At 45.9% G+C, this 72,089-nt stretch overlaps 1 long non-coding RNA gene across 2 annotated transcripts; it reads right to left on the bottom strand.

Annotated features, from left to right (window-relative positions):
• Positions 1–34,768: 34,768 nt before the first annotated feature.
• Positions 34,769–62,673, bottom strand: LOC111859597 (uncharacterized). 2 transcript variants are annotated; one of them, XR_002841857.1, is made up of 6 exons: positions 62,573–62,673; positions 62,178–62,356; positions 61,364–61,475; positions 60,513–60,652; positions 35,984–36,061; positions 34,769–35,355 (listed from the first exon to the last, which is right to left on the bottom strand). It is a non-coding gene; the product is annotated as an uncharacterized lncRNA (long non-coding RNA). The 2 variants fall into 2 exon arrangements; XR_002841858.1 differs by having other exon boundaries at positions 61,364–61,472.
• Positions 62,674–72,089: the final 9,416 nt, after the last annotated feature.

Here is a 72,089-nt window from a genome sequence, read left to right as displayed (position 1 = left end):
AAAGACAAACCATTTCAATGAGTGAAACTAGCTAAGCTAACTAGCATGCTAGTGCACTAGCGAGAAGGTAACAGCTTAACAGTGGGAATGGGATTAATGTGAGAATACATAGGGGTAACTTATATACCAAAATTATATTTTGCTCTCTATTTCTTGAAGACCAAACAGATGACAATGGGAGTCTCATCATCTGGGACACCTACAAGAACCACATGATACTGTACCAGAGCATAGGAAAGATGCAGAGATTTTGTTTTCAGAAGGATTTGGCACCTACCTAAAACCAGAACGTGATGTAGACGCCCAGCATGACTAAGGGTGCGTTCAAAATCGCATACTTACACAGTACGTTCTGAATTTCACAAGAGGCTTACTACTCCTCCGTTAATGTAGTATGTACTATATATATATATATACAGTACTGCAGTCACCATCTTGCATATTGCTTGACCTGAATGTAGCCTTCAAGTAAACTTACGTAATTGTGTATTGTTTTTTACTTAAAGTTGGACAGAGATGGCACTTTCTCTGCCATCTTGATAAAAATTTCTCAGCAAGCAACGTTCTTCACTTCTAGCTGCAGCTTCAGCGGGCTTGTGGGATAGTTTGTTGTCCGTTGGTTGCACACTTTGGAATTGCGCAGAATTTAGTGTGTCATCCGTGTTCCGTTCGCCTACTGTTTCATCGATACTGAGGATTCAGACATACTGCTGACATAGCATACTATTTTTCCCTACTACTTAGCAAACAAGTATGCGATTTAGGACGTGCCCTCATACTGATCACTTGACCCTGGGATCATGAGCCCACCCACTCACTGAACATTAACAACAGGGCAACGGGTGAACACTAGCAGAAATTTTCTTGCTGCATCTAGGATGGTGATGTATTTATTGAAATAAGTAACTAGTCTTTTCAAAGTAAGAGAGGGCCATCAAACAGTAATGCTGACGTATAATAAGTGCCAAAATGATTTATGAAGCTGGCTGTCTTTTCGAGGATAAGGGTTCAAAGTTGTTTCCTCTGTGGCCCGACAGATATCTGTTTTACCACATACCACTCAATCTCGATTGACAGTTATGAAGTGCTCCTGGCAGGTTTGACAGAAAAGCCCAGCATGAACCAAAGGCTTGACTTGTTGGTTGGGCATCTGCTCAGCACTCATTCTTCATATTTGAGAGTGTTTATGGATCAGATTAGACCTGCAGAATAAATAAACATTTTTATGATTTGATTCAGGGAACACGGTATGCATGCTTCCCTGAATATTAGTCCGTTTCTTTGGGAGAAGTGTTTCTTTTTTAACAAAAATATCCTTCTTAGCTAGCTGCGACAGAAAAAAACAGTGATACATGTGAAAGGCAAAAAGAGGACAGTTAGCGGTAGAGCTAATAAATATTTGTCTATGCAGACCGGCCAGCTCAATCCACATTGAACATCATCTGAATTGTCTGTTACGGAAATGTCGTGTTTGATACACATCACGCATGAAACACAGCCGAGCTAATTCACATAGTTCACACATTAGCAAATACAGAGAGAGGTGATGTAGGGAGATGGCGAACACTGCATATCACCGAATGTGTGCCCCGTGGGCTGCCACTGGTATAACTAAAGCAGATGTAGCTGTGGCCCAGCTAGTTAGCTGTTTGTATTTGCTAGCTGTGGCTAAGTTAGCTATCTGTTTGTATGGCTAGCTATAGCCCAGCTAGCTAGCTGTTTGTGTTGCTAGCCGTGGCTAAGTTAGCTATCTGTTTGTATGGCTAGCTATAGCCCAGCTAGCTAGCTGTTTGTGTTGCTAGCCGTGGCTAAGTTAGCTATCTGTTTGTATGGCTAGCTATAGCCCAGCTAGCTAGCTGTTTGTGTGGATATCCTGTATTTTTTATCCCAGATAGCTGACGATTAGCTCCGCAGCAGTGCCCAGCGTGTTTTCCTCTTTCCCTCCTTAAGAACCTTGATATGATTAATACTGTATGGGACTCTTGAAAAGGCAGTTATTACCAGTCATTTAGGGAAGCTCTGTTCCGAGATGAATAGCAATGCAACAGGGACGAACCCCTGGCAGTTCTTCATAATATCAGACACCGCTGTGTCAAGTGCAGCTCTTTATCATCCTCTGAGACACCATTAATTTAAACATGGCTGCCTGAACACCCTCCCCCCCCACCCCAACTGCAAGTACTGTGGTATTGAGAGTATTGGGCCTGTGTGTCGGTATCTGTGCAGTGCCTTTCTTTCCTTGTGTCTCTTCACACGATAAATGCTACTAAACCTGAAAGACCTGCCTCCGTGTCTCACAAGCAATCGGTCGCCCCACCCTAAAAGCCACAATGAACAGGGTGAGATCCCAGAACCCTCGGAAAGTATTCTTATCAGTCCTGGTGGTAAAACAGAGAAGCCATTTATAGGACCTGGGTGAATTAGCTTGTGGGGGCGAGGTTTTAGTGCTAAAGTTCATCCATATATATGTTCCTGTCCTGCCATCAGTGTATACTATCACAATCATCTGCTGAGTTGCCCAGGGTTGTGGATCAGGAGGTAAATGGGTGTTAGCCCAAAGCCCAGAAGGCTTTGCCTCGCCAGGCCGGATGCCCCCCCTCCACACCCCACGCAGGCCTCAGGAAACCGGCTGCCAACCTCCCTGCGATTAGCCAAACACGCCAGCATGCGCCATGGAGGGAGACACGAATCCTGGTCCTCTGGGTCCAGGAAGTGCTGGCTGCGAGGAATATCCGCATAGTTCATGCGTCGCCTGTTACGCACAAGCACAGCAACACGTCGTTTGTGGCATTAGTGTTTATCCAGTGCTTAAAAACGACTTCCGCGGATTACCGACTTGGGTCTGGCTGAAAACGAACGGCAGAAGGTCTTTCCCCTTGAATGTTATTGATTATTTTAATCAATGTCGGCTAGCAAAAATGAAGCTTTGATGAGCTGCCGGTGACACGGATGAGTTCAGCTCGGTTGGGCCCCTTGAGCGAAGGACATTGGTCTGAGTGCATGTTCCCGAATGCAGCAACAATGTCAAGAATGTACATTACTCTCTTGAGATATGTGGCTCCTTCCATCCCAGCAGTAACTGGCACATAGTTGCATCACCTCTAGGGCCATATCCAAGCGCTTTCTATAAATAATCAGCCTTGGATACCGGCAAAGTCCAGCAAATGCAAATCCAACCTAGATATAGGATTTCATGTAAGTGGCTACATTGTTTAATTACATTTATTAGGCAACTGGAAATGGGTTGTTTTTAACATGAAACTCATAAATATAGGAGACAATTTGAATAAATGTTAATAATATTTTTGCATATACGTTTCAGTGGAAATTTTGCTAAAAAGGATGCAAAGTAGCGGATTACTCAGTTTTAGTCGTAACAGCTATGGTGGCATGAACTGCAAATTGACAGGTGTTATACATTTAACCCAGGCTATAATTGAATTCACCTGAGACAGACAGGTGCTTGCTGCTAGAACAGCACGTTCTGGAACACAGTGCTAAGCACCCTCATTTAGTCGGACGTCTAGACGAGCGCCACCCTGCCCCAGACACTGTAATTACCGCTCCAGGACATAAATAAGAATTAAAGGCCCACCAAGTGGCTCTCAATTGTGTTAGCCAGACAGAGGAAGGCATGCGGACAGAGGCCTCCATCGTTTGATTAGCTGCTTTGCAGAAGGGTGTAGATCTGTTATAAAACTGTTAGATGGAGGGCCACATGGTGCAGGAAGAAATGGGAGACAAGAAGGTAGACACAGAAGTGCATGAGGAAGCAACAGCTAAGGGATGCTCTTCAGATTCCTGCAAAGCAAGTAGCAAGGCCGGTAAATCAAAGGCAGAAGTGTTCAAGTAAGACCATGGCAGAGCAGCGTGTGGAAAGTACAGTCAGCACAAGCTATGCTCCAGCAGGGGGCAGCACTGTCAACCTGCAAATAGATCTCTCATTTGGAGGGTTGGGACTGAGGCCTGACGCACCTCCCCGATCCCTGGAAACCTTGTCAAGGCCGTAAGGAAGGTACACATACTGGTAAACCTGCCCACTAAAATTAGCAGCCCTCTCGTCAATGAAGAGGATCGCAGAACAGAATTAAGATCCAGTCCTGAAGTTCAGTCCGGCATGTAAAATTTCCGCTACATAATCAGTAGTCTCATCTTATATAAATAAATAGATCCACTCCCACACAATTTCACAGCCTAGACCAGAGACGTTAGGCCTGTCAGCACATAAATGATGACAACACCTTTCAGCCACCAGGCACGTCCTCTTACTGCCATTACATGGCAGTATTGAGTTCCATACACTATACTCTTCCATATAAATTTCAAGCCACTCCTACAAATATATGACCACACCCACCAGTACCAGTACTTTTATGGTGAGATCATTATTACTGAGTACTAAGTGCCACCAAAACATGCCAAAAATCACTAAAGACTTAGGCAAATGACTAGCTATGGATTTTAATAGCATCATAAAGTCATTCAGTTCACAGGAATGGAATGTTGTCAGGCATAATTATTTGATCTTTGTTGTAACAGACATGCTACTCTCTAATTATTTGTGTGCTATGCAATTAAAAGTGACAAAAACGTTACAACAAACCCCAGAGCTAAAACCTAATTCTAATGCCACCCAGGAAATAATGTGATCGACAATGTATTTGGTGCGTTTGGTTTCTGCTATCTGCAGTTCAATCAGGTAGATGCGTAGTGTGAAGACTGAGATCCAGGTACAGGAATTGGGACCAGCGGGCTGTGCAGCCTGTCACAGGAACACGGATGGAAGCGATGGAAAAACAATGTCCTGTCAGTGCACTGAGCAGCTTCTGTTGGGATAGAGACTCTGTAGAGACCACAATCCCTTGGCCTTTTAGACAGAAAGGGACCCCGACGATAGATTAGAAAAGGCGGCCCCACAAACGCCGGCGACCCCTACCCCGATTGGAGCAGAGGTTACGTAGATAGTGTGGGCTAGATGTGCAATACCCTGGAGCCCCACTATTGGGGGAGCAAACAATGATTAAAAGGTTACTGTGTAGAATAGTGCTGATATCACTGACATGGAGGTTGCATATTTAAACCCCAAGAAAACCAGTCATGCTTAAAAATAATAAGCTGCTTACATCAGACTGTATCAATAAACACCTGACTGCACAATCAAGCAAAATGATACATCAGTGTAAAAGTGTTTAAGGGAAGCATTACGGGTTTGCAGGTAGGGTATGTGTGTGTGTGTGTGGGGGGGGGGTTCCAGGCTGTCCCAGTATTAATTGTTCATTTGGCTTTTTCCCACAAACCCCTGTTTCTTCCCATCATTCAAAGATGCGCTATTAAAGTGAATTTGTAATGTTAAAGTCTCTTTAGTGCAGTGTTTTCCAATCCAGTCCACGGGGGACCTGCAGACACTCCACGTTTTTGCTCCCTCCCAGCTGCCAGTAGGATGATGTGAGCAGGGAGGCGGGAGGAAGCAGAAACGCGGACTGTTTGTGGGTCTCTGGGGACCCCGGGTTGGGACACACTGCTTTTGTGTATATATTGTGTCCACGCAGCGAGGTACAGGCATCCTGTGCAGACCGTGTCCTGCCTTTCTCCCTGCGCTGTTCCCGACCAGTGGAACCCTAACTGAATTAACAGCCATTAATACTGGGTGGATGGACGAAAGCATAAAAGCAAATGCACACACGCCATGGGAACATTAAAAACACATTTTTGAACAGCTCAAATGGACCCTCACCAAAAACAGAGAGAGATAATTCCATACATACCCACACAGTTGGGGGGGGGGGCACAAGCCCACAGCCCTGGAGGTAGGAGACAGTGTTAACCACTTTGCCAGCTCACATATTGTTATTTTGAATTTAAATAATAAAATCCTACAGTTGTTAGCCATGCGAGTCTCCGTACAAAAGTACATGTTGTAAGTAAATGATATTGATATACATGGATATATCCCCAGAGGCTGCCTCTGCAGATCTGTGACAGGGCTGCTCTGCAAAGCACCGTGCCTCCGTGCATCTGGAGGCTGCGAATGTCACGGCCCGCTGACTTCCCGAGCGAAGATGCGCTGCGTGCAGCTGATGTCAGGCCTGCTCCCTCTGACAGCCGCCGTTTGATTTCCACACGCGGGCATCTGTGCCGGTGCCACGCCCCTCCATTCAAAAGGGTGAAATGTTTTGTTTGGTTTTACGGGTACTTTACGGGTACTTTGCGAGTACTTTACGGGTCACATTAATAGGGTGATAGTCGCTGCTTGGCCAGCACAGAATCATGAAGGAAAACAGATTTTGCTTGTTTACTTAAATATCTTTTTACCTATAATGCCAATTGAAAGCTACCTGAATCCATCAGTACAAAGAGTAACTCCTTCCAAAAACAGCCATCAGTTTGGCTTGGGTTCAAATGGAGAGATTCCAACATTCCAACACAATGATTCAATCATTTCACTATTATTGACTGGGTTACATTTCAGAGATATATAGCAGAAGGTATAAAGTAGAATACCTGGAGCTGGTTACATTATACTGCAGTGTCTGTTCAGGTTGTCTAATGATAATCGTGTGACACAGGATTTGTAACCGGGGCAGTATGATTATTCCGGAAGCTGGCTACAGAGTGTCTGGCAGACTTCTGTTACTGTTACGTCACCATCCCGGATGGAATGGCTACCTCTTCCTGCAGGGGGCAGTGTTCTCCGGTGGCCAGCCAAGCTCGTGTTCAATGACATCACCGCATTCCAAACAGACTTGTCTATTTTGATCACGCGAGGTGAGACACAGGGGTCCGTGTCTGTTTGTGGAGGATAATCGGAGCCACGGTCCCAGGGAACAGACTGTTATGTAAATACGAACGGTGTGTGAGCGATGCGGTCCCGGGCTGGGCCGGCTGCCCCCGCTCTGCAGCACAGACGGACAGCCCAGCTGGGGAATCCGCGCTCAGCTGGGGCGGAGCCTCTCAGTGCCGCTCCGGTACACGGAAACACTCACGCACCGCTGGACTCACAAGCACGGGGACCGGCACGCACAGGAAGACGCACACAAGCACACAGGACAGGAAGTCGCAGATACATGCACACAGGCATTAACACCAGCACACACACACACACACACACGTTTGTAATTATATCTTTGTGGGGACTCTCCATTCATTTCTATGGGGAAAACGCTAATCACAACATGACGACCTTAACCCCTACCAAGCCCTAGCCATAACCATAAGTAACCAAACAAAATACAACACTTTTGGCATTTTAATTTTTTTGATTGCACTCACAGATCTCAAACTGTCAAAAAAAAAAGGTTTTTATTACATTTCGGGAGACATTTATTCTGTTCATTTAGTTAATTTGGTCCCACCCTCTGTTTGTGTTGGTTTCCTCTCACTGTGAGTCGTATTTAACATTCTTCTTACTGTTGGGAAGAAGCTGTCTTGATGTGCAGCGCGTGGTGGACCTGTAGCGTGCTTCATGATACATACCTGCACAGGGATCCATGGATTCTGCCCAGATGGTGCTGAGCTATTTGGACAGAAATACCCACACATTTGTGCCTGACTATAACCTGGCATATGTTGCATATGTTGTGGCTCTTGAATATCTATAACTAGATCGGTCACATGGTACCTACTCGCATGTACAGATGATGGTAGATTTAATCTCCAAGGATTCTATCAAACAGAGAGCAGGTAGCCAAGGCAACAGTGAAAGCCTAATGATGGCCCTGGGGTGTTTGGAAGTACCATGTAAGTGAGTGGCAGTCAGGTTTATGGGTGTATTGAGGCTAGGATAATGCTGTTACCCTCAAGCGATATAGCAGCTATGAACAGTGTAAGGTACCAGTCAACGGTCTGGACACACCTGCTTTTAATGCATCTGTCTCTGTGTCAGCTACGTTATTCACCTTATAGTAGATGGCGTCAAGGCAGTGAAGTGATACATATTGAATACATTTCAAAATCTTCTTACATTTTAGACTCTTCAAAACAGCCCCCTTTTGCGCCGATGACATCACTGCAGACTCTTGCCGTTCTTTCAAGCAGGTCCCAGATGTAGCCACCTGGAATGCTTCTCCAGTCCTGCAGGAGTTTCCACAGGTTCTTGTCACAAATTGGCTACCTTGCTCTTATTCTTCAGTCCCAAACCAGCTGTATAGGGTTTAGGTGGGGGGGGGGGGCTGTGGGGGCCAGGTCATCTGTCACAGAACTCCATCTCTTTCCTTGTTCACTAGATAATACAGTACTTACATAACCTCAGGTTGTGCCTGGTGTCTAGTGGAAAAACAAATGACTTTCAGTTGGTGTGTCCAGACTTTTCACTAGTACTCTAATAGTATTTTCTCTGCCTTGTTAAACAAGGTAAGTGGAGTGAGTGTCTGCCAGCTGTCCTGCATGCATCTAACACCCCCATGCCAGCAGCTGCCCCCCATCTATGTGGCGCAAGGAGGACAGACTCACTCGCCTATGGGTGTCAGCACGGGAGTGACTTGGTAGTGGTTAAATTATTTCTGTGATAACTGCAAAACCTTTTATAATGCGACTCAGGGTATTTTATTATACTGGAAGCTTGGTAGCTTAGAGCTATACAGTGGCTCGCTGGGTAGAACGGCAGCCAGAAACCTCTAGGATAAAGTGGTCTATTCCCAGCCTCTCTCTCTTTCTTTGGCATTTCTATGCTCGCCCTCTGTTTGTGCAGGTTTCCTCTCACTGTGAATTGGTATGTCTAGTTTTGTTTACATTTCATTTATTTAAAAGACATTTCCACCTAAAGGAATGTATATTTTTCAAAAGCATAGTTAGCCTGCAGCAACTGGGGCTTAAGGACATAATGTGTCATCACTCTGCCAAGTCTGGGATTTGAACCAACAACCTTCTAATCACAGGCACAGTGCCCTAACCTTAACTGCCTTGCCTGAAATTCCAGTCCAGGTTCTCTGTGCTTCCCAGAATAGGCTCCAAAATCACCTGAAGGCTTTACTTGATATGTATTTATGGAAGATGGATGTCTTTGCTTTAACCCATATACTGGTTACAGTAGAACTTATTATTTGCTTCCCATGTTAGAGCATGTGTAATTGTTTACAGTGACTTTTTAATACAACCTTTATAAAATTCCGGAACTTATTTGCATATCCAGCATGCAGTAAAGTATATCCTTTTAGTCTTTACCGCAAGCCCTAATTTGCAGTCTAGAGAGGAAAACGAATTTTTGGTTATGACACATTTTTATAACCTGGTTTTAGAATCTGTGGGAGAATTAGGTTTTGATACCGGAAACCATGAGGACCGACTCGCTCACTTACTAGCATGATGAAAGGATGCTAAGAATATCTAACCAAAGCAGTGGGTGCTGAGAGTGAGGTTAAATAAATATATATAAATATATAGATATGGGCTTATCTGTAGTAACTGTGATGACAGTAGCCCAGATTGCTTCAGCCAGCTTTCCAATTGTATTAATGGTTGTAATATGCAGAGTAAGGCACTTCAAATCTGGCCCTTGATTCCAAATCCAGGCCTTGTTTTCAGTTCTCCCAAGTAGCTCATTCAATGGTTACTCATCCTGATTGGCCAGAGGCTTCACACCTGGGTCACAGGTAAAGGAAGGATGGAAAATCAGCAGGGCTCGGACCAAGAGGACCGTGATTTGAATAACCCTGATGTAGAGGATATGTGTAGGTGGCCAAGGGTTCTGAAAGGACCTACTTGGGCAGTACACTCATCGGTCTCAGAGTGGACAGGTATCAGTCACCCCCACACACAAGGTCCAGTCTACTGCCTGTCCCTCACAGTCGTAATCAGTTTTCTCACAAGATGTGATTGATCATTTCTCCAAACAGGTGATTGCGGCTTTCAGGGATGCCCTTGGGAGCAGTAACTTACAGCAGTTCAGGGATTTACGTCCTAATTCAGCACCCAAATCCTTTGCCCGTACATCCGGATCACCGTCAGCATCGTCAATCATTGGGCCTTTGCTCACGGTGCAAATTGTGCACTATAAAATCGTGAGAAAATTTCATTCCCATGAAGCCCAAACCTTTGACCCCCTCAGTGTTGACGCATAGGGATTTAACCGAGTGAACACGATGTCCTTACCCTACAGGAATGTAGCGCGGCTGCGTAGCACCTGTGCTGATAATTTGTGTACTCCTTGCTCTGCAGTTGCTCCACACTGAGCTGAGCCGTGCACACAGGCAGCTAATTCGGGCTGCTGCATTGCAGGAGTAACTGCGAGTTGCCCTGAGTGACCAAACTGTAGAGAGCCACCTCCTACGATCCCAACACGAGGCTCACCTACAGGCCTAATAATTCATGGGGATTGAATTCCAATGTGCTTGCAGCCGCTTACGCACGCAGCTGTGACACACTAATGAGCATATCAGAGCTGGTACCCAATTTGCTGTCAGATCCATCCATCATTAAGGAAGAGAGCTGTGGGTGGGTACCAGTCTGATATTTATGGGTGGGGCTTGAGATAGGGGTTGGCCCTGAGATCGGATAGGATTGAAAATAAATGGGATGAGCCTAATATCAGAAAAATCAGATAATAATAACTCATGATTGCATAACGCAATTTAAGACAATTTAAGAGATATTTAGCAATTCAGGTATTAAAGAGGATTATTCTAACTCACTTATTAACTTACATTATTGTTCATTATTATAATTCTGCCACTCTCTAGTGTGAAAGCCACTAACAAGACCTCGAAAATTATCTCTATGATAATAGTATGAAGCATGCAGTTATCCAGCATGCAGTTGGATGTTGGATCAAAGTATTTAAGCAGGCAGGTAAAATCACATATTTATATAATGTTTTGGGGAGAGAATAAGGAACAGAGACTTTGGAAGAAAAATAACGAATGTTGTAAACGAACTACAACCGTGTTTCAAAATTTTCATCGGCAATAGAAATTAGAAAAGTTAGAGCTACGTCAGATCGATATTATAAATTCCTTTCGAAAATATATGCTTGGCTGTTTGTCAACAGTGGGTTTTTTGAATTAATAATATAAACAGCGCACAGTTAGACGATTTAATAGGGCTAAATGCTCAATGTCTTCACACTATTTGAAAATATAAAACTTCACACTACTTGAAAAGAAAAAAGAGTCTTATTATATAAATACAGCCATCACACCTTTTTTGGACATTAAATATAAGTGAAGTACTGGCCTTTTTTATCCTAATGTAAGATGCTGTGAAAAACCTGGATCTTGAGATGGCAAACAGACCAGCATGACCCGAAGAATGGAAGAAACCCTTAGTGAGTCAGGCAGGACAGCCAATCAGGTAAGGGTGTCAGAGCAGCCAACCCTTAGTGAGTCAGGCAGGACAGCCAATCAGGTGAGGGTGTCAGAGCAGCCAACCCTTAGTGAGTCAGGCAGGACAGCCAATCAGGTGAGGGTGTCAGAGCTGCCAACCCTTAGTGAGTCAGGCAGGACAGCCAATCAGGTGAGGGTGTCAGAGCTGCCAACCCTTAGTGAGTCAGGCAGGACAGCCAATCAGGTGAGGGTGTCAGAGCAGCCGCCAAGTGTCCTGCCCCCTTTCCTGAGCTGGCCGGTACTGTGATGGCCTTTTTCAGGGCATCCAGTTGAAACTGCAGGCATCTATGAACACCTTGTCACTCTTTTCAGTGAGGACTGATCGCAACACGTCTCTGAGCCGGACTGGGAAGGATCCCCACATCCTAGTGGATGGCCAGGTGGTTCCAGCGCATTTGTTCGCAGCCCAGTTTAGAGGGAAGGCAGCACTGATCTAAACATAGGTAAACTTGCCTGGAATTAGCAACAAGGGACTGGCCTTGCGTAAGAACTGGAGGGCAGAATGGGGTCATTGTGTTGAAACCCTGGGAACGAATTAGGCAGGGAAATGGAATCGTATACAGAACTATTTTCCTTTATCATTTAAAAGGAAATCCACAAAGCTATACCAGCCATTGTGCCCTGACTATCTCTCATCTTCTATTACACTAAAAACATGCTTTATACCCTTAATAATTAATTACAAGTGTGTTCTGGGGATTGTTTCCCAGCCACACTCCTCCCCCCAAAGCATCCACACTCACCTCATGTCCCACAGACACCTTTAAGGAAAACTGGGTTAGACAGAACCATGTGACACAGGGTATTTGGGTTCTGAATGTATTGTTGGATTTTCCCCCTTCCTTGTGGAGGAACAGGGGTGGAAGGGGGAAGGTGAACTACAAAACCCAATGGGGGAAATGAAATAATCGGCAACCTGCTGTTCTGGGCGGCACTAGAAAAATTAACAAAACTGCTGTCAGCCCAGGGGTGTTAAACAATTGGGTCCCAGCATACAGAAGGGAGGGGAGGTGCCCTTGTGTAAATAACCAGATGAAATGATGATCTAGTAGGAGAAACTTCACACAATCTGATTAAAGATACAAAAGATGTGAGAGGTAAGGAATGCTAGAACACAAGGTCCCAGTCCAAATGCTAAATATTTTCCTAAGGTGCATAAAAGTGAAATAACCGTGAAATAAGTGGTAGTATTTGAGTTGTCCTGGTGACACATAAATAACTCTTGCATCACCATGGTTAACCGGCCTGCCCACAGCATCACCAGCCTGTCCCCAGCATTGACTGTAAGGTTACTGGATAAGAGTTGTCTTTCCTCACTCCTTATCAGCACCTAAAGGAGATGTTTAGCAAGCAGTGCCAACCTTACACCAACCCCACACTTGTGCTACTGACCTGGTACCTGGCATTACACCCCCTAGGGGACAGATCTACCCCATTTTAGCTCCTGCTCGCTGAGGCCCTAGCTGCTGGATTTTTTTTTCCCTTCCAATTGACTAGCCGGTGCTGACTATCAAGTGGCAAAGAAGGATAGCAGCTTGAGGCCTTGTATTGATTTCCATGGCATCAGTGCCATAACAGTAAAGAACTGCCAACCCCTTCCTGTCATTGTTGCTATTATTGAGCAGGTTTGTACTGCTAAGATAAACACCAAGCTTGACATTCATTGCACCTACAGCCAACTCACCTTTTGGAGATGGATGAATGGAAGACAACCTCAACCCTACCACTGGACTTTATGAGTACCTGGTTATGCCCTTAGGGCTGGTAGATGCTCCAGTTGTATTCCGGGCCTTTGTAAATGATGTTCTGAGAGACATGCTCCATTTATTTGTCATCACTTATCTAGATGATACACTGACATATTGTTCTGATGGAGAAACCCATGTTCAATAGTGTTCAGACCCTTCAGAGGCTCCTGGACAATGGATTGTTCATGAAACACGAAAAGTACGAAAGGTGATTATGGACCGCAAGAATTTCTTGTATCTTCAGACTGCCAAATGTCTGAACTCACCTCCGACTTGTTAGACCAAATTTTTAAGGATTCATTCTGCAGCTGGGTTCTACCCTGAAAACTGTGGGCACAAACTATGATGATTGTCACGAATTTGACACCCAGTGCATTACAGACGACAACTGTCAATGTATGACAGCATTCTGCGTCAAGCCAGCTTACAAAAGATCCCTGGCAGATTGCAGTACACCAGGTGAGGTTAGAAAAGACACACGTAAGGGACACCTTACACTGTACAATGAATTAGTTCTCCACTGCTTGCAGTTCACTGGAAATTAATGCTAGCAGTGCAATTGATGTTGCTTCTAGCACAATTAAAGATCCTTGTTAGAAAAACACATAAATAAAATATCTGCTTGCAATCCTCAAGGTTGTTGATAGAGTTGCCTGTTTCATAACTGGCATAAGGTCTCAGATGTAGCGAGTCACACTGTACTGAGGACTTAATTGGCTGGAAATCAAAGCTCAGGATGTCAGAGTGCTGTCATGTGACCACATGTCATCATTATCCACTGAATATGCTGGTGGCTGCCTCTTGTGACACTCCTGTGACCAATCAGCCTAAACGAGCACTATAAATGCCATCTCAGATTCGGCTTCTTTCGCATTCGAGTCGCAGCTGGCCAGATGGGACAGATGCAGAAGCTGCCAGCCAATCGCAACAAACATTGGCTTGGCAAATGTCATCTGGTCAGATCAAACTGTGGCCAGATTTGCAGTCCCAATACGGGTCCTAAGCTGCATCACCAGTGGGCAGACAAGAAAAGCAAAAAAGAGACAGATGGTGTTGGAGTAGAACTGTTTTTCTTTGAGATGCATTTAAAATGTGCTCTTCTGCCTTGACATTCCCCATTATACTCAGTGGGCACTTTATTAGGTATGTCTAGCTAACACAAGGTAGAGGGGGCCCTTTAAGGGTAGAGGGGTTTACCTCAGTGTTTCTATAACTGGTCATCTGGGACCCCCAAACAGTCCACATTTTTGCTCAGGTAGGAAGCTGGGAGGGAGCAAAAACATGGACCATCTGGGGTTCCAGAGGACCTAGTTGAGAAATATTGAATTCGACTTGTACTGAGCTGTTTTTATTGCACCTGTAGCCTTCTTAAGTATGATGGCCATTTGTTTCCGACCTCTCTCATTAACAAGGTGTTTTTTTTTATCACACAATTCTTTATAAATTCCAGACATTGTATGAAACTTCACACAGACACTGTGTGAAAATCCCAGGAAGCACCACGTATAGCACCAACAATCACACCATGTTCCAAACCACTTAGACGAGGTGTGTTAGCTGTTGTAATACTCAGTTGAGCAGTAAGAGAACTTGACCCTGTTTGTGTTCTATACAAATTCAGGTGCAATAACATTATTTGCTGCTTGGAAGAGCAGGATGTTTGCATCAGTAAGTGCAATTATATAAGTCAAGTCAAGTGGGCTTTATTGTCATAGCATCTATATACAGGTGTACAGCAGCATAAAATAATGCTCCCCCAGTGCCACATGCAAACAGCAGCAACATACCAACAGTGATGGGTGGAGGGTTTTAACAGGACTTATAGAGCAAAACACAGGACAGTGTGAAATGCGTGGGCTAGACATGAGGATTTATATACCTAGTGCAACGTCTTTGTGAACAATAAATACAGCAGCATAAAAGAGTGGAATAAAAATAGTGGAACTGAATAAACAAATAAGTCAAATAGAATAAACGTAAACCTATATAAATGAATATAATTTGCTTTAATTCTGTTCTTGTGTCAGATGAAAGTGAATGCATTTGAATGGCTCCATTTTTCTCAAAAGTTATCGTACACATTCTCTCCAGGGACAGGACGTTCTGTACCTGGGTGTCAAGGAAGGTTCCTTTAAAGTAGTTCACAGACGGTAGCTGTGGCGGGTGTGAGAATAAATACCCCCAGGCAGTGGCACCTTCATGAGAACTGGCCCCAGAGATGCTAATTTTATTCAACATAACCGGCGTGAAGCAAAGAAGTGGGAGGAAGTCCCCGGGAAGGAGAGGGAATTACGTAGAGGAAGGGCCCTGAGGAGGTGGTGTGGGAGTGGCTGGAGACAGTTGGGTGGGAGTGGCTGGAGACGGCTGAGTGGGAGTGGCTCAAGATGGCCAGGTGAGAGTGGCTGGAGACAGTCAGGGTGGGAGTGGCTGGAGATGTCTGGTGTGGGAGTGGCTGGAGACAGTGGGTGGGAGTGGCTGGAGACGGCTGAGTGGGAGTGGCTCAAGATGGCCAGGTGAGAGTGGCTGGAGACAGTCAGGGTGGGAGTGGCTGGAGATGTCTGGTGTGGGAGTGGCTGGAGACGGCTGGTGCCAGGTTCCAGAGAGGAAAAATGAGAAACAAATAGCAAATAACAGAAAATATAACAAAAATTTACCAAACCCACAAATTTGCCAAGTTGGCAAATTTACCAACCCCACCGAAGTGTTGGCCTCCTTGCTGTTGGATCCGTCCCCCCACCCCTGATCAGAACTAAACCGAGCACAGGGATGATCCTGCAAGCACTCAGGTTAATGGTGCAATGTGGACAATTCATGTACTGTATGATGATGTCACTTCCCTTTACAAAAGACTCTGCCACACAAGCTTGAGATTGCAATATCCGATGGTACGTCAAGGTTGTTTATACAGATAAACTATTTCATCCCACCATTTTTTATCGTCACTGCAGATGTTTGTGTTTGAGTGAGAGAATGCTCATGGGCATTTAGTATGTTTAGTTGATTCGGTTGATGGGTTCCAGGTTTAAGTAACCTTAGCATTAATTAGAATTCATTGTAGCCGCCGTATAATGTGACTTAATACAACGTGAATTCAATTACAACATGGACATCATCATGGCTTCTGAATATATTGTACAAATTATTGCCTGAAAATTATATCATTTTGAATCTGCACAACATCATTAAAACCAACTGGTTTCTCTGGACAGTAGCAGAACAGTTATTATAAATATTAGGGCTGTCAGTCAATAAATTTTTTTAATCGTGATTGATTGCATAAACTAATCACATGTATTGTCTAAATCAGGCTTCAAGTTAGAAATATACAGAAGTCAGTATGGTAACCTTAAAATCCCCAGAAGCATAGCAGGAACAATGTGGTACAGAAAAGTCAATAAATGTGTTGTCCTTACCTCAAATGGGGCCCTATGGTAGGCTGTGGAAGTGTTAACGTTAATGTATAAACGTGGATTCTTTATAATTATAATGTGACTTACAACTGAAAAAAATCTAGGTTAGACAGTCCCATCTCATCCCATGGTGAAATCCTTCTACTGACCTTGGGATTTGAACCAGTGACCATTTGATCACAAGTGCATATCCACCCCACCCAACTGGAAATAGCTTGTTGGTTCCATTAAAGTCATAATGGGTTTTAGTGGCTTGCTGTATCATAAATAGCATCCGGGTGCATTTCCCCTCTATTTTGGTGCAGGTTACAGCAAAACTATTACATGCCTACATTGTTAATATACACTATATGTATTGCTATTATGAGAACACAATCCGCATTATACCACTAATCTAGCTTTTCCTCCTAGTTTCTGCTATAGTGTATAACCGGTTTCAGAGCTTATAAACCTCCACCCCTTGCCATTTCCCAAACCAGCCATTCCCTTTCTTTGCTGGTCCCCAGACTTAACTCCCAACCATTTAACATCCCTGTCTCTTAGCAACACCTGGGTGTGACATCAGGATGTGTCTTGTTGGGCTGCATTCTCGTGCCCACTGGCTGATGAGCGGCAGGGAGTCTAAATTTGAGTGCCTTAGCATCGCGCTAACGGAGGACAGAAGCAGCCAGGCTTTCTGCGCTAAAGCCGAGATCAAGGCAGACGGCTGACAGGATGTGGTTTGCTGTTAGCCAGCTGGCAGTTTAGCGATGTGCATACATCTGATTGAGGCAGCTTTTTTACATACTGCAGGAGAGCAAAGTTAGAGCAGTGCTCACTGTAACCCACTTCCTGTTCATTCATAATAACCAGCGTGTGGGGAATTCTTTTGGGACGAGGACAAATGAGTCACTCTTTGAGCCTGTTCTGTGACGTATGGAAGTCAATCAGCCAATCATAGCCATTGCCTCTTGACAATCTAAAGGCTTTAATATGTCCCAATACCACCCCCCGCCCCCCAAAACACACTACCCACACATACCTTACTGTATCACCAGACAAAGACATCCCACCTTAGGCTGACTGATTTCAGGGTGGTGGATTTGGGACACTCGGGGTAGGGGGGTTCTTGCTAGCCTACCCCCAATCCCCCCGGCAAATTTTATCAGGAAATACTGGAATAGCATTTTGTTTTTCTTTTAAATGCCATATAACATGGTATAATTTCTGGACAGTATGATGGTATTAAAAATGAAACACTGCTGAAGCCTAGTGCCGACCTTGGGGCAGCGGTGGATTGCTCTGGGAGGGGAGGGGGGGGGGTGCAGGTATCACAGATCGAAGGCTTTCCCCAAGATGCTTGAGCCTGTGCTGAAAATGGAGCCCGTCGAGCCAATGTCACTCAGTCCTGTTGCGGCGATATTTCTTGCTGACTCCGATTTGATTTGGGATCCACAAAACAGCATTACGGCGATCGTTCCATCCCTCATGCCACCGTGGGCACGGCCAAGAAAGCCGTCTCGCTGGCAGACAGTGTAATAATCGGGGATCAGCGATTAGATATGCTTGTTAGAGGGGAAAACGGGAGGCTTCATGGATATTACAATCCCCGAAGAAAAGGGTAATTAGAACTTAATGAGCTATGATTGCTACAACTCGTTTGGTATATTTTTAACCGTGGGTGCATATGCTTTGGAAACTGCGATTGTGGCAGCTCAATCTGTCATCTCGTGGATATGTGATCAATGAGGCCTTGTTTAATAATCAATGGGATGCTTTAGGGAGGCCTGGACAGTTTTAATTCCCCCTTATTCATGTTTATACACGTCTCTCTGGGTTATTGATCGCCGACAGGTTTGGAGACAAGCTTGGCATTTGATGAAAAAGACCCAACGTGAATTGCCTTTGATGCGGACGTCATAAATGGGTGATTGATACAGTGTGTAATGTCACTGGGGCATCTTAGAGTGAAAAAAGAGTTCCGCTTTCACTGGAGAGTCCTGTAATTGAGCCTAAAAGGCATGTGACATGGTGTTGGGGTGTGAGGGAAGGGGGGCTCATGCGTCTCAGTTATCTACTGCACTCACTGAAACAGTGTCAGGTTGGTGGGGAGGGGTCCGGCAGTTGGGGGGACCTTTATTTTGGGGACGCAGTGTCCTTTTCGGCGGGGAACAGGATTAGGGCCGTAGCCAACCTGCTCAAATGCAGGCAAATTGCCCTTATGATTGGGGACTGGAATGAAAACCAAATGTACTCATCAAAGAGCAGAGCCACAGGGCAATTTATTGACACACTGATACCACTCACCTGACTCAAACCTCCCCCATCCACAAAACACATCCATATGAAAATAAAAAAAATGAAATTATAATGGAGTGGGGGGGGGGGCATGGCTTACAACCAAGAACAAAAGGAAATTCTAGACAACCACTAAAAAAGCAACAGATTTCATTACAATCACTGCTATGTATTTACTACACTTAAATTACTGCCTTGTAATTACGCCATTGCAATTACTGGTAAAGCCAGCACTTATGTTTCAGTCAGAAGTATTGGTTTTAGGTTTAAGGACATATTTCAATATAATTCTAGCAAACTGGATCCTTTTCAAAGTGTGGAATGATATGCAGACAGATGATGCGGGTTTGGCGAGACCATGGCAGCGAGGTTGCTGGGATGGCCAGTCCACTCTAGTGTAGAAAGCGGATATGTAACATGCGAATGAGGAGGCAGCAAGACCAAACCTAGATAGGGTGTGAAGCATGAAGGTCAAGTCATGCAGGACAGGCTGTCGCAATCCAGGAATATAATTAGGACCATGCGTGTCAGAAGAGGACAAATAAACATTCAGGAGATACGTAGTCCTGTCAAATGACATGTTAATAGAAACCGCCCCCTCAGGTCTGGGTATCGACTTCACTCCTGTCCTTCATTCAAGGGGACAGATCCACCTGCAAGATGGATGCAAAGCCACAATTAAACCACACACAGTATTCATCATGCTCACTCAAGTTAGTCAAAAACTTTTGTATACATTAACTATCTTTACATCACGGCACTGTTGAACTTTTAAATCAGAAGGGTGTTCATTAATTTCTGTGAGTACAAATGCAGTGCCAACCAGTGAATCACAGTAGTAAATCAATGCGTGATTATAACCATTAATTGGAAGTAACGTTACTTAAAAATCCAGAAGTAGAACACAATTTAAAATTGATCTAAATGTTTAATTGTTGCCGCTGCATGTCAGCTGGTTCTTTGCCTCCCCAGCCGTGCATTTAAAGGGGAATTATGTGCCGTTTGTCATGCAATAACCCTTACAGAACCTACAACAGTAACTGTCCACCAAACTGGCTTCTTATCATAAAATATAGCCTGATACACATTGAACATGAAACATGTTAATACCTGACAGCTTAAATAAATTAATCAACTTATGAGTGCCTATGTACAGTACGTGACCTGCTATAGACAGGTATCCCATTCGGGGGGGAACCCCACCCTCATGCCCTATGCTGCCTGGGATAGGGTCCAGATCTCCCACCCTCCCTGTGACTAATGACAAGGATGGGTGGATCTTAGAAGATGGATGGATAGATGGATGGATGGATCTTAGAAGATGGATGGATGAATGGATGGAAAAATTGTATTATCTGCCTGGATTTGTGTGACGTATATATTTATTAGGACACCTGGGATGTTCTTTGATGAAGCTACCAGTGGCTTTCTTAGTTAAATGTATGAACATGAAATGTTTATTTCTGTGACAGATCTCTGCAATAAGTATTATACTTCAGCTGACCTCCATCTTAGTGGTTAGTAAAAGATATTGCCCTGTGCTGGCTGACATTGATTTTTATTTTCTGGTACCAAACATGATTCATTGCCCTGTCAAAGCCGGATGTCACTCCCACTTTGTGGGTAAGTTCTCATTTGTCTCAGATGCCCAGAAACGCACAGTGTGTCGCTGCTCATGTGTATTTCTGTAAACTGCATTCCACTATGCCGCAGATCCAGGAAGCCTTCTCCCATTTGGTGACTTAATGCCCAAGCAAGTAGCCTCTGATACGTGGGCCATATAGTCACGGCATTTAACACAAAGCACTGTGACTGACAGCAAGTGAGGACGGAATAGCTTCTATTCTCCCATTAAGCTGTCAGCTCAGAGTCGTGTTCTACAGTTCGGAACAAGGCCAGAACACACATTCGGTACATAAACCCGAATAAACAGAGGCTTGCTTATGTCTTAAAACATCCTGTTATTCCACAGAAACTTATGTACTGCTTGTCAAGTGATCACTCTTAGGACCAAGATGACTTTTGAAACCATTCCCATAAACCCATCCTGACAGCTGATAACTTAATAATAGCGAGGGTAGATTATTGTGAGATTAAATTACACTAGATTAGATCACGCGCAGGTAGCCAAGGGGGAAACAAGCCTTCAAATCCTGTGATGGGTGAGATTTACCTTTTGCTGTCAAGCACTACCTGGATTTACCAATTATGAGCTAAACAGAGATTAAATCAGTGATTGGCAGCTCAAGGTACAGCCACGCCCACTAAAGTTCTGAAGCCTTGTTTTTATAGCAATCCACAGCTGCATTGAGTGAATATTCTGGCTCCACCGCAGAGCTCTGACTCAGACGCCGTCTGCGTAATCTGAGGAGTGCAGTCTGGGGCTGTGACATCAGAAAAAAAGGGAATCCGGACTCTCCATCATTTGGCATAAAACTCCGATTCCGGAACACAAGCATATTACAATGTGATAATGCGGTAACACTTTCCTCCAGCTACTCCGGTTTCCCCCCACAGTCCAAAGACATGCTGAGGCTAATTGGAGTTAACAAATTGCCCATAGTTGTGCATGTATGAGTGAATGGTGTGTGAGTGTGCCCTGTGATGGGCTGGCCCCCCTTCCAGGATAGACTCCAGACCCCCCCGTGACCCAGAAGGATAAGCGGTTTGGAAGATGGATGGATGGATGGATAATGCGGTAACACGTGCTTAGTAGGAACTCAACTGAACTTCAGTCGTAACTTACTACTGAAACCTACTAATGAAGTACAAATCATGAACAAATATAGTGGCTACTTGAGATAAAAGATGCGTTACGATGAACAAACATGAGATCAGTATTTCACTATTTATGACTTGCTTCAGTAGTTCAGGTGACATCATTAAAAGATATAGTAACAAATGTAGTAACTGCTTGAAATAAAAGATGCACCACGATCCATTAATGCTGAATTAACATGAGGTGACTATGTAACTAAGACTTTTGTGGGTAATTAATACAAAAATAAGAGCATAATACTGTATTATTTCTGCCCCCTCAAGTAAAGTGTTACCGATATGCTTGAATCTCACCAGGTATTAATTTTACGGGCATTTATGAGGTAGGTAGGTGAGAGAGGGATTAGAGAGGGGGTGCAGTGAGAGGTCCCCGATGCTCTCCTGTGCCCCTCCCCCAAAATAAACACCATGCTGGCCCTCCATGCTGCCGCAGGGCTGCTGTAGATTATACGCCACACCATCGGCCTGTAGTTGCTGCACAGGCTCAGGTGATGGAGATGGGACTCCAGCAGGAATGTTCAGAATTCCGTAGATTGGAGACAGCTGGCCCGGAATGGTGGACATTTCCATCCTCTTTGCACATTTCCCCATACAAGCCTGGAATTACGCATGGAAAGTTAGTCTTTCCCAGCAGGGAACCACAGATCAGTAGCGAACCTGGTTACGGCAATGGAGAATGCATGGGTTCATTAGCAGTTTAATTAGCTTGCACACTAAGCCAGTTCATCTTCTCCATGAGGTGTTACGGCTTGTTGTAGGGCTGAAATACCGTCAACGATCAGTTTGTTGATCCCTTGAAAACAATCGCTGAATGCAAAAGATTCATGATCAAGACCTTTTTTAAAAAAACACTTTTTGAGACTAAAGGAGACTGAGGCCAGATGCTGCGGCAGGGACTCTGGTGTCACACATCCCGGCTGTGTCACACTGCCTGCCGTCATCCGTCTTTGTAGAAGACACACCGGAGACACTAAAGTATCACTCTGCTGGCCTGTTGGCTTCTAGCATCGAGTACAAGCTGCTGGCATAGAGGGAGTCGTGTTTTTATGCATACCGCCCGGGCCTTGATCTTGCCACACGTTGTGACCCAATGCAAACGAGGGCTATGGAGGTGTGAGAAGTTCTGTCACGCTGTAAACCTTCCCGGCTCATTAGGCTGACTCAGGCCTGGTTCGTCTGAGGAAAATCACGACACTCGCTGTTTACTCCTCGCAAATTTAAGACCCCCGCGCCACCAAGGACGCCACCGGTGAGTGATGTTCCTGGACGTGGGTTAGCCTTGGACCCTGAGTGCGGGCTGATCACGCTTCCACTGGTCAGCCGTGGCTTGCACCCAAACCAGACCCCTATTGTTGGCTATTTACTCTAAATGGAGCTGCAGGGAGGGTGTCCGCAATAAATTACCGTCCCTGTGCCAGCGGCTTCTTTCACCTGGCAGTGTTCACAAACAGGGAAGAAAATTAAATTAAAGGAAAACATAGGGACAAAAATAGCTAAATTGCCAGCCCTTCCCAGGCAAAAGAGGATTTCTTGGGTAAACAGATTTTTTTTTGGGTAAACTGAGACAGCTGTTGAAGGGTCAGGCTTCAGTCTGGCTGTGTGGTTCACAAAGAGGCTGAATATCCACTGTGTAACAGCTAGTAGAACTGAAATCATTGTAATGTAATGTAACATACTGGCGAAAGGACTTTATTTAGGTTCCATTCGTTTGTTTATGTTTAACGATTCTGCTGCCATTTACAGGAATGCAGGTGTGACTTGACATGTTGGGGTGACGTTCAGATGAAGTGGAAAATAGAAGTCAAATATGAATAAGATATTATAAATAAGCAAATAAAGGACTACTGTCACTGAATAAGTAAATAAATAATTACTATGATTTAACGAAATACCAGTAATTGAAAAGTAAGTAATTGATCGGCATCAGTAGACAGTTTCGTATTGCATATTGCTAGCCCATAGATGTGATCAAAATTCAAAGTTGATTAATGAATGTGTATCGCTATTGCACCATCATAAAGTCTAAATATCGTAAGTTGAACCATTCTAAAGTGAAGAGCATCTGTATTACTAATAGGAGTAACGATTGATGGGGGCACCTTGCTTCAGCGGGGAGGGGGGTGCTCTGCTTCTCATCTGCAAGGCTGCTGCGTTGTATTCCTTAGCTTTGCATGGTGGTCTGCATGTTCTTCCCATAGATCTCGATAGATCCCTGGTCCTCGGATGTTCCCAAGACTTTCAGCTGAGAGCCTGGCTGATGACACTAAATTATTTTGAGTTTGCTACTGTGTGTCTGCACACTATATCAGATTTGTATCCTGCCCAGGACATAGCCTGCCTCCCCCGTCCATTTTCCCTAATTTCAGAGATAATGTTGAAGTAGTCTGATATAATGGGAAATACAGCACAAGGTAGACACCTTTATTCCCAGACACAAAGGCTGAAAACCAGATCTATTTGAGTGGCATCTCTAAAACTGAGACAGAATATTTAATTACTCTTTGTCTGCGAAGAAGGTGCATTACAAAGCAATGTCAGAACATACAGACCCTGTTCCCATATGCGATTTTTGGCAGGGCGGATACTCCAACAGAATATGAAGTGAGTTTCATTTGAAAGCTTCGTCTTAGGTTGAAAGGGGAGTTATCTGGATATGTAAGGCACGCCAGCAAAGATCAGATCACGGTGATCCCTGAGAAAACTTTTGTGTTGAGATGGAGGATCACAAACACCAGGCCCCAAAGGTGCAGCGATTGTCTGTAAGTAGGAACCTCTGCTTGTCACATGTCCTCCATCCGTGGGCAGGCGCCATGCTTGGGAGGCCTAAGTCCCTGTACAGCTCTGGGATCACTGTACTGGCTCGCTGCCTTAGCTCACGCATGTAAACCCTGCTTTCCTGAAAAAGGCAGGTACTCACACGTAAAGCTATTACTGATCATCTGTGTATGAGGGAGCATATGTGTATGTTTATGCACTAGTTCTCAAACTTGGGGTTGGGGGCTGGGGCTACTACATAACTGGGAGGGATTGCGAGTATGCCAAAAAAAAGCTTCGGTGATTCTTTTCTTAAGGGCATGTTTTTGGTCATTTATAAACACATTCATAATGCATTATAATGCATTCATAAAGCATTATCAACATGGCTATTATAAAAAGGCATAACATTATAATGGTTGGTATAAGCATTAAGGATACTTTGTACTGCATTATGATGGTATCTATAGTGCATTACAGATGAGAGCGTCAGAGAGCATCCATAATGCATAATAAACACAGCTATAATGTGTTATGCCTTTTGATAAACATTCATAGCCATGTTTATAATGCTTCATGGGTGCATTATTATTTGTTATGAATGTGTTTGTTATGAATGAATTGCTAAAATAATGGCCTTAAGTAAAGTGTCACTTTAATTAAAAAGCTGAATTTTATGAGTAACATTATTAATGATTCAGTAGATGCATAACTTAAAAAAATCTGTATACTGTTCTGAAGGGAGAAACAAACAGAGCAGGAGAACTCGACTGGTGGAAACAATGTAATCCAGACCACTACGTAAATTATTTTGTGGACATCACCCCCCCCCCCCCCACCAACAACAGGTCTTGGATCCAATAAGCCAATAATTAATGGAGGTTGTTTAAGCCAATGAGGTACTATGACATGGTGACCTGCGGTTACTGACCTCCCAAACCCAATCATGTGACAGTGTAAGGAATGTTAACCTTTAACCTTTAACCCCTAAAATCAGCACAACAGGGAGCAATAAATCATATATCTCTTCTTGTTGTAGGAAAACAACTTCTCCCATTTTCCTTGACGTATCTATTCGTTTGCTTCCAAACAAACATATAGCCAGTTAAGAAACCAATAACTTTGAATTCGCTCTCGTCTCCCGGTCGGCAAAATGTACCGATTGCTGGAATCTACTGCCCCCAAACCTCCCTAAATTCATTCCTGGGTATGGGCCAGCAAAAACATCTTGCAAATATGTTTTAATTTCCATGGAAACAAAATGCTCGTGTAAAGATTCTTTCCTATTAAGACTAGTCAGATGTAATTACATGTACACCATAGGTCAGCTGATGTTTTTGGAACACTTTTAACCTTTCTAAGGAACATCACTTCCCCGTTCTTTGTGTGATTTTATGTAGATAAAGTACTAAGGTCACCTACAGTAACCTACTGGCTGATTTAATAATTCACCTGCTGTATGTTAGTATTAGGAGAACAATGGAGGACAAAGGGTCTTATATTTACACTAGACATGAAAAAGGGCGCTCCATCCATCCATCCATCCACCCATCATTAAGCAGCCTATCAATTACTGTGTTGTGTGAGGGCCGCACACAGGGAACAGAGCTGGGACAAAGGAATTTTGAACAGACCACAATTTACATGACTAGTCAATCAATCCATAATGTTAATTCAAATCTTTCAGAACAATGAACAGGTGAAAGATACAGTTCCTAAGATAGAAAACTTATTCACTGCTATATATTACAGTTTGTACTTAATAGCAATACGCGACAGCTTCCAATGCAGTTCACATAAGAAACTGTGAAAATACCATGGTTTAAAATTCCGGAAGGTAGGCAGCAGTATAATGCAACCGATTACACTGGTACACAATTGATTTATAATAAAGATAATTTTAACTGTACTTATACATTACAAAATATGGTGGAATTCTATACCTTTTAAGCTGACCTTGACCAAATACTGTAAATTAATTAATCATGGTCCTGGAACAACAGAATAGTATATATTGTATATTGAATAGTGTGAATGTACTGAGAGTTTTACATAATTTGTTGATTTTATATAAAAAATAATGATTTTCAGCTTGCAGGTCAGGGAAACTCTAGTTTAGATAGAAAGCGTTCTATAATTAAATATCTATACATCCAAACATTGATGAAGAAGATAGAGTGTACAATCAATGTGTGGATGAATTACTCTGTCCAAATGACCCCCCCGGACATGCTCATATAAGCCTTATTGACCGGTGGGCTCCAAATGTGACATTGCGCCAACGCCCCCAGCCAAGTGCCCATGCAAGGACAGAATACCATCTCTTACACACCCCCAGGATCCATAAATCACTGTTGGTGCTGAATGAATGAAGCTTAACTAAATATATATTTCCCTGTCACAGATGTAGCTAATTCAGAGTCTGTTAAGTGAATCAAACATTTCCATATGGAAATAAATGAACTCAAGAGATATGTAGATATAATAGAGGAGCCTTGGATATCTGAAGTCAGCAATACCGTGTGTTTTACATGTTTATCGAGAGTGATGACTCTGCAGTTTTGGAAAGCCACTTGCTAAGCTTAAAATTATGTGCAAATTGTTGCTTCGCAGGTCTTATTACTAGGGAAGGACACAGATTAATGGTTTAAGACATGGATGGAATTTGCTTGATCAAGGAACCTGTTTGATCAACAAACTGGAACAATGTGCATAACCTGAATTGCCCTGTGACAAAAAAAAAAAAAAGTCACATCAGCTAAGCAAATACCGGCTACAAATGAGTACAGCCAATAAGATGCCCCTGGACGGCTGGCAAGGCTGTTGCAGAGCTAATGGTGAGCACGGATACAGTGTACTTAACTCCTCACCCACTCCAGCAGCCTGAAGTGATGAATCACTCCATTCAGATGGGATGTTGACACATCATATACACTCACACAACCATACACCAGGGATTTTAGAGATATCAATCCAGATTTTCCCCTAGAGCAGTGTTATCCAATCCGATCCTCGGGGACCCACAGACCAGTCCATGTTTTTGCTCCCGAGCAGAAATGGGAGCTGGGAGGGAGCAAAAACATGGACTGTCCCTTGGATTTGTGTGTGTTGACCAGATTCTCCCTGTGTGATCTCAAAATAAGCGATTATGATAAACAGCACTTCTGTGCTTGTATATGTGCCCTGTGGTGAAGGGACATCCCATCCAGTGTGTCCCTGACCTGTGCTGCCTTGGATCCAGGCCTACTCTGAATCTGCACTGGAGAAGTAGCTGAACGTTTAATGGATGAAAGTGTGTTATCAATGTAAAACTGAGCATAAGTTTTTAAAGGAAAACCAACCATCTGTAAGCAGATATACATCGATTTTCAAGGCAGTATAGCTTTGTCTGTTTTTTAGGCTCTGTCATCTATGACTTACAAACAGCCATCTCCGTCTTTATCGTCTGAATCTCACGACGACAGCGAAACATGGAGCTCAAGGGGTCTAGGGGTCAATCCAAATGGACTTGATTAAAGGCTGACGTGATTTATGGCCGGAATCAGTGGAGGGCGCCCCAGCTGACGTTCATGAATGGCTTAATGACTGGGGTTAGCTCCTCATATATAGTCCGTCTGCTGTAATACCAAGCTCTTCATTTTTATGAGCTGTGTTCTTTGTTCTGGCGCTGAGGAAGTGATGAACCAAAGCCGACGTTCTGTGCAGAAACGGTTTGCTTAACATTTGCAGAAAAGGTGCTCGTCGTCCATCCTCTGTTTTCTAAATTATACGTTTGTGCGATTTAATATTCCCCTCAGCTGCCGCTGAATGCTTGAATTTTCACGTTTCCCATTATTATTGTCCTTTAACCAGAAACACCATATAAATATTTAACATGAAATAAATACACACAGTCGTCAAGGTTGCCATGGAGAGAGGAATAAGTGTTAAATTTTGGGATTTATTTTGCCTTCATTCAATCTGGACATTTTCATATTTCCTCCGCACAATGTGGCCTCCAGCAGGAAGGGGATGCCGTGTGGCAGGTTGTGGCTCTGGACAAACTGAAGGAAGCTGGAGGCAGAGGCGCAGGAGGGGAGCCAAGCTTTATACTGCAAGGCTTCCCGTCCACCAGGAATGCCTCCTTCTGAGGAACCTGCCCTTCCAAATTGGTTCCAGAAAAAGGGCGGAACCTCAGCTGATAAAACATGAGACAAACCCGTTCTCAGAAGCACTGCTGTGAAATGAGAGATGCTAGAGGGTGATTTCCTGTGGATAAAATGACATGTTAGATACTCATCTGCCCCTTACATGTACACCCCCCCCCCCCCCCCAAGACCAGGCAGTTGGCACTGCGATTTATTTTCTCCTTTCTAATTGCGATGAGATCTGTTTGCCTATGAGTTCTTGAGTCATTAGTGCTCAGATAAACCCCACAGCAGTACTCAGCATTGATAAATTATTACCGATTTGCCAAGTCTTTGTTTCTAATAGACCCTGGGCTAAGCTGGAATATGTCGCCACCTGGAATACCGCTGATTGATATTAGCGCATTAGATTATGCACCCAGTGGGGGGGCGAGTCCATCAGGACGGCACCGGGCTCCTATCCTGCGAGAAACGTCAGCGGGGTATTTGTGTCCTGAGTGTCCCACTTCAGTATCTCGGAAACGTTTGCATCCGCCGAGCTCCAGTTTCCGGATCACATCGCGAACGGAATTGAGAATGAGAAATTGTGCCGGTGGGGAACAGCATGGCGCTCGTTCATAGCAAATGGACCTGAGAATGTTTCGCGGGGAATGAAGACTGTGCCTGCCTCCATCTGAGGCAAGGATCACAACGGCGAAGGGGCCCGACCTGTAGCAAGCTTATTTTTGTTGAGGTGATTCACCACTAAGGTTTTCTTCCCAACCAGGGTGACTTAGGAATCTGTGGGATACTTTCACCTGCTGAGATGATGCCTTTCCAAGTGGCTCGCAAGTTTATTACATTGAATTTGCCCAGACATATATTTTTTAGCTGCCGAGGTTTAGATCAAGTATCATGGTCAACGATGCAACAACATAAGTACTTGTGAGACCGTGAACCATCTATATATGGTGACCTGCTATCCTGGGGCCAGTTTACGTCATCCAGAATCCCTCAACATGTCTTTCAGATTCAGCCAGGCTCAGGAAAGCATTTCCTGCTCCAGAAATGTGGCACTGTTTACATGGGTGTGTAGGCTGAAGATTCACGAGAACCAGAAGAAGATGCTTTCTTCCAGAATGTTCTCTGAGGGATTTAGCAGTGCTAAACTAAGGACGAGATCTAGTTCCAACATGCTTTCAGAATCAGTGCCAGAATGAAGAAACTTACTTGGTACGAAAGGTGCAGATGTAAGGGCGGACAGACCTAGCTGCAAAGACAAAAATACACCAAAACACAATAAAATCACAGCTCAACAGAAGTCATATATAGAAATATATATATATGTATACACACACACACACACACAAACACACACAGAATAACAGAATGAAAATAAATAAGTATATGTATTCATGGTATAAGAGTTCATGACATCCTGGATAATGTCTTTTATTTAATCATATTTTTTTCTAAGACCGTTTATATTATTATTCTTTTCATTTTACAAATTAATTATAAGTAATCTACATAAGCATAATGTGATTTCACTCATGTTGTGATGCTAGATTGACTATTCAGGTTTTCTTTATTATCAATATTTTTTTTCTTTCCATAAAAATAGCCATAATCCATACGCCTTATCACTTCCACTGAGAACCTTTTAACACGGCTGGCCCGCAGAGAAATGTCATGTATCAAACGAGGGAGATGACGTCACCTGACCGCCGCGGCGTGCGGCTAACACGCGCTAATGGAGCGAGCTCCCATTGGCTTAATGTGTTCCATAAAGCAAAAACTATCATTAGGCTTAATGAAAAAGCAGAATGCTTTACAGCTGGTTATATAAGATCCTGAAGGCCTCTCCATCGGGTGGCGCCTCGGTCAAACTGGCAACTACCCCTCTGTGGAAAGGTATCTTTAAAAAAGAAAGTATGTAACTTAGGACGTGAGAGTTATGATGGCGTGAGATTCCTGAAGTCACAGAGGAAGCCTTTGCTGCATAGTGTCAGTGGCTGAAAGACCTAGAGTTACTCCTCTCTCCTAGTATAATAGACTCAGCAAAAATGAAGGAGATCATACACACAGGGAAGCCACATGCGCAGTTAAAAGGCAAATCCTCGGTATCGCAATTCCCCAAAACCTGGACAGAAGCACAGGAACAAGCAAAAACACTGTTTACCGCGACATCATGAATTACCCGCCAGTAGTAACTTTCTGTCTTGATATAATGTTGAAATTGCTCTCAGTTGTTTTAAAAAATGTTCATAATCCATTCTTTACACTTCTGTTTCACTTCTCATGTGGTGCTAATTTAGTCCAAAAATATGGTGGAAAAAGTATAGAGGCATAGAACAAATTGAGTCTTGCATCACGTACAGACATATGGCATAATTATGCCCAAAACTGAATCTGGGAATTAGTCTGAGTCTGTGTAGCTGCCCCCATAGTCCAAAGCAGATTGGCTTTTTTTCATTCTGACTCATGGTTGAAATTAAGATTTCTTTCAAGAATAGAATATAGTCTCTTCGCCAGTGGACCTTGGGGACCCGTAGCTTGTCCACGTTTTTGCTCCCTCCCAGCTCTCGGTAGGAAAATGTGAGCAAAGATGTAAACTGTCTGGCAGGGGGCTGGGAGGGAGCAAAACCGTGGACCGGATTTTCCGAGGGCTTCCAGCGGCCCCGCAGCTCGATCACACCCACACCACACCCGTGTCTGCAAACTCAATTAAACGGCTAAACACTCCCGCGAAAGGTTGCGGTGAATCGCAGAGGCCGGGACACGGGGTCAAGTGCAATTGGCTATTAGCGGTAGAACATTTTAAAACAAATTTGAGGAAGCACTTCTATACACAGCGTGTAGTTAGAGTTTGGAATAGTCTTCCTGCTAGTGTAGCGGAAGCTAAAACCCTGGGTTCCTTTAAGTCAGAGCTAGATAAGACTTTAACAACTCTGAGCTATTAGTTAAGTTCTCCCCAAACGAGCTTGATGGGCCAAATGGCCTCCTCTCGTTTGTAAATTTCTTATGTTCTTATGTTCTCCCTCACTTAAACTCAGCCTCAGGTTGGTGATTACAGAGAGACCCGTCCGATTCTGGAACACAAATAGTATTTAGAGAAGTCTCCCAAGTCTCCATTTGATAAATCACCTACTAACACCATAAGACAGTCATACCAAGGTCTTTCATCTCTGGGATTATTAAATCCTGGGAACTATTTAAAAATGAGAAGCTAAGAAGTTTTGCTGCAGATATTCTGACCAAAACTGTGTTCCTGACACAGTTTAACAGGAGGGCTACCAATAAACCACATCTGAGACGGGCTGAAATGAACATGGATCTAAATGTCAGTAACTTCAATCATCTTCTTTAAATGAATTAACAATGCTAGAAAAGATACTTTCTGCTAACTATGGGAAAACTCAATTTCCTTAACTTACCGCTGAGATAAGGTGTCAACTTAGCATTTATATGTACAATATATATATAGATATGTTTTATATCTAACTCTAGAAGCTGCATGTGTGCTCTTTTAATGACTTTTATGTCAACCCATATTCTTTTTCATTGTGGCTGCAAACTGGACAGGCAAGTATATAGCTTTTGCTTTTATTAGATATTACTTTATAAGATTATTTTTCCTATCCATCATTGGCAATCTCTTGCAAACTATAAGAGAGAAATTAATTGGTTGACTCGCAGCCACTTTCTACCAATGGTCTGTTTTGTTTTTGCCTCATTTCCTGGAAATTCCAGCCTACTCCAGTCTTCATACTTTTTTATGTTACTGCAATTATTTTGCCGTGCCGCAACATTAAAGTGACAAATGTACTACATTTCTTGCCACAAAATATACAATTTCATTTAACTAAAGCAGGTTGTGTAAGAGCACACATTTGGCTACATGGCACGCTCAAATAGGCTTTGCTAATGCCGACGTACAGTACAGTCCCTATATAATTCATGCAGACATTTGCATCCTAAACCGATGACAACTCTGTTTGTTGGGACTTAAATATTACTCAAAGGACTGAGTCTGTTGAAGTAGTTCAATTGCTGTTTTGAGTCTAATGTCATGCTCTTAATAAATTAAATAAAGGAATTTAATTTGCACTGTGAAACACACACACACGGATGGGCACAAACAAACACACAAATAATATCAGGCTTTGCAATGTCACTAGAACATAGCTGGGGGGGGCTTGTGTCAAGCAGTAATGCAAGTCAATAATCAAGCTTAATATGTCAGGACAGTAGAGGCAGCACCTATCTCTGCAAGTCTGAGCCAACACGCCTTCTTGGGAAGGTGATCCGGACTAAATGAGGAATGCTGATTTCGGAAAAGGGCAGAGATTCTCTCGCCAAGGGAATCCTGCTGAGACAGGAAGCCTGAAGGTTAATGAGCAGCGGGAAGCTGATTTTGGGTGTGGCGGGTGGTGCGAGTCTGTGAATGCGGTGGAGAGGGGAACCGGGACAGGGTAACCCTTTGGAGAGGAATCAACGTCAGCATGCTACTCCTGGACAAGACAGACGCTTGGTAGAAATGAATGCTTTGAGACGTGGACCATTGGTGCAACAAACATTTCAGTACCACAAAGCCCACACAGTCCTATGCAAAAGTCTTAGGCTGCCCAAGAAAATTATATTTAAGTGATCTTATATCTTAGGGTGACAGCTTAGCCATTTTAAGATTTCTCCTAAAGACGCCCCAGTATTTGCAGCGACCATCCAATATTCCCGTGTTATTTGTTGACTCAGCTGCTACCATGTCATGTTTGGCTAATCGATACCGCATCCAGCCATCTAATTAAGTTAATTAAATGAGCTGGTGATGAAACTTAACGAGTACACGTAAAGGCTGTGTTGTTCATCTAGCCATCCAAGAAAGTATCGGCAACTTTTTGGAGAAAAGAATTCATGTTAATCTTTATCGAGTTACTCTTCATTTGCATATGTTCTAATGCTAAATTGTGTTTTTTTTTTCCTAAGTAAATTTACATTTGCTACCCAGATACATTTTTCTTTCACTGCTTAAGACTTATGCGCAGTGCTGTGTACTGTTTCTAATTACTGCGTTCTTCAGCAGCACAGCACTTGGCCATAAGGAGTTGTACCAAAAACACATGTTAAGCCATATTGTAGAGTTTGCCTTCTGATGACCAAGGGCCATGGGGGGAGGGGCATTCTCTACTTCTGGATGAGGAGCTGTAAGTCTGGAGGACCATCAGACACATTCATGCAATGTTTAAGGTTTACCACAGAGAAGCTGTACTGAGCTAACGTCCCCCAGGGGTGTGTTCAGAAGACGGATGTTTTCTTGCGGCAGATGCCCAACTCTGCCCATTGTGGGGTTAACACTATAATCAGGAAACACACGGCCATCCTTTATAAAGTTGTAACTACATCCCAAAACACCTACTGTATGTGTCCCACGCTCCCTCGTTACCTTTCCTTCGCCCTGGAAGTTTTTTCAAATTCCAGATGTTGAAGTGTTGTCCCAATACCTTAGGGCAGTGTTTTCCCAGACAGTCCACGTTTTTGCTCCCTCCCAGCTCCCAGCCAATCAGGAACACAGAATACCTGGTACAGGTGCGCTGGGGGCTGAGAGGAAGCAAAAACTTGGACTGTCCGGGGTTCCCCGAGGACTGGGTTGGGAAACACTGCCTTGAGTCACCAAGGGATGATTTTTGCTCAAATTACCCCTTTGCTGGGGGCTTGTGGAAGTCTAGTTGAGAGTAGCCTTTGCAGAAGAGAGATTCACCCATGCATGACGTGGCAGGAAAGCTTCTACTTCAGTGATGATCTCATACATACAGGCAGAGCATGGTAAATCACTGAGGATGCAAGTGTGTCCCGATACCGCTTTTTGTCTGTGCTGCCTTCCTCGCTCACTCACTCGTTCCTTTCCTCGTCCACTTCAGGAACTTTCAACTTGAGTCATTGAGGGAGGGAGTAAGGGAACCATCAAAACAACAGTTTTGGGATGTAGCCAGGCTGCTGTGCAACATCATCATGTGACTAGTGATGTCATTACAATAACATGGAACCCTTTTAGCCAAGGGTAGCAGCTGGAATGTACAATTTTACTAAAATCACGTGCTGTTTGTGATGTGCTGTGTATTTCTGGCAATTAATGCTTTGTGCGTTGTCTGAAGCAGTAACACTACTATTTATACACAACTAGTTTCTTTAGTATTTGTAAGTGTTTTCTGAATTTGCAGTGCATTGAAACTTGTCTGCCACCATAAGAGGGAGAATTTAGTATAAACATAATATATTAGTGTTGATTTAAATATCGGAATAGACCACTTGACATGAATTATAGTAAATGGCATGTGATTATATTCAGATCACAATAATACTGATTACTTTCAGAGCACATCAATTTGCTTCCCCCAGAACAAACTTGAACAGGAAGACCTGTTGTTACTGAGACTGATAATTTATACAGAACTAATGAAGGGTTATTTATTGTATGCTTGATGTAGTAAAGCTTCCTGTACAATTTTTTTTTTCCAGTTGTAATTCATATATCCATCCACCCACCTATCCATTCCATCCATTTTCTAACTACTCATCTTAACTACTCACAGTAATTATAATCTATCTATCTATCTATCAAGGTGTATAATCGTAGTATTTGACACTTGCTGTATTACATTGGTTTCTCAGCCACACATGCATTTTCTGATGGACATTTTTTTCCTTTTTCCCTTTCTTGCAAATTGAGATAAATCACATAAGCCGCTGGAACCTGGCAAATATTCAGCCCCGTTTAAAGGAATTCTATTGACAGGGGAAATTAAGCTGTCACTCCGCTACGGCAAGGACGAGGTGTAACTCCGCGCCCCTTTTGTATCCAGTCGTGTTTCTTCTGCATGGTATCCAGGGAGACAGACAGCTCTCAATCCCACGTCTAACGGTGATGGAAGGAGAAAAGTGTGCTGGGCATCAGAGGTAGAGGAATCGCCTAAGAAAGAGACACACAAATCGTCACAAAATGGCTTTCTGTCAGCCTGGTCTGCCTTCCAGGTCTGAGGCAAACTCTTCTCTTCTGAGAGAGAATTTGTACTGTATCATAACATCCACTCTCACTTCAATACATTGAAAAAGCAAAGAGATATTAACACTTGCAGTTCAAGGAAACAGCAAAACACAGCATCACATAAAATGAGATGTGTGTACAATGTGGGGAGGGTATGATGTCTCTGGGGGGGGGAGACAAGCTCATCTACTCACCTGCAATCAGTTCGTTTATTTGTGTGTGTACTATGTTTATATTACATCGAGGGGACCAAATGTTCCGCACAATGTGATAAAAGCCGGTTATTTTGATGTTGTGGGAACCATTTCAAAGGTCCCCACAAAGATCTGTGAATGCAATCAAAAAACTACAAATACCAAATGCCTCGTATTTTGTTTTGTTACTTGGTTAAGGTTAGGGCTGGGTAGGGGTTAAGGTCATCATGTTGGGATTGGAGTGAATGGAGAGTCCCCACAAAGATATGAATACAGGTCTGTGTGTTTGAGGGAAAGAAGGAGAGAGAGAAAGAGAGAGGGAGGTGGCGTTTTATTTTATAGTTATTTTGTATGTTCACCTTCATATCTGGAGGTTGCCAATAAAGTTTCTCAGACCCTCCCTCCAAAGTCCTGTGTTCCATCGATCTGTTTGCTGTCTGGAAGATTCATAATTTTTACAATCCAGCGAGATCTCATTCTGCAGGAAACACAAGTTATTTTGAAGGGTATGAACGGTTCGACAGATGAGAATATTACAGCCACAAAGAGCTGTTTCCCAGGGTTTCTTTCTCCAGGACAGGAAGCCAGCGTGGGTCACTTATGTCCTGCCTGAGGTGTGTTTTATCAAATAATTGTACCTTTGTTTCCGGGAGAAGGAAAACAAATCAATAAGCAAATAGAGAGCTTTTTTTTGGTGTAAAACACAATGATGCTGTCATCTGTGGCCCTAATGTTTGCCAGTGTTTTAAGATGACAACCATCCAGGTCGGGCTGATAGTACTGCAGACGGCACAAGGCACCAAAGCTTTGGAGCACTGCATCTCCGGCCAGTCCATTCCACACCCCCATCCCTATCTACTAACATTGCCTTTCCCAGGAATTCCACTGCCTGCTGTCTCAGTACTCTGGGATTTCAAAATCCAAAATGGGAACTATAGAGAGGTAAACCCAGTCCATGGGGACACCCCCCCCCCCCCCCCAGACAGTCCACATTTTTCCTCCCTCCCAGCTCTCAGCCAATCACAAACACCGAAAACCTGTTGCAGGTGTGTTGGGAGCCAGGAGGGAGCAAAAATGTGGAGGATCCGAGCACTGGTTTGAGAAACACTGCCTTACCCGATCACTGCATTCGGCTAACGTCTTTGTTCGGGGCCGTCACATAGCACGTCGCTAATTTCAAAACTAGTGCCGTGGTTACCATGTTGGTGCACTGGTGCAGCCCTGTAAACACAGATCTGAGGAGGTGGGGGGGAAACAGACTGCCTGTTACCACTTCACTTGCGCGGGGTTACACTTTGCCATGACGACCGGTGCACTGGCGGCAGAGATAAGGTGCAGTGGAGCCTGCTCCCCATCACTGGCGCCGGCAGGCTGCACGGGGCGAACTTCCTGCCGAATCCGAGGCGCTCCCTGACAGGAGAGGGAGGATCCTAAGGAGGAGGAGGTTCGCGGGGGCTGGGTGGGGTCTGCATGGATAACACTTAGGGTGCCCATCATTGTGGAATTAGAGGGAGGCTTTTTGGCAGAGCTGCAGGGGGAAGGGGGGGGGCTGCTACTGGCTGCATGACAAAGCTGCCTTTGAGGCAATCTGTGTGTGTGTCTGTGTAAGTGTGTGTGTGTGTGTGTGTAAGTGTGTGTGTGTGTGTAAGTGTGTGTAAGTGTGTGTCTGTGTAAGTGTGTGTGTGTGTGTGTGTAAGTGTGTGTGTGTCTGTGTAAGTGTGTGTGTGTGTGTGCAAGTGTGTGTGTGTGTATGTAAGTGTGTGTCTGTGTCTGTGTGGCTGTGTAAGTGTGTGTGTGTGTGGCTGTGTAAGTGTGTGTGTGTGTGTGTGTGTAAGTGTGTGTGTGTGGCTGTGTAAGTGTGTGTGTGTGTGTGTGTAAGTGTGTGTGTGTGTAAGTGTGTGTGTGTGTGTAAGTGTCTATACATTTCAATGTCAGTGCAGGAGCACAAATGTCAGAGGGACAGTAATTCACCATGGAAGCACCGCTGGGAAGGGTCCAGGTCGGGGCGTGTAAGGGTGGGGGTGTCTAAAGGGTGGGGGCTTGATCTAATTACGGCTGCTGACCCGCACGCCGTCACCGCGGCGATGATGCAGGACCTTGACCTGAGCTCCCGCTCCTGTGTTTCTAGTCAATAAGCACTTTCGGCCCCAGACGTGGACACTGCCCCCCCCCCCCCCAACTCCGCGATCTGTCATTGACGGCTTTCGCCACACTGATGAACCACTGTAGGGCATGTGCACACTGCTGTGCTATTAGCGAGCAGTGATGCATCACTGAGGATCCCCCACCATGAAAGCAGGAAGGGGTGACGGTAAATGGCATCGTGGCGTCCCTCACAGATGCAGACACATCGCAACTGAGCCCTACAGGTGACAACGGCTTGCTAGACAGCCTAGTCAGGTTTTGCCCCCCCCCCCCAACCCCCACCCCACATACTGTGTCCCCTTACCACAGTCTGCACCATGATCTCAGCAAAAGCGCGTCTCTATGGCTAAGCCGATCTGCTCAGCTGGAGGGGCGACGTTCAAGGTTACTCCTCGTCACCATGGTTACAGCCCAGATTTTACACTTTGCAGAAGTCATTCACCACGGCCCGGGTTGACCCACTTATAAATGTCAAGACACTGCAGAATAAAGACATCGTGAGACGAAAGATTAGTTCAGAGCTGTGGAAACAGCAGTGACTCCAGGCGTGTTGTATGACGGATCCTGGCCATCCGCAGCTGGTAAGATATACTGATTGACTCATCCAGTGTTAGGGGTGCTATTCCTGCAACAGGTTGTTGCTACGCTAGGTGTATTCTATTTTACTAACCAATTTAACAGTACCTACCATTGCTCTACCCTTCATGTAGGGTTTGATGAAGCTGCACCTCCTAGTGGTAAAGTTGAAACATTGCAGGTTTAATCTTATCCAGGCAGATATGGCAGAGAGATTCTCGGACTCCTCTCCCAATTCCTCTTTGACTGCTCCAAATAAACAGGGTCTTTCCACACAGCAGCATCTCTTTCTGACGTCTGCTACCCCAGCAGTAGCTGGTCGACCTAAGATATAACACATTTCAGATGATACCACCTGGAATTAGGGCCAATTGCAGGTGGGGGGGCGTAACAGGGGGCATAATTTATATGGAGAAGCTAACCTTATTGTTAGCCAATGATATGTTTTGAGTTGGTGAGTGACAGGAGAGGGGGCACCTCCTGGAGCCAATCAGCTTTCAGCCATGGCCTGTGAACCTGAAATCCTGGTTTATCTGCATAGCTAATGATCTTTATCAATGGCTAATTGATTACAGTTTTCACTCCTACTACAAGCTGGGCATTTTAAGTAAGTAGTATTAATACTCTAACTGTGGGGTAACAGTAGGCGTCTGTCCTGGGACTTAGACCTTTTTGGTCCAGAGTCCAGGCTCAAATCATATTGCTGCCTGAGGGCTAAAACTCTTTTCCGTGCACAATCAGTGAGGCAAAGCATAATGACGGTGGCTATTAGCGCAGATACTCAGCCTTCCAGGTGGCAGTACAAATGAACGTTTGATGTCACAGGGCTGGAAGGTACCGGCTGATTCCAGGAGAAAAGCGAAGGGCGCCGCGTTAGGGCCACTGAGTCATAAATAAATGAGCGAGCGGAGTGAGTGAGGGCCACAGCTGGCCAGGAAAGCAGCAGCGGACTGGGGGCCTGTCACACGAGCGGGGACACCTACATGAGGATGCAGGCGGAATACAAGGAGCGAGTCTCAGCAGTGACAGGACTCGTGAGTCCTGCCAAATCTCAGCACAGTGCCTATATACCTCTAATATCCGATCACAACGCCCTGACTACAGATTACACACACCTTATTACCGTTACAAGCTACTTTACATTTCTTTATTAATTCTCTTTGGGTATTTAGCAAAAGCGACATACATTTGTTGAGCGTGGAAGTTCACACGTTAATGTATTATTACAGGATACACAGATTGCGTGCGCGGAGATGTCAAGGCTAACACGACGGCCCCCTCATGCGGAATCGAGCCCGCGACTGCGAGACGCCACATTGCGACTCGCGAAAGGAGCCGAGACGTGCTGCATTGGGACACGGACGCCTTTCCCCGGCCGCGTCTCCCGTTAGAAGAGGTGACAACATGACAGCGTAAGCGGCAGGACAAATCTGACAGCCGGGCCCAAGATTTTCGGGGAGTTGGGGGCAGGGCGGGTCACAGTGAGAACCTGGGGGGGTACTGGGGGGGTAGCAGGCAGATCTTTTAAAATCTTTTTCTGGGGATGGCTAATTGATAAGCCCGCTCTCATTTGTAGACGCGGTCTCCAGGGGGCAACGTCACGCTCCACAGCTCATACGGCACGGCGGACAGGACTTTCCAGACATTGCCCTCTACCAAGCCAGGTCTTGGAGCCCAGTCACGAAGGTGGCAGGCGCTGTCACGTTCTCACTCCCCGCCTCCTCGCTTACTTTAATTGGCCGTCTCTGTCCAGGCTGTGACAGGATCTCATCCTCACGGTGCCTCGTGTAGCATGGCGAGCCAACGCTGCTCTCGTGTCGCCCAATCACGGTACAGCGGCAGCTCAGATGAAAGCTGTTGCTGGATAATTAAATGGACCCCTTATTCTGAGCCTCTACGCTTACAGCACCAGACCCATTATGGTGGGACGTTGTGTGAGGTTGGGTATGACAGCAGGATAGTGGGATTCTGTTATCCCAGAGCACTCTGGGAAGAAAAATATCCAATAAATGTAATGCAGCTGCACATGGATTCTGTCAGGGTTGCCGACCTGCTCCAGGAGCAGACATGGAGAGCAGAGGGAATGAATCAAGGGATGGACTGCGGGATTGAGTTTTCTCAGTACTCATCCATCCATCAATCCACTCATCCATCCATCCTTTTATCCACTACTGGTTTATGAAGAGTCTGGAGCCTATCCCAGGATGAATAAAGCAAGAAAACATCCTGGATGGGATACCAGTCCATCAGAGGGCACAAAAACACAGACTATGGCATATTTACAGAATCCTTCTCTCCCATCTGTAGGCCCCCACCTGTGAGGTAATGCCTCTGTCCTTGTAGCTGTCCTGCTTTTTGCCTGTTTCTGCTCAAATGCAGCAATATCTGACCATGAGAACCAATGTTTCGTTACGGTATTCGTCCCTTTTTGCGCCGGTGGGTTTAATTAATTCCCAGTGTAATTAAACTGTGTGCTGACATTTTGCTTCACCTCGTACGGAGCGCGTTTTCGATGGCGGGTTGTAATGATGTCACCACTGGTTTCCCCACACGGCTGAGCCGGTAATGGCACACGCTGTTAAGACGCGGACCTGGAAAGGTCACAGAACATTGCTTGTGCGGAGGCTGTTTAAAGATCAAGCCCGTATTTTACACACGAGGCCAATGGGATTTGCACATTACCCAGAATGCACCAAAACGATTCAGACAGGGTGAAAGGTGATGCCCAGGGAAGACCCCTTGAAACAATTTACTAGACCCTAGAATATTAGAGCAGACGAGGTTAAAGACACCAAAGAAATATATGCTCTACTCTACCGTAAATATCTAGTAGGTACTGTAGCATTCTGTTGATCCTACTGCCAGTAAGTAGTTATCGGAAAACCACCAAATGAAATATCCAAAATAACCAAATACAGGTTAGACACAGTAAATAGCACTTTGCCAATTCCAATCAGCCTTCTGTATATAGTAGATTGTAAATATCCATCCAGCAATTCATTTATTTTCCATGCCTGCTATTTTCCATACTAGTAGTGAATTTGGAGCCTATCCCAGCCAACATAGGGCACAAGGCAGGGGACACCCTGAATGGGCTGCCCGTCCATTGCAGGGCACACACACAAACACACAGTCACACACTACGGGCAATTTAATTTGATGTTAGCAGAATATAAAGAATATTCTAGAGACAATGGCAGCGTTGACGTGGATCCAGATGGTATGTTTGAGAGGTACTGGAACGAGTTTGGGGACAGGTTTCACGGGATGAACCTGCGTGATGCCCAGCTCCGAGGGATCTCCGCATATGGTTTGCAGAAGCCATCTGCCATTCACTAACGGGCCACCCTCGCCGCGTACCAGCGTCGCCACATGGTGACTATCCCATTGTAAATTAAGCACCTTGTTGCAGTTAGTGCAGTGTAAAGAGCACACTATGACCATCTCACTGGAGGTAGCCCACTGTATGCAGTTTCATGCAGTGGTGAACCTCTATGTTAATGTGAAGCTGTGCCCACAGACAGATAACTGTACAACGTTACTGGCCGTGTTACTGGAAGGAGCAAGACTTTACACATTGCACTTCGCACATTGCATATTACTCTTTACTCTGCCATATTCCCTATTTCAATATTTAGCTTATATTTATAATTTATTTCCAGGTTCAGTCCATAAATATGTACCTCTACAGTACCTAGGCGTACATCTGCTTTGATGTTTTGACTACCTTTGTCTTGTTCTGTGCTCTGTAATCCTGTTGCATGTTATATGTTACTGACGGGATGGTTTGAATAAGAATTTCTATGTACTGATGTTTGAAAGGCAAAGAAAAACTCTGGATCTGGACCTTCTGCACTGGACCCAGTAGGTTGGGCAGTGTGTAGCCCAGTGGGCTAAGCCTCTACACCTGCGATCAGAAGGTCACTGGTTTGAGGCCCAGCCTCAGAAGAACAGTCACATTTCCATACGCCCTTGAGTGGTATTGTAGTACTTTACGCTGGTCTTAAGACCCCTTTTTCACTTACTCAGTCTTGTCACAGAATTGAAAGCATTTCTACTCTGTCTTCAATCGGTCTCAGACTACAGCCAGACGCAAGACAGAGTTTTTTTCGCCACAGTGATAAACTTTCTCATTTCTCCTGCTCCTCTCAAAATAATGACATACATTAATAAAATAAAAATAAAATTCATCTATTATTTCCCTTTATTTTGTCCAGTGCATATTGATTTTTTTAATTTTATTTTCGAAAAGATGCGCTTGGACGTACCTTCAGAACAAACAAGACACCATTATTCAATGTGGCTATTTTAATCATAATAGTGATTTTCTCACACGCACGCTATAGAGCAAGCTAACCTGCTCAGCCCAATGGATTTTGTTAGAACTGGAATGAGTGATGTTATCATGTAGATCTCACGTAATTGGTCCTCTCCAGAAGCTCATTCAAGTTGTATGTTAACTGCTGTTTTTATGCTGTTGATATGAGTTTTTCGACTGGTTTGCCCTATTATTAAATCATCACCTTTACATGTACCAGGTTTGGCTTGCAGAACAAAAAACAGCAAAACAGCAGGCACACTCCGATGTAACACAAATCATTTCAATTTCTTTGTTTCTCATCCTGACTGCTTTAAAGCATTACTGAACTGAAAATGGAAAAAAGACTTTTCCGCTCTGAATAGAGTTGCCATCCACCCAATATATCACGGCATCGTCAGTGTTCCTTTCTAAACCAAAATGGGGACGCAATTTGTCTCATATTATGAGGACGAACAATTCACACCCCCCTCCCCGCCCCAACTCTCACCCTGATGAGGGGTTCACATAAAAATTTGATCTGGTTCACAATGGTATAGTCTTTGGTATTTGTGATTAAATACTGATGTTTAAGCTCAAAGGACATTCATGCGTGAATAATACAATTTTAATTTTAAGTATTAGTACGGGTGATTTTAGTAGTAAAATCCATGGTCTCGACTTGACTTGTTCTGGTCTCAGTCTGTGGCCTGTGCTGGATGTCACACAGAGACAGCGGTCACTACACAAGGCCTGTGCTGGATGTCACACAGAGACAGCGGTCACTACACAAGGCCTGTGCTGGATGTCACACAGAGACAGCGGTCACTTCACAAGGCCTGTGCTGGATGTCACACAGAGACAGCGGTCACTACACAAGGCCTGTGCTGGATGTCACACAGAGACAGCGGTCACTTCACAAGGCCTGTGCTGGATGTCACACAGAGACAGCGGTCACTATACAAGGCCTGTGCTGGATGTCACACAGAGACAGCGGTCACTTCACAAGGCCTGTGCTGGATGTCACACAGAGACAGCGGTCACTATACAAGGCCTGTGCTGGATGTCACACAGAGACAGCGGTCACTATACAAGGCCTGTGCTGGATGTCACACAGAGACAGCGGTCACTACACAAGGCCTGTGCTGGATGTCACACAGAGACAGCGGTCACTTCACAAGGCCTGTGCTGGATGTCACATAGAGACAGAGGTCACTACACAAGGCCTGTGCTGGATGTCACATAGAGACAGAGGTCACTACACAAGGCCTGTGCTGGATGTCACACAGAGACAGCGGTCACTACACAAGGCCTGTGCTGGATGTCACACAGAGACAGCGGTCACTTCACAAGGCCTGTGCTGGATGTCACACAGAGACAGCGGTCACTATACAAGGCCTGTGCTGGATGTCACACAGAGACAGAGGTCACTACACAAGGCCTGTGCTGGATGTCACACAGAGACAGCGGTCACTTCACAAGGCCTGTGCTGGATGTCACACAGAGACAGCGGTCACTATTCAAGGCCTGTGCTGGATGTCACACAGAGACAGCGGTCACTACACAAGGCCTGTGCTGGATGTCACACAGAGACAGCGGTCACTATACAAGGCCTGTGCTGGATGTCACACAGAGACAGCGGTCACTACACAAGGCCTGTGCTGGATGTCACACAGAGACAGCGGTCACTACACAAGGCCTGTGCTGGATGTCACACAGAGACAGCGGTCACTACACAAGGCCTGTGCTGGATGTCACATAGAGACAGAGGTCACTACACAAGGCCTGTGCTGGATGTCACACAGAGACAGCGGTCACTTCACAAGGCCTGTGCTGGATGTCACATAGAGACAGAGGTCACTATACAAGGCCTGTGCTGGATGTCACACAGAGACAGCGGTCACTATACAAGGCCTGTGCTGGATGTCACACAGAGACAGCGGTCACTATACAAGGCCTGTGCTGGATGTCACACAGAGACAGCGGTCACTACACAAGGCCTGAGCTGGATGTCACACAGAGACAGCGGTCACTACACAAGGCCTGTGCTGGATGTCACACAGAGACACCGGTCACTATACAAGACCTGTGCTGGATGTCACACAGAGACAGCGGTCACTACACAAGGCCTGTGCTGGATGTCACACAGAGACAGCGGTCACTATACAAGGCCTGTGCTGGATGTCACACAGAGACAGCGGTCACTTCACAAGGCCTGTGCTGGATGTCACACAGAGACAGCGGTCACTATACAAGGCCTGTGCTGGATGTCACACAGAGACAGCGGTCACTACACAAGGCCTGTGCTGGATGTCACACAGAGACAGCGGTCACTATACAAGGCCTGTGCTGGATGTCACACAGAGACAGCGGTCACTACACAAGGCCTGTGCTGGATGTCACACAGAGACAGCGGTCACTATACAAGGCCTGTGCTGGATGTCACACAGAGACAGCGGTCACTATACAAGGCCTGTGCTGGATGTCACACAGAGACAGCGGAACTTGAGGCTGGTGCCCAGACACGCTCACAAACATCCGCCTGACCTCCTCATGCCGAAGGTTTGAGTGTCGAGAACTAAACCTCTAAGTCGTTGCTTTCATCACAAATTTCATTTTCTGACTGATGTTTAATCAAATTTCACAATGATTTACCGATTTAACTAGCTTGAGTCTTGTTAAAATCTGCCTCTCTGAGGCAGGGAATTGATTTGTGCACAGATGATTCAGAGGGAAATATTGCATTGCATTTTATTGCAGCTTAAGAGGAAATCCAGACAGAAAAGTATCCATATATAAACTTCAGCAGAAACGCAACACAGCGCTGGCTATAAACCAAAAGCATTCATTTCCAGGCCATTGTCAGAGAACTTACAGAACTGACTCAAAAAAACACCATGGTAGTATATTCACAGCAGATGTAGCAGTGGGGAGAGCTTACAAAGCTGGGCGTTGTGTACACCGCTATTGCAAGGGAAACCGAGTGCATGTTCAGATTCTGCTGAAACCTAATCATTCACCTCTAACTGAGAATCCTCATTTTAATACCCTGTAACTATAATTATAATTGGTTGTACTGGATATTTCCAGTTATCTTGCTTTGGTTTGGCATATTGTAAAATGATCAGGTAGCTAACATACTATAACATAAACCTTTACCTAAATGTATCATAACTAAATTAAAAACCGTGCATGTGGGTATTATAGTAAGTACATTAATTTGTATGTATAATAATTCTATTAATATATTAATACTATATGCAGTATATATATATATATATATATCAGACATTGCAGCTCATTAATATTGTTCAGTCTGGTCTCCCCCCTTCACAGCAAACAGGCCCTGCATACCTACCCAGCATGACACGCAAATTTTATGTGCTTGTTTTAACTGGACACAACTTATGAAATCTGTATCCAATGGCAACGGAAAATAGAGGAGCCGGGGGCAGCCGCTGCTGAAAGGGACAGTGTCTGGAAACTACATACAACACATGCAGAGAAAACCACAGGCGCAGCCGCACAAGACCAGAAGGGGCCACTAGGGGGCGTGGTGACAAAAGCTTATGGGTGATACCGCCACAGGCCAGCAGGTTTCATTACAGACTGACTCTTGCATTTAACACTGTACCCTCCCATAAGTAGCCCTGTATACTGTACACCAGAAAACTGTCAGCTAAGGGAATCCCTAGCAAAAGCTGCCAGAGACTGAGGTACACGACATTATTATGGTTTTCTCATCCAAACAGTGTCCGTGGAATTTGGAAGGAGAGCCCCCATCTGCCCCCACCATAGTCTGTAAGGGCCCCTCCCTCTGTTCAATGCATCGCTTGTGCCCCCAGCTCCTGGGTCATGGAGGTCAGAGCTGCTGAGGTCGATCAGGAACCCGCCCAATGCCGCTTTGAAACCCTGAGAGACTTCATCACCATCGACTCCATAGGCCATGTGTCAGCACACAAAAAGATACATGTACCTAGATTGATGATGTCATCAGCTCACCCCCCCCCCCCCCCAGTTCTTTTTCTTTTCCCAGAGGAGAGGACTGTATGGGGGAGAGGGAGAAGAGCAGAAATCGGTTGAGAAACACTCACTCATGCACAGTGCGAGCTCTCTCCAGCATCCTCTGGGGCTCAGTCGGGGATCACCCAGCATGCACTTCACAGGGAAGCACTCAGAGGAACAGGAGGGAGGGTTTCAAGGAGCCACGGAGAGACCATTTTCATCTACAGCTCCACTGCCTTGTTACTTTAACAAATCTCCCCTTGGGATAAATAAAGTCTGTCTATCATCCATCCATGCATAATTTGGGCTCAAGAAACCTAAGTCTTGAAAGGGCTGTGCTATGACATCACACTGGTGACATCACAAACCTGTGATATCACACAGTGGACCCCGGTTTATTTACACACCGGTTACTGGACCGTAGTTTATTTTACCACTGACTACCTGCCTGGCTTTTGGCCCCAGCTCAAGCCTTGCTGAAAATATTTTTTTTCCCTTGTTTTCTACAACTTTCATATGATGTCATTTCTTGCAAACACATCTCCCTGTGCTTCCAGACCTGGAGAAAATCATGCTGTCATTGTGCCTCAGCCGCTGCAGTCTTTGTTCCGCCAGCCCCCGGCAAACCAGGTCTGTGTCCCCACTCCCCCTCCCTCCCCAGAAGTCGCTTTCATGACTCAGCAACTTGAGATGTGCGTGGTGATTAAGCAAATTCCAGAGAGCTTCCCACTCCTTCAACGAGAAGCAGAAAAGTCTTCTTTGAGTGCCACTCACGAACGACTGTGTAGATCCAGACTCCTCCAGCCAAATCCCAACAGTCTGCATAGCGGATTATACAGCTGCTAAAAACACGAACACGCTACGACCCGCGGTGAGCCGTGTGGCAGCCAGCGAGGTCTCCAGAACATGAAAGAACATGTGGCTTTGGCCTGTAACTAGACACTGGGGTTAGCACATGGGGCTGGGGGTGTGGAGGTACAAAGCTGGGCCTCAGGCCATGGCCCTGAGGCAGTCAGGATGCCTGCCATTGCCTTCTTGGAAGCCGTACAGCCGCACGCGTTTCCTGGTAGCAGGCCACCCATGTCAGGCAGCCGTGTCGGTCCATGTCAAGCCAGCGGCCTGCCAAGAGGGGCACTGAGAGTCACGCCAGCAGAATGATGTTTTTGCGGCCAGGGGAAGCAAATAACCACTAAACAGAGAAGCCTGCACGACAGATAAACACAATCCCTTCATATAGCTACATGTATCTTCTACAGACAATCCTGTAGCCTTAGGGATACAGTTTGTGTTCGTGTTCTGTAACTGAACAACCCATGCATGGCTTACCTGAGCGCAAGTCGGCCTGGAATTGACAAAATGGAGCGGAAGAATCAGACTGAAGCCATGACACTCCGATCCTCTGCTATCTGTGTCACTGCACGTGGGGGTGTGGCTTTAGTGTGTTGCCATGGCGACCGATCGGCAAGCAGTCTTGTCATGGGCCTGGAACACCTCAGTTAATGAAGCCTAGCTGGCCTTACTGAGACCAACTGAGTCTGATTGGACTAACGGGGCCATCTAGAAAAATCTATGCTATTATTAGCACCCTAAATGACTTATTTAAAAGTTTTAAAAGAAGGCTAAATTTGAAAATAATCCCTGAAAAGGTTCTATATTTATTGTGCTGGTACACATCGGTACACACACACACACACACTCATTTATATCCTTTTCCCAATGATGTATTCTGGTCACTGCTGCTTGGAGCATTTCCCAGGCAGCGTAGGGCACAAGGCTGGCATACACCCTGGACAGGGTGCCAGTCCATCAGAGGACACACACACGTTTGCATTCATATCTTTGTGGGGACCGTCCATTGCTTTCTATGGAAGCCGTATCCTATCCCCTCCCTGCTATTTTAATAAAGCCATATCCCAACCCATATGAGTGCAGCTCTATCCAATCGGCACTATTTTATTGCAGTTGTACCCCATCCTCGATTATACAGTAATCGAGGCTTGGGGGTGGTCTGTGGCTTGGCAGGTTGGCTTGCCTTGCCTGTGCTCGGAGCCAGTTGAGTATAAAGAGTCACAATCACAGAGTACTCAACTGGTGAGTTGAAACAAAACCTTAGTCTGGATTTGAACTTTCTGAACCTGAACTTTCCACTTCCGGTCACCAGTTCAAATACTACAGTCAGCGGAGGTCCTTAACTTCCAACTGCTCCAGAGAAAGCCCTGCTTACAAATGAACATCACTTTGGATAAAGACATCTAATAATGAGATTGTAACTCCAAATATGAAATGACAACAACAACAACAACAAATTTATTTTTGTATAGCGCATTATCACAACATTACATTATCCCAAAGCGCTTTACAGCATCCCCACCCAAAGCCCCCAGTGAGTAAGCCATAGGCGACAGTGGCAAGGAAAAACTCCCATTATGTGCATTTGGGGGGGGGGCTTATGATTCTGCCAATCAACCTTCTGATGACAGCCAGAGGCCTAACCCAATAAGTCATACTCAAGACCCTTAAGTATCACACTGACTGATACTCAAGGCCCTTAAGAATCACACTGAGTCATACTCAAGACCCTTAAGTATCACACTGAGTCATACTCAAGACCCTTAAGTATCAGACTGAGTCATACTCAAGGTCCTTAAGTATCACACTGAGTCATACTCAAAATGCTTAAGTATTACACTGAGTCATACTCAAGACCCTTAAGTATCACACTGAGTCATACGTAAGAACCCACTAAGTTTCATGTGCTTTTAGTGAAACAAAATAGAATGAATCACAAATGGTAAAAGCAGAGATATGACTGTGTATCTGATCACCTGTATAAAATTTAAAAAGGTCAATGTTGTTCACTGAAGCCCAGCATTCCTTGCTTCTCTAACCTCTCTCACTTTCACTAAGAGCCAAATACTTTGTGTCTCTGACAGGAACGCAAATCGAAAGCAAACCATCCAACATGGACGTTTCCTGAAAAGCCCCTCCAGGCCTCGCACTCGCACTGCTGCAGCTGCTTCAGTGGGTGACTAATTACCAGACCTGCTACCTAAACCCGATGGTTCAGGAGTGACCCATTGCTGTAAGACCTCGCTGGGTTCACTGGCTTCCTGCCGGGCACCGACCGAGTGCCAGGACTATTTCAGCCAGGATCTGCTTGTGCCAAACGTCACTACATAAGTGAAGAAGTTCTTAAGAAAAGCACCAATGAGATCAGGGCAGATATCTTTGTGAGCATTGGAGTCTTGCTCTAATAACCAAATGGCATAATTTTTCAGGCCCTGAAGCCAACAGCTCACAAAGTTAATTCCCCAGAGGTCGTGTTTCAGAAGGGAACATGCATGGGTGCTGTAATGAACGGTAGCGTGTGGATCGACAGCCCCGCGCCAACAATGCTGACATTAGCACCCGCGTGGGCACCGTCCCGACCTCTACAAATGTTACATCACCAAAACGAGGCTTTAATTGTCGCCAGTGGAGTGCTAACTCTTACAAATGGCCCCGTGTATTTCGCGAACAAACCCTTTACGTTAATTATTCAGTTAGCGAGTGAGCAGTGCTGCCTGTGGCAGAGAGATTTCCCATGATGCAGCGGTGCTTTCTAATTGCGCTGGAAAAGGCCGGGGTCTGCAGCCTGTTCCAGAAAGCTCCCTGTCCCCTCTTCTGTGACTGACCTATTCTTTCAGAAACGGATCTCCAGCCCTGCTACAGGCTAGAAGTTCAGGCTCCAGATTCCGTCCATGAATGTATGGATGAGCTTGCCGATACCTGAAGATCACCATTAACCCTAGTCCACCACCCCGTCAATCAGCATGTTTAAGGTACCCAGCGTTCACCGAAGCACCCTGAGGCAGAAAGACAGACTGCAGCAACACGGACCACTTACAGATATCAGGCTCCATCACCGACGTGGTGGGATTTCATGACGTCCTACAGCTCACCCTCTGTTTCCAAGCTACCTCAGCCTTCACCCCCCAGTGCCCCCACATCGACTCCAAACACCCTCCAGCTATCCAGCACTGCCCATGTCTCTGGACAGAATCAGCCATAAGTTCCCTGAAAATAAATTCCAGTTTCTGTGATGCATTGGTATATAAGATGAATGAATGAATGAATCAATCAATCAATCAATTAATTAATTCTAGTTCAAGGCACCATCCCTCAACATTAATCCTCTTTCCTTCTCTCATCCTCCTGTTACTTAGAAACCTGACTGACAGTGCTCTTTAATTTAATGAGGCCTTCTGCCATTTTCGTTCTACATGGCTATTCCCTCAAAGGTTACCATGCTGGTTCGCGTGAGAACAAGTGATCTGGAACGACACACATCACAGAGGTCAACTGGTCCCAGGATGGCACACAGTCAAGCTCTCCAACTTACTGAGGCAGACACCATAGAGATCCATGACTAAAATCAAGCCATAATTATAAAAGTGTGACATCAACCTTAACAAAATCCTAATAAAATTAGCCAATGACTAATCGATCAATTGGGACTGTAAAATAAATATGAATTAACTGCTGAAAGTCACAGAAGCAACCGCTGTTGAATTACAAATATATGTTAATACATCATAGACCACTAAAGAACAAGGCAACAAGGTAATTACAGTCTAATGGGTTTTAATTATGATTTAATTCATTCTAACAAAGTACCCTGTTCCCTAAGCAGTACATGGTGTGCCGACGTCTCATTTTAGTTTAGGGGAGTTTTATTATTTTCCTCATGAAAAATTATACAATTTAATCTTATTATAAATGATTTTTACTATACTTATGCATCATTTTTGGTCTACACAAGAGCTAACTGCTAAGGCGTAAACAATGACTCTTTGACCTGAACTGCACGACAGTATCTACAGAGAACAACACTCTTTCAATATTTAATCATACATTATTTTATAGCACACTATAAAAATAAACTAAGGGGACCCATTTTCCCCATTTTATTTGATCTGGTATGTGAGTCCTTTTCTCAAGGACAACTGAGAAGAGTATAATTTTTAAAATGCTGCCCTTCTGCAATAAGTCAAAGACCAATATTGCGATGAATTACAATATTTAGACAGAAGCATTTCCTATGACATCTGTTGGGTTCCTTTGTCTAGCTAGCTGGAGTACATTCCTGACAATTATATTGTCTTATAATTGGAAAAACCTTAAAATTAAGTTGGAATTCATGCCAGGATTCTCAGTTACATTTAAAGTCTACAACTGGTTAATTAAGTCTGGGTCTTAGGAAATTCTGCGACCTCAAACTATCACTTCAGCCAATGCAAGTGAGGAATCAGTTGTTCATTGCTGGCTGTCATACATTGGTAAATACTACCCCCTACTGGCTGATGGATGCATGTGACCTGATGACATAAAATCCAATAAATTTAAGTAGATCCTTGAGTATATTTTTAATATAAATTTTACAGCCTTGTAACAACATGATAAACGTTGCAACATCAGGCAGTGATACAAAATGTCCAATGGCTGTAACATAAAGCCCCTGGCAAATCTGTATTAGAAACTCATTAGAAACCCGTGATTCAGTTTCCAGAACGTCTGGAGCAAGGAAGGTGCATTTAAGCATTAGTATCGCATTAATAATTTTACTTATTAATTTCTAAGCAAGTTAGTTAATTTAACTGAAAACATCCTCTGGGTCAAAACCAATCAATGTGAGTTAAAAACACACTATACATACAATACATAAATTTTTTATGATAAAATGAGAAGCGGAAATATCAGCGTTTTGCATTTCATGCTCTGACAATGACAAATGCTTAAACATCCAGGCATGAACACGACTGCAGGTAGCGGAAATAGGCACCATTGCTAATAGAGATATGGAAATTCAGCTCGTTTGTGTGCAATGAATCCTTTGTTAATTACGACGGTGTGATGGAAACAAGATTACTGGACAGATTTATACTGACATGCAGACCACTATAAAAGACGAATAGACAGGAGAGGAAATGAGACTGTCAATAAGGGCCTTACGGAAACTGTCCACACTTCTCACTACTGCCCCCTACCTTACATACTAATAAAGTCTGTTGTTTATTTTTTTCTCTATTATTAACTTTCTGTTCATCAAGCCTGTTTAAGTCGGTCAACATAAAACACACACAGGAGCACAGGATCCTTTAATAGTTCTACCTGCTTTTAATATTTAAGAGTCTTATCTCAAAACCACAGATAAAGGTTGCTAACGTGAAATTTCCACTGAACCCTTGCTGAAGTGAATTCTTCTGCGGCAACCATTTAATAGTAGCCAGCTTCCATCAGTAAAGAAAAACAGGAAATGATGTCGCTGTCAGACGCCAATCTCAGGAAAATCTCGTCCCGTGATGGTTCAGGGGGGTGTGGATGGGGGGGGGGGGGTCGGTGTTGTGAAACAGCCCTGAGGAAGACCGCATCGGTTTAAAATATGCAGAAAGAATTCTGTCGTTATTCCAGTCTCACAACTCCTTTCAGCCTAAAAACTGAAGACTCGTTGTTTTTTTTATCACCTCCCTCCATGGCGCCGGGCTTCACACGGAGCAGCGAGCGTATGGAAGCAGCCGGCAGTATGGGGGCCACATGCCGGGCTAAACAAAGCACAGGCGGTAACCCGGAGACCAGGGGCCCCTTCACTCATTTCAGCTTTGCTTGTATGTCCCCTGCTGTCAGCCAGCTGGCAATGAGGCGACCAACATTAGGACAACGGTTAAAAAAAAATCCCTGCATGTACAGTCAGTTATTTGAAATAAATATTTATGACCTTTCATTGATAAGCAGTGACTCTAAGTATGTTTTAAATATTCTAGTATACAGACCATTAATGTTAATTAATTTTTAAATCACTTTCAGGTGGGGCTCAAACCCAGGCTTCTTACAGTATATCTTATATCTGTAAACCCCTCATTCATACAGCTTATTATATAAGACACAGTATCAAAATTTCCTGCATGTTGCTGTGCCACTGCACCATGCCGCTGTGCCCTTCACATCTGCAAAGCCAAGGTCGCGATGCACACCGGCTGCAGAGCTGCAGATCTACGCACTGGCTGCAGAGCTGCTCCCTTTAGTCGCAGTTAATTCCACCCTTAATTGCGGCATTCGCAATTGCGGCTGCAGTGTAATGAGAAAATGATCCGTCCAGCTCAGGTGTTATGAGGATGGCCGGCTTCAGGACCCAGGACAGCAACTGAAGCGTCTCCTTTAATATACGCATCAACATCTATTTATGTGATATTAATCATAAATTAATCAAAATAATAATTAGATGTGAGCTATTGAATACCTTCATAATACAATTCACAGAAAAAAAAACTCACAGCAAGTGAACAAAGATTCAAAACTATTTTGACATTAACTCTGTGTGAGCAGAAATCAACCCTAAGGATAAACTGCCCACTGCGATTCTTTATTGCCATCTGCTGGCGGTTCGTGTATTAGTCCCAAAAACTGCACGCTGGTATCCAATTTCATTTCTGCCGAATGTTCTAACTTCTGAACTGTTGTTACTATGGAAGTCGACAAAGTTAAAAATAAATAAATAAATAAATAAAGACAATTTCTCATTTGTTTAAAAAGATGCTATTGAAAACCTTATGTGAAATTTGCTTTTTGAAAATCTGGCCAATTCATATTTAGATATAATTCAAGCCAGTTCTGACCATCCATCAGAATTCAAACCAGCTTTAATTTGTTCTTATAATTAGTATTATTAGCTACTGACTGTCGAGTCTGTTCTAATAATTTGAATTTAGCTACTGACCATCATTACTATATCGTTTATTAAAAACTTATAAAAAATAATACTTTGGTGTATTCTATGTTTACTGCTGCTTTTCATTCCCACAGTATTCTGTGTAGAGCTCCCTACACATCACACGCTCCCTTACTGTGGCACTGTGCAGCATTCCCGGCCCGGCACATTCAAATGCATTACTGCTGTATTTCATTCCCACAGTACTCTGTGTAGAGCTCCCTACACATCACACGCTCCCTTACTGTGGCACTGTGCAGCATTCCCGGCCCGGCACATTCAAATGCATTACTGCTGTATTTCATTCGCACAGTACTCTGTGTAGAGCTCCCTACACATCACACGCTCCCTTACTGTGGCACTGTGCAGCATTCCCGGCCCGGCACGTTCAAATGCATTAATTCAGCGTTAAATGGCAACACTTGCAGCCCGTGATACCGAAAGAGCAGCTCTGGAGAGTGGAACTCAATCAGACTAATTGAAATTGATCTGAAATGCAATGAAAGCAACACCAACTACGCGTTTGGCAAATCAATTTATGCTAAGTTAATTGGTATGGCTGTTTATCTGATTTCGTGTCGTTACAATGACCTTTAATTGCATACAGATCGTTCTGGAGTTAAACCAAGCGCAGTCACATCTTCATAAAAAGAAGAGTAAGAAAAAACAGGAGAACATTTAATTTTTAAAAGTGGTGTACAGTTGAAAATATAATTAATAAAGAGAATTAATTCATATACTTTTTATATTTTTATATTGCTAATGCAGCTGACAATTAAACCAGGGTCAGCCAGTCCCTGAAGCAATTGGGGTTAAGGGCCCGACTCTGACATCACAGGATCAACCACAGGATATAGATCATGAGCCCCGAGTCAGAATCCACACACTGCCCCCCCCCCAAATTAGACAGGAAGAAAATCAAATAAACGCATCGGGGGAAACCAGTAATCTAACAATCTGACACATAACTGGTGCAGAACACCCTGACACTGCATCACGCAGAAGGGCTTGAATAACACTCCCGCCTGTCTGAACCGGACCAAACAAGGCTATAACAGAAGATGGCTCTATAACTATTCCATTCACTCATTTTCCAAATTCCTACCCCAAGCAGGGTCCCCTGAAGCTTATCCCAGTATGCACAGGGCACAGGCTGGGGGACACTATGGATCAGGGCATCACGGGGGCCGAGGACATACTACTGCGTGGTAGGTGGGAGGAAAGCAGAGTCCCTGGAGAAAATCCCACGCGAACACAGCAAGGACATGCCAACTCCACACATGCAGAGCCGGGGGCAGGATTCAAACAGCCAGTCCTAGACGTGTGAGACAAAAATAGTGCAGACTGAGACTGTACATACTTTGTTTGCCACATGTCTACCTACAGGGATCTAGTAACAAACAAACAGCAGTGCAGGATGGGAAAGGATCCTAAATGGAGCATTTTTGCTGAGACAGGACTTTGCCTGGAGACCAGGATACTGAGTCTTCCTACCCGGCGAGGGACCCCGCATGCCAGCGCACGCCAGTGCACGCCAGCGCACGCCAGTGCACGCCAGCGCACGCCAGCATACGCCAGCGTACTCCGCTTTGGTATTAATCATTTCCCCACGGGAGCCACGCTAAATAAACTCCTTGTTTTTCAAGAAAACAAACGAACGAGCAAGGTCAAAGATTAGCCCGCCCCTGTGATTCGGGGGGGGGGGGGGGCGTAGCGCCGGCCAGGCGCACGCCTGACAAAGAGAGCGAGGGCAGTTCCTCGGGAACCCTTCTACCCCCCAGTTGGGCTTGCAGTGGCAGAAAGACAGGGGAAGGGAGGCAGGAATGAGATCCAGGCCGTTAGACTCACGCAAACACCGCGTGCCGGCTGAGTAGATGAAGATTTTAACATCATTAGATAATCACCCCTGGTGTTCTGCTTTTATCTATGCATCGCTGAAGGCATTTGGACGAAGTGTTCAGACTGACGCCATGACAAACAAAACTAAATATAGTCAGACACCTCCCTTGGCACACAGACACGCCAACATCAAACTCACAATCTAGCGCTGTAAAGGACTCCCCCTGCTGGAGGGGTCGGAGTTCCGCCAAGCCACACAAGCGTGTCACTCTTCACTTACTTTTGATTGTTCCGGCTGGTGTGCCAGACCGTCTCTGGGAGGTAATTTATGCAGCCAATCAAGCCTTCATTTGTCAACCATCACTCCACGTTTGAGGGTCTGCAGGGGGCTCTAGCCTTGGCCTCTGGGGCTTCCACATATGCTGTTTGTTGTTTTGATTGCAATTAGCCGGACGCATCTGAGCGGCGGTAGAGAGGGGGCCGCAGCGACATGGTCGGCTGTCATCAACAGGGAAATACGCCTGTCGATCTACACCCCCCATGTTTCCCCCCCCCTCGGGAAGGTCTGGCGGAGAGGTGCAGGCCTGCTTCAGGGGGCCCCTCCCTCCGTCCTCACTTCCATCAGCTGGCGGCATTAAGACGTGGCAAACAGCCGGCCATCACGCAGAAGGGCTGCTTATTAATGGGCCAATATCTCACATCATGCACACAGATGCCAGTAGCCGGAGCCTGCCCCCTAAATGCTAAATTATTGTTATTAAAGTGTGATTGACATGCTCGTTTATTAATTATAATCTCGCGCACAAATGCGGGTTGACTGCACCGGCTTCGTGTGCCAAACGAGCAACACGTTCGGCTAATAAATCCTGACGACCTATCAAAGCGTGCTGATCCCCCCTCCCCCCCCCACAGCCAGCAGTGATCTAGGATGCAGCACGATGGCCCAAGTGCACGGGAGAAGCACACTGAAAAGGGTGGGGTCTATGGGGGTGAACAGGACCATCTACAGAAGGTGGAGCATGCATGTATAGACATGATAAATCTGTAAAATACTGCAGTATAGCGGCCTGATTATCTGAGTATCTGGGACCTACTGAAGATAGAGAAGCATAGTAAGATAGTCGTTGGATGACACTGACTATGTTAGGGTCCTTTGCAAGAGGGCGGAGCATGCTAGACACCTACCCAATCGTCTTCGAGAGACGTTCTTCCAACAGAAGGTTAGGTTGAGCTTGAGAAACCAAGCTGAACGGCTGAAAGGATCTCATACGTCGGCTGCTATTCTTTTGGGTTCCGCTATATAATCAGGCGAAGCTCTACGCTGACGTGATAAACGGCACAGAACTCGCCTGTGAATTTTTGCATGCAGATGCCCGTGATCATTTCATTAGTCACCTGCTGCAGTAGGTAACGTAACAGCTAAGTGGGAAGTGTAATGCATAATGAAACCCAAATTTCGCCTGCTCTCATCCCAAGAGGGGTCCTACTGTAGCACCCTTGAGTAAGATGCTTAACCTGAATTGCTCCAGTCAAACTTCCCACTGTACAAATGGCTAAAAAGTGCAAATTACTATTGAGACAAAGGCTGAGCAACTTGGTTAAATGTGATTTTTTTTCACTTCACCACAATCTGTCTTGCTGAGTCTCAACCTGTCTGCAGGGTTTGTCCATCACATTAGATCATTAAAGAAGACTGACTATCTATCTATGTATCCATCCATCCATCCATTTGTAAAGCTGCTTAGCCAGTAGAGGGTCAGGGTGAGCAGGAAGCGTATCCCGGGAAGCAGGGAGTACGAGGCGAGGTTACCCTGAACCGGCACCAGCAGGACACAGAATCATAGATTATTCACAATTGTGAGACATCTATTCATCAAACCACTTTGAAATGTGGGAAGAACATGCAAAAATGCTGACAATCAAGGCACCAAACTGTCCCAAATGAAGATAAGGATATGCAAAAATAAATATAAATATCTTTGGTAGTAAACCCAGTAAATTTTATTTTAAAAATGTATACAACAAATCATACTTTCCATCCATCCATCCATCCATCTTCTACACCTGCTTATCCTAGGCAGGGTTGCAGGAATCATACTTTTCATTTTTTATACAAAAGAGTCACCTGGTAAATGAAATCTGGGTGGCCATTTATTGCTTGTGTATTGAGATCTGTACATACACTTTTTTCTGTTTGTATTTAATTTACTTTTATGGGGCACAATGAGTTTTTTATGCCCTAATATAGCTTTGGTAGCTCCTACTGCCTCTAAACTAGGCAGTTACACCCAATGAGCACTCTGGTAGCAGTGAAAAAGGCCCTTCAAGCCGCCATATTGAGTCCAGACAAATGATTTTTATACAACACAAGGGCACTTCTTCTTCGCTCAATCTGTTGATGGCTTTGTAATACACTTAGGAGCCACATATAAGCTTCTCTCGTTTTTTTACTGCCCTGTGAATCCAAGATGCCGTTTATGTGAAATAAACATCCTTGACATTCATATGGACTCCATCAAGTGAAGCTTAGAGGGGCCCCGGAGAGCCTTATAAACAGCCAGAGAGACCTTGTTGGGGTGGAGGGAGGCGGTTATCTTCTTCATGATTCAGGGGGTCGTGAATCATGACAAAAGCATATGACTTAAATGGGCTGGACTCACAGAATACTAAACCTTTGCTGACGTCAAACCTCAGTGCTCCCCCTAGTGGAACTGTCACGACACCACACACATTCTGCACCAGGCTGGAATAAACGTTTAACAACCTCAGTACTATTAATGAACACTATATCCCTTAAACGAGGCATTCATTTGTTTGATTTGCAGCTAACGACATCAGCTGGGATGAAAGCCCACACATGAATTGGTCCTTTAGGATGAGAACCAGGACCGGACACCAGATTAGCCAGGATGGGCCAGACTAATTGTCGTTTAAATATCATTTGAATATCTAAGGCTAATTTGACATATTCTCCAGCAGAGGGCAGCCACACTCCACATGTGGACCCGACCCACAGGCAGCCGGCAGCTGTGCCATCTTCAAGCACAGTTTCACAGAGCGAGGATGGATCTTAACACATATCAGAAAAGCCTCACATTTAATCATCACATCCTTGTCATCTATCACTATGGCAACCTTGTATAATCGTCTGGATCATTTACATTGCTGTTTTCACAGGCGGATTGCTTCACCGCCGCCTCCTCCACACACGATTCCTCTCGGCTCCCGCAAACATTTTACAGTCGGAGGTTTATTCCGCGGTTGCTGGGCGAACGTGGAACGCGCCAGGCTTCCATAGCAGGGATTTTCTGTCAAGATGCTACGGTGGGGGGGAGAAAATGATGCCGGTGGCCATGTTTAACCACTCGGAATACAATGGCAGACGCGGTCACACAACCACACACAGATACGTGCCGAATCAGATCTGCGCATTTATGAGACGGGCTGTCCGACAAAAGCGTCCGCACACACGGGGGCACATGAACGTACACAGATGCGCCGGGTGGCAATCTCTGCCTCGCGACACCCACACGGGTGACGGTGATGTGTAGACCAGGGTCACAGGCCATTACGGGTGGTGGGGAGACGCAGCCGACCTGAGACAGCAACCGTTACCCGATTACACTTTTAATGGAATAAAAAGACTCAATGACGAAATGGAGACCCTTTGAAGCGACATGTTTCAATTTGTCTGTGTGATGATTCATTCAGAGCCAGAGTCGGCTCCGTGTAATTTCTCCATCTCTCGCTGTCCCTCAATGAGCGTAAGTGGAGACACCTTGTGCTGGTCTTTACCTACACATTCATCTCCCCCCGGAGCCAGCGGGCCTGCGGGGGCCCCAGTCACGCTTTATTGTTCTCTTTCATTATTCATGGATATATATTCCAAATAAAATCAAACGCATCTGCTATTTGAGCAGTCGGTGGGTTGGGCAAATGGAGTTCAAATTGCCTGAAATTAGGGAAGGAGCGAAAGCCGGAGAGAGGAAGATGGAGATTTTCATCCCTGGAGAAAACAACTAATAGCTATTTCTGCAGAAACTGGCGCAATCTTGTCTGACTATTCAAAGGAGAGGTTGACTAATTTGCGGGGGCAGTTTCTCCCATTGTGCTCCCTCTCTTTCTCCTTCCTTCCCCCACCCCCCTCAAGCCCCCACCCCCACCACCACCCCCAATCCTCCCTCTCTCTAAATGCAAAGCTGAGCCCAAGGGCAACATGACGATCCTGGTCAATCACACTCGCTGGATCTGCATATTCAGCCAGCCATAAATCTTCTATTACCTGCTCCGCCGGCTCTGACTTCTGGCCCTTCGTTTCTCCCAGACAGGGGACTCTCCAGCAGATGGGGGGGGGGGCGCATCCTGCACAGTCCAGCATCCTGCACATCCCCCCTCAGTCCTCACCCAGCCTGACCCTGCTACCTTCATCAGAAAAAAACCAGCACACAAAACCATCAGGGTTTAACACAAGATGCAGACTGTAATACTTCCACTTCTTCTTCTGGAAAGTAAATGACTCGCTGCAGGTCAGGGAGACCTTCCCCTCTATGTGTCCTGCAGCAGCTCCTCCAACACCAGCAGCTCCTGCCCCCCCCTCCGCTGCCTATGTTTAATGGCGAGCCTGTGTAAAGCGACGCTGTCCCCCCAACATGGACAGAAACAGAATCCGCGGGTTCGTTCTGCCCTTGAACTGTTTCACAGTCCCGTGCCAGGAAGGCAGGGAGTGGGAGGATTGTTTTCTGACATAGCCCTTACCAGCAGGGGGAGCCAGAGGGTCAACGGTTGTCTGCATCCGTGCATGTGTGTGTGTGTGTGTGTGTGTGTGGGAGTGTGTGGGTGCATAGGGGGTGCATAGGGGATGCATGCTGCTGAACTCGTGTGCAAAGTCAGCCTAGACTCACGCAGTTCCGAGTAACTGCGCTGTGCCCTTGATGCGGCGCATGTGAAGGCGAGAATCCAGACAAAGAAGGCAGGGAATTATGCAAAGGCAGGTACTACATTACAGCTACAAAGTGCAAAATTACCAGCGACCACCATCATGGCCCTGTGGCATTATTTCATCCATTTTCTGTCATTTGTAGACTATGTTCCGGCACGCAATTTTTACGCTTTAACTGGTGCTGAGGTATTTACCGAACTCGAGTTGCCGGGCCTGAGGTAGCGGGAGGGATTCCTGCTTATCCATGCTCGGAAATGGGCGGCGTTCCTGGGAACGTGTCCAGCTCCTTAACCACCGAGTCACCTGCTGATAGACAACGCAGATGTTTGCGGAGCTGAGCTCTGAGGTCATGTGCAGAGCTGCTCCGAGCTGCTGTTTAAATCAAACTCAGGGTGAGGGACCGCGGGAAAGCCAGTCCCCGTCGCTGGATTCGTACCGCACGAGCCGCGTTCGGAGCGCACCAACAATCCCCCCCCATGCTGGGCCAGCCCACGCTAAATATCATGTAGAAATTGCCTTCAGGGTAAGTTCCTGAATCTTTAAAGTGCGTAGTAATTAATCCGTTTTCAAGGAAGCCAAATCCACATCAAAACAATGAATTTGGTTATATCGAGCTCACACCGCTCTCTATTAGTAAATACGCAGCTTTGGAAGGAACTGAGCCTCTGCCTTGGACTAATCAAATGAGTCGTGCCTTGTATCTTCTGCAGCCCTTCGGAAATGTATGTTACAGTCTTCATACTTCACTGCTGTGACAGATCAAGCCCCGTGTTTGTGGCAGCAGGCCGCAGCCAAGACATCCTTATTACCTCAAACAAATTAAAAGCCCTGGTCAATCTCGCTGGACCAGCATTCGCTCGACTTGACAGATGCTCTTTCCCTTTGCTTTTTTGAAGATGTGGTCAAAACAGAGAGAAGCCCTTTGCAAAAAAAAAGGCAGTTTTTAACTGGAATTACCCAAGGACTCAGAGGTGCCAGGGTGAGCTAAGGATTTATGGGGGACGTCACCTTTTCCCGGGAGGGAGTGCTGACTTGGGTCTTTGCCTCTTTTCAGTTCTTCACAAAGTTTGACATGAGGAAAGAGGAGTGGGGAGATTTTGGCGGCAGGACAAACGCTGCTTCAAGGCCAACGACAAACCCGCAGGCCAAGAGTGACCTTGACTTCTCTGGTGTGTAGACGAACAGGCCTGCCACGTGGAAAGAGAGGGAGGAGGGAGAGGAAGACGGAGAGGCAGGATGAGACGGCGCAGCACCTCCCACGGTCTACCGACATCCAGCCCTAAATGACAAATAGTCATACAGAAAGGAGCTTCCAGCATATCTGAAAGCCTTTCGGTGAAAATAATGGATGTCACCCTTTATGGCTAATTCGCCATCCATGACACAAAGCTGGGCAAACAGACCTCGGGAGTTCGGCGCCAGTTTCTTGGCCAGGCCAACATCTATGATGAAATCCACCTGGGTCCAGCCTGGAGCTGAAGACACAGTAGAGCCCTCTGCTGCCCCCTGGTGTGTCATTGGTGGCGGGTGGGGGAGACAGAGCAGGGTGATTAACAGACGCCACTTCCTTGTCTCTCTCTGTGCCACCTCCACCCTGCACCCCCACCCCCCTCGCCTCTACACTCACCCAGCTTCTGCTGGACTGAGACTTAGACCTGTCACAGATGGCGCTTTTGATTTCTCTCACCCCATCGCCCCCACCCTCCAACGCCCCTTCTGTCTACATCTCAAGGTGGCTGTGGCTCAGGCAGGCAAAGTAACGCTTCTTTCCCCTGCATGTAAATGCCAGCAGCAGTCTATGGTAGCAAAAAGTTGCAAAATGGTACGTGAAAATATTTTTTGCTGCAGTCGCCAATATAAACAGAAACGTTCAACAAATCTGCTGCGTGAAAGCTGATTTACTGTCAATACAGCTGCCCCAGCTGGATCTGAACTGCGTCTCCTGAAACTCCTGAATCGTGATTGGCTACAAGGCTCACACTCGCTTTGTCCGCAAGCCTCCCTCACCTGCAGGATTCAAATTTAGCCAAAGACTTGAGCAGAAACTCTGACAGAAGCTTCTGTTGCTCGGTAACGAAGCTCAGTACAGAATGTATCTCAGTGACTGACCCCAGCGGAGCATCCTGACTCCAGGAGGAACCAGCAAGGAGACCATGACTCATGAGCAGAAACATGGTCAGAGCTGCTCTGCCTCACTCTGCTGTCACCTCGCCACCTTGGAAAAGACTTCCTTTAATGCAGGTCCAGATGTTATCTACCACTAATCCTTTGATTTTCTGCTACGCTTCTTTTATTGAGGGTCGTGCAAAACATCATGTGGAACAGGAGACCATCATATCATCACCGCTACTCCTAGCAAAACCTATTTGCCATTAGCTTAACAGCAACTCCGCATGTTTCCCGTTTGAAATCAGATGCCATTACCTGCCCAGGGCTACATTTCGGGGGGCGGGGGTCCCTGATAGGGCTGGACTGGCCATTCTGTCATTGCCCCTCTGATTGGCAGTTTTATTGTAGGTATGTATGAGTGGCGGACCAGTATGGGCAAAAGTCCAGGGTTGATTTTTAATCCCAGTCCAGTCCCGGCTAAAGTCATTATTGGGGCTCTACCTATAGAACTAAATGCTGCTGTAACAACCAGCAATTTGGGGCCCTCTACAACTCAGAGCCCTGGGCTACCACCCTGGTTAGCCCATCCATAAGTCCGGCCTCGCTGGCTTCCCTGAAGGCTTCCAGTCCATCCTGGCCCGGCTCGGCAAGCACAGGCTATGGAGTTCTGAAATGCAACATGACAGCGTGAGGGCTGCCCGGGCCACTGGACTGTAGCTATACGCCCCCTCTATCTTCGGCTCACGGTGATGGAAGGCGAGCCTGCCGGCACCTGTGAGTGGGCAGAGCTGGAAACGCATACGCTGCCAAGGCCAGCTCCGCGGAGTGGGCCGCCTTAACGCGGGGATTTAAAAGACTAGCTATAATTAAGGCCGTTATGCAATTATTCTGAATAGCGGTATCTGATGACAAACGGGATTATCATTAACAGCAAGGAAACTGGAGCAAGAAAAAGTTGCAGGACTGAATCCCAGGAGAGAGTCAGTTGTTGTACCTTTGAATAAGCTGCTTAACATGAATCACCACGGTAAAATACCCAGCTGTCACCCGACGGGCTCAGAACCGGCAAGCTAATTTAGGATAAAAATGCTGCCGTTTGGAAATAACCACCCAGCATCTTAATTTTTCTGCTCATTCGCCTCACAGTCCAAGTCAATGAGAGCAACAACAAGACCCCCCCCCCCCTCCCCTTCGTCAGAGGATGTGATTGGCACCTGATTAACCTCTCCGTGCTGTAGTCACACCCGTCAGCCAATCATGTGTGTTCTCGCCGGGAGACGTCGACCAGTGAAATGACAGTGACGACAACAAAAACAGACAGGGATCGGACCCAAAGGCGTGCTCTGAGGGCCGTCAAGGCCTGTAACTGGCGGCACGAAGCTGAGGAGAAAGACAGCGGGGGCTACCGACACAACAAAATAAATGAACCGGAAACTGAATATTTATGTCATACACAAAACAAAAAACTTTCCCCCTGATTTTTTTTTTTTTTTTACCTACTAGGAAATGTGTTGGATCGAGGACTAGTCTAGAAGGTTGGGAGGAAGTGTTTAAGTTTTGATGCACACCCCACCCTACTTCCTGAACCAATTGGTGCTGACATCCTATGTACAGCTAAATAGTGCCCAACACACAAAAAGTTGTTTCACCCCCACCCCCACCCCCACCCAAATGTGTGACGGACAGCAGAGACCATACACAGAGAGGGGCTCGCTGGCGGGGGGCCAAGCAGCTTACAGCACCAACACCCCCCATCCCCAACGCACACAACTCCGCTGGGCTTTGAGATCTCCGAGCCGGCCAATTATCCCTTCCTCGAGCAATTATATCACATAACGCTGGAGAGACCACGTGACACACCCCCCTGATGAGCTTCAGCGGAACATTTACATACCACAAGTGGCATTTCAGCACAAAGAAGGTAACAATGCAACGTAACGCTAACGGAGCGGAAACCGGCGCAAATACTGCGTCAATAATCTGACTCGAAGCGCATTTCTTTATAAATATGCATGCGGTCAAAGATGCTTCCAATGAAGCCCGGCAACCGACGCGAAGACAACCGCTCACACACACCTGCACAAACCTGCGACACCTCCAAAACACGCGCGTGGACGCGCGGGCACACATGCAGACGCGCGCGAACACGCACGCACACACACACGCACGTCTGCCCTGATACGTCCCAGTAAAAGGGCTCCGGACCTCATGAGCAGAACTTGCCCTGGTCCCCGTACATTGGCCAGTGGTGTTTACTGTTATTTAAAAGAAAAATAAGCCGGTGTGACAGTTTAGCATTGATTGATAAGGCTGGCAGGGCAGGGGAGATAAACAAGCAGGTGATGGATACGCTGCTCTCGGAGTGAAGACATCACGCCGCAGGCAGAACCCCGCGGCAGGAGTCCAGAAGCCGCGGGCGGGCTACGCCGGCCCGATCTGGGCCCACTCACTAATGCAGCCGTAATCGCTCACTATATTTCCCATTAAAAGGAGCGCCTAATGAGCCAGTCTCACCAGCTCACAGAAACTGATTATTATCTGCGAGTTCCTACAGAGTTGGTGTTTGTCCAAGACTCTCTCGCCGCACCCGCCCTCCCCCGCCACTCAACTGCCTGCAATTACTCCCGGCGCCCAGTAGATGGCACTGTTGACTTTCCACAGAATCCCTCTGGAACGCCTCCGAGCTCTGCTACTGTCGGCTTCAGTGGCTGCATATTTTCCGCCGTCTGTCAATAAGGGCGTCAGTGGCGGGACTGCTGCTGCGCGCTTTCTGCTAGACAGAAATGACAGACCTCCTTCAAGACGCGGCTCGAGATTCATTCAGTGCGGAGAGGCAAAGCCTGGGCTGTCTGCACACTTATCTGAGAACATAGGGCCTAACATATTACAGGACTGTAAGGGAAGTGAGATTTCCCCTTCCTCAGGACTCACATTCACTATCTTGTGCCCCAGGGAAACTGTCAAACACAACTTTTCTTGAGTGGTCTGCTAAGCTTAGGTCAACCCTAATTTAGGGTCTGTGTGTGGGAGTGAGGTCCAAAACCATCTGGGTGTGTGTGGGTGTGCGTTCCTCTGGGTGACCTCATAACATGCTTGTCATGAGGCTCCTTAATTGGTTGCCTTGACGAGTTTGATGAGCCACCAATATCCAAACTATCACTGAACAGTATGGAAAAGAAAATCTGTTGTTTGTTTGAGTTTATTTGGATACATTTCTGGCCACTTGACTAATGGAGCAATACTAAGGAACATGGATGCCATACTGGCAAAAGTGCAGAAGGTAACACCTCATCTACGTCGAGTGTTAATCTCACACCCCCCGGCAGTCGTGTTTCACCCCCTTGTTTGTAAATGAACTCTGGAGGCTGGCAGATGCCTCGTCAAACCCCGACGCCGTTCGCTCCGCGACCTTCCATTGTCATACGCAGTAATTGCGCTTAACGGCCTCTAATTTAATTGAATCCTCCACTTTCAAGTTCACATGAAGTTGATACATAAAGATACAGAAAGCGCATGCCTTTTATGTGCCAATAACTTTCCATGCGCCTTATTTATCGCTGTCCGCCCGCTCACACTCTCTATTCACTCTCCTCCGTAACGACGGCACCGACTCGTATATCACTTTTGGATGCGTCCAGCCCGACGTGCATGCCCAGTCAAAGTGCCTGTTCCCTCCCGTTCTTTAACGCGCCAACCTGCACTGTCCCTCGTGCCCTGGCACTACGATGGCAGCCAGCCAGCGTCCGTCCTCGCCGCTAGGCTTCAGATACGCTGTTTTTCGGGGCATGGGGGCGACGCGCCAGCGTCCCTGACGGCCACTCGACGTTCCAAGGCACGCTGTGAGACGCGTGTGTGCGTCTGGGTCCGGATCGGCAAAGCTGCGGTGTTTGAAGACCACCCACCCCGACCTCGTCGCTAAAGGAGCTTCGATAACAAAGACGCCATCTATAATTGCCCTTCAGACAACCCAGCGGCGAGTGTATAATCTCAAAATAAATAAACTCATAATAATAGGCGGACGTGTGGCTCAGTGGGTTAGGATGCTGTGGCTGTGATCGGAAGTTCGCTAGTTCAAATCCTGGAGTTGGCAGATGATTTTTCTGTTGGGCCCCTGAGTGAGGCCCTCACAACGCACAGTCTCACTAAGGATTGTCTAACCCTGCTTTCTCTCATGAATTTCCATTGCTTTAGAAAAAAAGTGTCTTCTAAACAATTAAATCTAAATAATAATAACAATCATGGCCATATTTATATTGTGTCCAAATATGTTTTAGTCTGTCAGTCGACATAACGATTTTAGGATCCCTCAGGTTTTGTCGTCCTGCCATCTTGGCCGAAGTGAGTCAGAGTCAAGGTGCCGGCCCCCGCCGATGGCACTCTGACTCCGGCACAGCTGCGACTCCCCCTTTCATTACCGCCCCGTGCGTGCGGATGCACAAAAAAAAAACCCCGAAGCCTGCGAAGAGGCAATTTTTCAGCAGACATGACAAGCAAACTGTGAAGAGAGCAAGTTAATTAAAAAGCATATGAATATTCATGAGGCACTCGTACGGTTCCTGTAATTACATATTCAAAAAAGGTTTTATGTGCGGGCGAGCCACTGGTGTAAGTATTGGAGAGTGCCGTCTAATTCGAGCATATCGCTCAGCGTGCAGACGAAAACAAGAGAGTGAAGACGTCTTAATAAAAAGTAGAGCCGTGTTCGTCCTGGTGGGCTGTGAATAGGGTTAAAGAGGAGATGTGTAATGATTGTTCTAGTACAAATTGTAAAATACTAATGAGTTTTAAAGTGATTCGACGTACGGCAGCCAGCCATCTCGGCTCGAAAGGCGGCAGCGGCGGTGACGGCGGTGAGGGGCGCGCTACAGGGCTCCGTTTAACCTGAATGCCGCAGACTAACGAATCAGTGATTTATGGGCCCCCCGAACAGGAAGCGCCAGGCAGCACAAAGGAAGCCGAGTTCCGCCGTAGCACCGGGGTGGAAGCCTTCGATAACTAGACGCTCGTTTGAGGCGCTTTCTGCGTGGTTTTTTTTTTTTTTTTTTTTGCGGGGCCGGGCCGAGGTGTGGGATTCGCGCATTGCGACACCCTCCCATCGCAGCCCCCGCCGGTGCGCGTGTCGTTAAGCCCCCGGAACAAGCCGGAAACAAACTGACACGTTAAATGGCGCCTCTTTTTTTAAATACATCTTAGAGCCTCCCTCCATTCCGGGTACCCGCTAACGTTTGTCACGCTGGGGAAAAAAAAAGTTACTCCGCCATATTCGTTTTTGTTCAAAACAAATAAGAGCAGGCGGAGGAAGCAGCCTCACGTGAGCGGGGATGCTCTCATCTCTAATCTTAAGTGCCAAACAGGAAAAAAAAAATCACTAAGGCAAATATGATAGGGCGGTTAATCACCACTTTGCCCGGCTAATTTCGAGTCCCCGTGGCAACATAGCATGTTTTATTCAACGATACATTAGACCCCCATCTATCCCAGCCCTAAGCCCCATGTTCAGGATTGCGGGACAGCCTGCACACCGGCGGGACCTGCCCTTAGGACCCTCCCACCCCAGGAGCCTAGCCTTGGAAGCTGGGCAGGTCTGACCATAAAAAGGGACCCGGGGGGGGGGGGCCGTGGACATCACTGGGCTTAATGGCCGCTCACGTCGGGCGCCCAGGCTTGGTGGAACAAGCCGGCCATATGGAAAGACAATGAGCTACAGTAATTAAAACAGAACAAAGAAAGAGCGGTGAAGCCATAATTAGAACACTGATTAATCAGCTGATAATTTTATCTTGATTAATGCTGCTGATTTTCTCTTCCTATTGACCTGGGCGAGTCAGGTTTAGTCCAATTAAATTTAAATTATGCTGCCGAAAATTCCCTGTCAGAATTTGATGCCACCGGCTCCCTGTAAAAAAATAAAAAAATCTAATTGTACTGAAAGGAAAACAGTTCTTAGCACGATTCAGCCTTATTCGAGTTTTATGAGGAAAACGGAAACCTTTGTTGTTTTTTTTAAGCGATCAGGCACACGAGCAGGCCGATGCATGTGCCTGTTATTTCGACGAAACCCGGTGGGTACCTGCTGCAAATAAATTTAAGGGTGATGCTGTGAGGACCCTTCGCCCCTAAACCTTGGGCAGCCCGGTCTAGTGCATGTATCAAAATCGCAATCTTTACTTCCACACGACGAAGGATGGTGGAAATTTTTTGTTGGCTCTGCTGGCTGCTGTTAGAGACATGGCAATAGAGAACAATTACAGTTACAGGTGGAGAATAAAGACAAGACGCAAAACACACAAAGGAGAGGAGTAAATGCAAAGTAAGTAATAAACACGGCGGTTTGTGCACATTAGCCTAAGGTGTGAGACGTACTCTGAGAGATTTTACGTCACCGCGGGATGCGACGGTGCCGCAGCATGCATGCGCGTGGGGGGGTAATAACAGGCTCCTCCAACGTAGGCCGCCCGCTCACCCTCCATTGTCCCAGGATGCACCTGTGCGCCAGGAAGCGCTGGGGACGCGCCACCTCGCCACTCCCCGTCCCGCTGCTTCCCCGGCTTCGTCCTCTTTGACTTTACCGCCGCCGGCCAAAGCCCAGGCGGATCCCTGCCAGTGTCGCGCGACGGCAGGTGCGTTTACCCCGTCAATTAAAAAAGGAGGGGAAAAAAAAGCAAAATCATTTCGATGGCGGAAGGGAGAAGCTGGCCGCCACCCCCCCCCAATACGGGCCACTGCTTGGCAACACTGTGACAGGCTGGCCGGCGTCCAGATCCCATGCCGTGGCGTACGAGAAGCCCGGCCAGCCGGAGCGCCGCTGCGAGCCCTGCCGAATCGGGGCACGGACGCACGCGGGCAGGGGCAGACGGGCGTGAGGGAGCGGTGACCGGTGACGGCCACCCCCGCCTTGGGCGCCATCCGCGGCCCGAGCCGCGGCCAGGCGGGGTTTGGGTGAGGCGGGCTTCGCCAACTGGCTCAGCTGCGGCGTCCCTGGAATTACCCCGGCGCCAAGGCATGCAGCGCCCGTACGCATAAACGTCCACCTCGGAGGACGCGTCGCTGTGACAGCGTAAGAGCAAATGTGGACGGGCGTGCGAGAGAGCGAGGCCTATAAGGCATCGCGTGGGCAGCCCCCAGCTAAGCCACATCCAGACCTAGTTTGACCTCATCCTGGCATTTCGAGGTGAAAAATGTGTCATCGCAGAACAATGAGCACTAGTGGCTGTGCCCTCCCACATCTACCACACGTTAGATCCTGTGCTTCATTGCACCACGTGGTGAGATCTGATCTGGAGGGATTCATTCTTTTAATAAGTCTAAAGTTGACAGGAAACACAGGATACAACTCGACAACAGAGGATGACAGTCAAACTTGTGTAAAACGAACTGGTTGGGAGAAAACTCAGGTTTTAAACTGTTAAACGTGACAGCCACCTGAGGGATGATCGGCCAATAAGCCCCGCCCCTTAGTAAGAATAACTCTGCCCGTGAGAGCCATTTTGACATGAAACCATGTGGCTGGCTTTTCAGGTGAAACACACTCTCATCCTCCCTGGGGGGGCCTGTCGGGAAGAAGGAGCCAACTATGGCGTGGAGAGAGAAGAGAAGGGAGGACCAGCAGACAGGCGTCCCGAGAAGGCGGGGTGTGAACTGGGGCAGCGTGGGATTGCTCACGAGCCGGAGCGAGAGAGAGCGACTGGTTTCATACAGTGCAGCTGGCTCGGGTAAGAGCTGGGAACCAGTCCAGCGGGTCTACTGGCTATTCTCCAATGACCTGGGATGGATGGTGGATTTTCTGCTCACCAGAGCCCCTCTCCAGTGGGAGCGCACGCTTATCTGCACTGCGTCGGGCTTGTAATTGACCATCAGCTGCCAGGGCTGGACGGCTAACTATGCCCAGTCCAAAACATCGAGGGCCTGTAAGTAACGACGTGTGGCACTTACTGCAGGCATTCCGGTACATTCCATTGGCTCAAAGTGATTTACCTAGATAACTGTTTATGTTATTGCTTAAATCTCTGGGAAGCAAACCCATGACCTACTGGACACTGTCCGCAATAGCGAGTACTAGAGGTTGAAAGCGTCGGTTTCATTTATCTTCTCCTTGAATTTCTAAGAGGCATGAAACACCACAGCCACGCACGGAATGGTCACTAAATGGATCACAAGGACACGGCAGGGATTGAGTCAAAAGACGCGAGACGTGAGATCCTCTCCCCCGCCTTCTTCAGGACAGGGTGGGAATAGTGGCTGAATAAATGAATTAAGGAATTAATAAGTCCTGAATGACTCAGGGAATGACATAAGCTGACAGTAATGAAATCAGAATTAGCCACTTGTGAAAAAGTGTTATTGGCCAGAGTATCTATGAGCGGGCTGCTTGATTTAATTTGACAGACCTATGAATAGACATATTTCGCGTGTCAGAGGGACAATAGCAAAATGATGTACTGCTCATTTCCTGTCCCGAATAAATAGTGAAATTCTCCTTGTGCGATTTGAAGTCTGATTATTTATATTTAAGAAACGGCGGCGCGATGGTGCAGCAGTGGCCGTAAAAGGGAGAATGGAGATCGGAAGGCCAAAGCTGGAACAGGACCGGGCCTAGCCAACTCGGATAAAAGGAAATGCGGGGAAGGTGTCACGGTCCGGACCCCGGTGTCACGCCTCCCGGTGTCACGCCTCCCTTCGTGCTCCTTTAATGGAGCCGCAGCGGGGTGAGCCGCGGAGGAGGCAGCGGCGGAGGAGGAGGGGGATCGTTTTACAGGCTTTTGATATTCTAATAACCGTGGGCGAGCCGGGCGCAGGTGTGGCAGACCGGGC

This window comes from Paramormyrops kingsleyae, chromosome 3, assembly GCF_048594095.1.
Source record: "Paramormyrops kingsleyae isolate MSU_618 chromosome 3, PKINGS_0.4, whole genome shotgun sequence".
In the NCBI taxonomy this organism is placed as follows: Eukaryota; Metazoa; Chordata; class Actinopteri; order Osteoglossiformes; family Mormyridae; genus Paramormyrops; species Paramormyrops kingsleyae.
Note: the sequence above shows the minus strand (reverse complement) of the source record. Positions and strands in the feature narration are given on the sequence as shown.